This window comes from Cyprinodon tularosa, unplaced genomic scaffold (assembly GCF_016077235.1).
Source record: "Cyprinodon tularosa strain WSP-4 unplaced genomic scaffold, ASM1607723v1 ctg198, whole genome shotgun sequence".
Classification (NCBI taxonomy): Eukaryota; Metazoa; Chordata; class Actinopteri; order Cyprinodontiformes; family Cyprinodontidae; genus Cyprinodon; species Cyprinodon tularosa.
In genome coordinates, this window is record NW_024038724.1 from 1,031,359 (window position 1) to 1,101,563 (window position 70,205).

Sequence of the window (70,205 nt, forward strand, 5' to 3'; positions counted from 1 at the left end):
CAGTTACCTGAGTCAAAATTTCATACTAGAAGTATGCAAATCTGAGATGGTATGAGAGTTAAAAAAAAAACCTTGAATCCTTAAATCCTTTCCTAATCCCTGTTTACAACTCCAGAGTAGTTAAGTGTTGTTGCACTCAGTTTCTTATCTATATTAGATTATTGAAATATATACACAGACAGATTCCTGGATATTAATCTACTTAATGCGAACACCATAAGAGTTTTAATGCCACTGTCAGCCACAGAGCTGCACTCACTCACTGCAGAGCCCAGACAAGATAAGGCTGAAGGCTGTAAACAGAATGTCCAAAGTATTTTCTCACACGTCCGGCTGCAATTCTTGGAAAGCTTTCCCCATCATGTATTTCTGTGATGCAGCCAAAGATAATAACAGGATGGTGAGAGAAATCTCAATGACAGCGAATCAGATAATGTAGCTCTGGGATTTTTGATTTATAGAAGATCCACCCTGTGTAGGAGACTAGGGGGCAAAGCCATATTAGTTGAAGAATGCGCGTATGTTTAAACATTTTCTAAGCTCTCAGATGAATGGCATCCTATGTTTTCTTGCACATTACCAGAGAAATCATGTCAGCTGTTTTTACAGCTGCTCCTCTGAAACTCTTGGTTTAGAGCAATTTATGCTTTCAAAAAGCGAAATCCAAGGAATTAGGCCCAGTATAGACTTGTGCCTAAACAATCAAAATGAGTGAGAATATGAGTGGATAATGTTACAGGGGAGTGACATAGACCATGCAGTAATTTCTAATTATTTTAGAGAAAATTAAGTTTTAATGGAAAAAAAAAGAAACTGATTATAGCAGTGTGAGATTTTTTTTTTCTCTTCAGACTTCCAGACATATTGTAATATTGTCCTGAGGTTCGGTGATAAATCTACATCAGTCATAATCAAATCCCAGTAACTATGCCAGGATCAGATCATAGTCCTTTCTCACAGTTTATTTTTCTTACACCATTCATATTTATTGGTCACTATTCAGATTTTTGTTTAAAAGAAAGACATAGATTAAACTTTTACTTCTTTTGTCCATATAACAAATTTGTATAGCCAGCTTTTAGTTTAGCCAATCTAAGAGGAAAATAAGAAATATATATATTTTACATCTGATTTGGTAAACACACTGAAAAACAAGCCAACAGGAGAGCTGCAGAACATTAAGCTCTGTCATGAATAGCTCACATGATTGGAATAGCAGTCATGTTACTGGCCGCTTTATTAGGCACACGTGTTTAAGTGTTTTCTTAGACAATAACATGACAGCAACTCCATTCATTTGGGAATCTTGCCATGGCAAAGGCACATTGCTGAAGTTTAAACTGAGGGAGTTTAGTTGACATAGGAAATGTTGGTACCAGATGGCCTGGCTGAGTTTTACAGAAACTGCTGATCTACTGGGACTTTCAGAGAATGATCTAACAATGAGAAGATAGTATGGATTACAATGCCTTGAAGTTGTCAGAAGCTAGCTAGTAGACTGGTTCAAGATAACAGAGAGGCACACAACCATGGGTGTGCAGGATACCAACCCTGAATACACAACATATCAAACCTTGAAGATCACACTTAGATGCCTTTCTTGTAAACTAAGAACAGGAAAATGCTATCTGAAGATCCAAACCTTGACAATAGCAGGTTTGCATAATGGTACCAGACGACTCAGAACAGACAACATGGGATAATTAAAAAGCATTTAATTCAGAACTGTAAAAGGAAACACAGGTTAGTGACCACAGAAATCCAACAGAGAATGACATGAATATGTGAGTCACTAACCTGGTTTAACAGTTCAGCACTCTTCCTGTGAACAAGGTAGAATCCAGCTGGTGGGCTGTCAGCAAGATGTGGCGGGTGCCGCCCGGAGTGTCCCAGATCCTGCAGCCCCAGAGAACTGAGAACAAGCAGAAGTCCGAAGCCAGGTCAGGCAAAGAGATCAGAACAGGAAGGCTCAGAGGTCCAGGGGTCTGAAGCCAGGTCAGGCAAACAGATCAGAAAAGGAAGGCTCAAAGGTCCAGAAGTTCGAAGACAGTTTAGGCAGCCAATTTAGACGGGAACAGGCAGGCCCAGTGGTTGAGAGGCAGAACAGGTCAAGATCAGGTAATCAGAAACACTCAGGTACACTTAAAACCCTCTCATCACCTGCAAGAGAGAATGAGGATAATCTATCCCTGATAACCGGATGCAAGCACCTTAAATTGAGGCAGAAGCAGGTGGATCAGATGAGCAGTGATTAGAAACTGGGCAGAGTTGGACAGGTGAATGGAATGAATAATTAAGCCAGCGCCAAGATCTTGACATTTCAGCTGCAACATTCAGACGGTAGCATACTGAAAAAATGGTTCCATCCTTCTAAACCCACTTTGGACCCATTTTTACCAATTGACCATGCTTTAACTAACCCTATCCTTTCCTTTATGGCCACAATTTACCTATCGTTTAAAGGCTCCCTCCAGCAGAAAATGTGTTTTAAACATGACAGTTTACTATTACATTCACCAGATCTCAATGCAACTTAGCACCCTAGGCATGTGGTGGAACAAGAGAATTGCATCATGGATGTGCAGCTAACAAATCTTTTGCATGTGTTCGATGCTATTATGTCAACTTGGACCAAAATCTGAGGATTTCTTTTAGTAAAACTTGTTGAATCGATGTCAGGAAGAATAAAGTCAGCACTAAAGGCAAAATATTAAATCTATAAAAAACATAAAACTGTTTTGAGATGGGCTTTAAAATATCTTTAAGACTTTAAAAAACATATTTTTCTATGTTGGTAATAGTGTGTATCATATACAGCTGGAGTAGTGAAACTGGAGCTCTCTATTTTAAAGCTGAGCTCATTTCTTCCAATAATAAAATGCACCTTTTGCAAAGCCATTCCATGTCCAACTAGGTTTGGTACAAATACAGATCAGACCACTGTGATTACTGCTGAAGTTATAAGCAGTTTCAACCTCCTGCTCTGCTTTAAAATCCCACTGGGTATTGAATTGACTCTCTAAGAATTTCTTTTTTTTACCATTTAACAACTAAAGTGAAAAGTTTCTTTAATGGGTTGAGCTAATTAAACAATGCCGTGGGGAGCAATCTAATTTAATTCTTCTTTTACAACTCAAGCTGAGGCCTTTTCTTTACTAAAGAGTAAAATTTGGTTGGATTCTTTGAATTCCCAGACATATCCACACTATACCTGTTGTTATTCAAAAATGTTTCACCATGCACCTACTCCTTTATGATTTATGTCTCTGAACTTAGAACGAATCGCTCCATAGTTTCTGAATTCCACTGGTGGTAAAGTAGCCAAGTGGGTTTCAGCAATGTGGTCCCCATTAAATTCATAGTCACTCTATCAAATGATAAATCAATCAAAACTATACTGAATTCCTGCATGGATACAACCCCTGTGACATCAACCCCTACAAACACCGGTGTGCAGCTTAATCCAGCTGTGGCGACCGGCTCATCATGAAGGCTTGGAGGTAAACAGCCCAGTCACCTATTTTTTTCTTTTTGTAATAAATACATTCAACAACTTTGGAACCTTATTTTCCTGGCATAGTCATTTTGCATTTGGGCTCTGAATGCGTTTTTATAAACGTAACTTAAATTTGTCTGTAGGCTTTAAATATAGCAGGTCTGTCTTTGCAGCGTTTCTTTCCAAGAGAAGCATTATGCAAAATTATTGTAGACATGATAGAATAAAAGCTGTTCATTAAGTGATATCAACTTGATTATAGCGCCATCACCTGTATAGAAAATACTTTACGCCTACATAAAATCATTTTGTCCCTGTTTTTTTTGTATTTCCAATATTAAGTCTAAAATGATCCATTCAGCATCTTTTATGATGTTTGGCACCACTGGCAAAAATGTGTCAAATTTGAGTCTTTTATTTACAAGGTGAAACAAATTCGTAAAGTTTTTCTTCAAAAATGATAGCTGCCACACTCACAACCACTTCTAACACTTCGTTGTTGTTTTTTTAACAGAAGTTTCTTTCTTTGGGTGGATCTAGTTTCAAGAGAGTTTAAGTTAATAATCCACAAACAAATGTTTCACCAGGACATAAATATGACCATTTTATTTTATGTATTGACTATAAGAATAAAATCAGAATAAGACTTATTTCCAAGTAGGTTTGCAATTATGAGGAATTTGACTTGCTATTGATAGTGTAGACAAATTATATATTTGAAGAAACTGTTCTTGTGGTGTGATGTTTTGGTCCTGATGGACCACAGCCTGGAATAGTTTGGTTCGAGGGATCAGCCACAATCTTCCCTGCATGCCTCAGAGTCCTGGAGGCGCTCAGATCCTGGAGAGATTAAAGATTGCAGCCAATCACCTTCTCTGCAGAACGGCTAACACGCTGCATTCTGCCATTGTCCTTGGTGGTGGCACCAGCGCACCAGAAGGTGATGGAGGATGTGAGGATGGACAAATTTGATGTAGGGATAGAACTGTATCATCATTGTCCTTGACAGGTTGATTTTTTTTTCAGATACCACAGGAAGTACATCCTTTGCTGGGCTTTCTTGGGGAGGGAGTTGATGTTCAGCTCCCACTTTAGGTCCTGTGAGATGATAAGGCTGGTAGAGGACCATAGGCGGATCTACTGGGGTGGCATAGGGTGGCAACTGCCACCCTAAATGACAGCCTTGCCACCCCAGCTGCCACCCCAGTTGGCGGTAGGGGTGGCGAGGCTTATAAATTATGGATCATTTGAGAATTGCGACCGCTAATTTCCAATGTCGGACTGCAGTGAATGCAGCACGAGATGACGCGAGAGCGACTGAGACTGATTGTTTTGAAAACCAAATGAGGCAAAGCGAGGGAGCCAGGGGTGATGTGGAGAGGAGACACGGGATGAAATAGGTAAAAACTGATTAACTATCTATCGAGAAATGAAATCATAATGAAAGTACAATGTTGCTAGCATAGCTGCAAGGCTGATTTTGAGATGATAAAAATCAGGTTGCAGAACGTTATTTCTCTAACTATGATGTTAGTTAGGCCTGACGTTTCAGGCTCATAAAGACATATTTGCGGTCAACTATGACAGAAAAGAGACTATATAGTTTGGTTGCACTCAAATCAAAACGCACAAAGGCATTGGATCTAAATAAAGTTGTGAAGCGTTTTGCTGAGCAACATGGAAATCACTGCATTCAGCTGTTATAGTCATGTTAACTTTATGTTATGCTCTCTGGTGAACCTTTACAGAGCTGTTACATTTTGTTTTGGCACCTGAGAAAATCTGATATTTCCTTAAATAAAACCAAAAGTGTTAAAAGTTAAAAATGTGATACTGGTGTGAATCCTGCTTAATATGAAGCAGAGTTGTTGTTTCTTTTTTTGTATATATAATATGAAACTATCCAGAAATGACCTGTATGAACCTACTCACAAGCAAAATGTATTTTTATGTTGCTTCTTTTCAGATTTGTGGAGATTTTGATGTAACATACAGAACCCGCCTTTTTGTTGATTTGTTGATACAGCAGTATGGAGGACCAACTCTACCATATTTAAAAATAAATACATAAATAAATAAATGCTTAATAAATAAATAAGCATACAATTAATTGCCACCAAAAATACAAACAACAAATAAATGTAAGTAGAAATGAAATTATACAGCTAGTCATAAAGGTATATAACTCTTTTAATTGGCTTCTTTATTTCTTTGCCTTTTTAAAATTTACCTTATTTATTTTTTTTGTCATTTATTATCTTCAACTTCATTTTTTCATTACTTATATTTTTAAGTATTTATTTATGTGCATGTTATCATATTTTTGTCTGTTTTATTCTTCCTTTGTATTTTTTTACCCTAGTTATTTCTTCGCCGCTATTTATTTCTGCCTGCCCTTTTAAAATTTCTGCCTGCCATTATAATATAATTTCTAATTACATTTATTTGTTGGTTGTACTTTTGGTGGCAATTAATTGTATGTTTATTTATTTATTGAGCATTTATTTATTTCTGTATTTATTTTTAAATATGGCAGAGTTGGTCCTCCATATACAGCTCTATCTACAGCATATTTACATGCATGAAATGTCCCTTTCATGTTGCCGTAACTGCTGTATGTCAAGTTACTGAGGAACAAATGGGGTAAATGTGTGTTCAGAGTAAACAATTCATAGATGTCCAGTACCTTGTCAGGTGCCTTGACCCATTTATTTCTACTGTGTAGTTCTGCTCACTTTAGTACAGCTCAGTCCATAGATCTCTGATCAGTAACTTTTTCTTTCTATAGTTTCTTCTTGTGCAAATGCTGCAAAGCTGCTTCTCTGACAGTCAATCTGTCACATCTGCGACTCAGCACCTGTGTCTTACCTTAATACCTTTCCTGTGATAATGCCCCTCTAGAAGTAGTGTTATCATTCTTCTATCTCCTATTAAGTGAGATCTCATTGTATGATGTATTTCTAATATGAACTGTTTCACATGAAACACTAGTACTGTACATACTATTCTCACCAAACTGTGATAACTGTGAATAAATTCAGTGTAAACAAATGCCATATGTTGCCACCCCTAAAAAATTCCTGCCCCCCTCTTGCCACCCCATAAATATTTTTCTAGATCCGCCCCTGTAGAGGACCTAAATTTAGGTCCATTTCAGAAAGCACGATGGTAAATAGATATAAAACAAAATGTCTTTAAAGCACATAGGCATAGGGTCATCATAGGGGTAACTACTCGCAGTCGTCAATGCATGCTTTCCTGCCATTTTTGTTAAGTGTTTTTTTGCTCAAACAAAAGTGATCAGTTGATTAAAATTCTGAATGTGCTCCTTTACATGGCATTAGATTCTACAGGAATATGGTAATCACCCATTCATTTAATTTGGGTGTGATAGAGACTAACCTCTGATCATCTCTGCCTTACACGGTTCTACCGTTGCAAATGTGTATATGGAGTTTGCTAACTCAACTTTGCTAACTTTGCTTCAGTAGTGTTGTTTTCAGATTACAAAAAGACATGTAAAGGACAGTGTAAGCATGTGAAAGAAGGCACTCTGGTTAGATGAGACCAAAACTGAATTTTTTGTTATTTAAGCAAACCACTATTAAGAAAGAAAACTCTACAACACCCTATATTCCTTCAACAGAGACAGGATAACTGATCTGGGTTAATAGCAAGATTGATGGATCTAAATGCAGGGCAAGAGTCAGCAAAAAACCTAGGCAGGAGAATTACCTTCCTGCAAAAAAAAAACAAAAAAAAAAAACACTTAGCATCTGGCCAAAATGGTTTCTTTTATAATTGCTTTTAAGATTTTTAATTTTGTTATGACATTTTGCACAAATACATTCCTAAAAGAACACTGAGATCTGAGAACCAAATGCCTTTAGTTGTTCTGAGGACTCAGCTGGTGATGACGAGCTCTTTATTGTACAGCTCCTAATTCTAAATACATCTTTCACTATCTGAAGTCTGCCAGAACCTATAGTGAGTTTGCATAACTACTAAAACTTAACTTTTTACATTTCCTTTTAATTGTTAGAGCCCTTAGCTTTAGGCCAGCATTTCTATGACAATATTTTATTTTGCTCTTATTGTTTTATGCATCAAAAATGATAACAGCCTGTTTTATTGAGACTGACTATTTTATTATCTTATTTTACATGTACAGAACATAAATCAATATATTTCATGTAATAATAAACCGAACAATCAATCTCAGGACTTGGTTTCAGAACAGCAATCTCCAGTTAAATGTAAATAAAACTAAAGAAATGTGCCTCAGTAGCCAACAGACACTGGGGCTTTCAAATCTCCTGGTTAAAAGACTTCAATTAAACAGACAGAACGTAGAGCAAGTTAACTCATTCAAATACTCAGGCATCGTTTTAAGCAAATGCTACATTCAATACGTACATTTAATGCACGTATTGACTGTGTTTACAAGAAAGCACAGCAAAGGCTGTTCCTGCTGCACCAGCTGAGGGGTTTTAAAGTCAGTGACCACATCTTATTGAAGGTTTACCAGTGTCAATTTTACATTTTTTACATTTAACTGCCAAAAACAAAGCTAAGCTTTTTAGAGTTGTTAAACAGGGCAGTAAGATTACAGGCCAACAACAAGTCAATTTGTCTCAGCATTACAGTAAATGCATCGGGTCAGTTGTAAGTTAACAGATGACAACAGCCATCCACTCTCCCATCACTTTCAGCTCCTTCCATCATGACAGAGATACAGACAGAATTCCTTTGTGCCCTCTGCCATCAAGGAGCTGAACAAGTTGTCACCCATATGTCACTTGGTCTGTTCTGCCTCCTTTCCCTTGAAGAAGTGAATCTCCTGCTGCTGTGTCTGTAATGAACTATTTATAATTGTATTTTAGTTTATTTTATTACATTGTTTTATATGAGCAAGCCAAAGGCAAATTTCTGCCATCATTCTGTATAATGGACAATAAAATATTTCTATTCTATTCCATAGCGCCTCATACATTGATTACTGATTCATTGACTTATTTAATTAATACGCATTTTAAGTGTCACAATGGTCCAGTCAAACTCTAGAATAAATACAAGAAAAATGTTTAATAAGATCAAATAAAGCTAATTCAGACAATTTGATTGAGTTTTACCTACTTTCTAAACAAGTAGGGGTACATATGAGAGCTTCCACATGTGCAAAGAAAGTAAATATGTTTTATTTTGTTTTAGAAAAGAAAAATAAATACAAATGGCTTTTATACAGCTTTTTTATAACAACAATGCTCCTTCTTATTCTTAGACTTAGACAGATTTATTTTGTCATTTTGTATACACAAGTGTAAACAAAATGTTTTTTTTCATTTAATTAATTTATTTTAATTTAATTAAATTAATTTTATTATTTTTTTTATTAATTTATTCTGCAGTTGGATTTACATTTCCTGATCTGTGAGATAAAAACCTTGCAAAATGAATAGTTATGTAAAGACCAAACGTGTAAAGGTGAGCGGACGCTCAGCAGGATGTGTTGTCCCCCCATCATAGAAGCGGAGCTCTGCCGCCACCTTGCGGTCACAGGCCATCACTGACTGTTTCCTGAAACTAAAGATGGCGACGGGAGTCCTTCAGAGAGTCCGTGGAGGATTTACCCCGGCTAAAAGCAGGGCTCTGTCAGCCGGAAACCTTTCGCTTTGGGCCAGGTGAGCAGTCAGTCACCTGAATGCCATGTTGTCACGTTTAACTCGACTTATTGCGGCTGTTGTGTATTAAATTTAGGGTGTTTTTTATTTTCTCCGTGCTACCATTAGCCTAGCAATGCTAACCCGTTGACTGTTAGAAAGCCGGGTTTGGCCTTCAGTTACTCCGAAGCTGCGTCTCCTGCATTTAATCAAAGACCAGTGTTATTAAAATGTGCGTCTTTTGGTTGGCAGAAGTGAAAAAACAGCACTCTCTGTCAGATTTTGTCTTAGCTTCTATGTAATGCTCAAGGTCAGCTTGTTACTTCTTCTTTAGCTTCATTAAAAAAATACCTCCATACTGTTTATTTCTCTCAGAAAGTAAGTTTGGTTATTTTACTTGCATATACTGATGCCAACATCAATATATCATGCATCCCTAGTATGGACACAACTTCACTTCCATCAATCCATCCATGCATAGCTTCCCTTTAAGCTGCATCAGTGATTATCCTCCTTCACAAGCAGCAAAATTACATTAAGAAATTTGTCCCATATATTATTGACAGCCAAGGTCTATGTATTGAACCTTATATTTCAAAAATAATTTACAAACTGATTTTTATCATTTGTGCTTTAATTCTTGCAGGTTTCTTATGTTTAAATTTTAAGTCTGTGTCCTGTGAGTCTGGCTGTCTCTGAGTTGCTGGTGCAGCTATTTATCAGTGTTGTTGAACTACAAAAGACAAAAAGATATGTTGAATTTTATTATAACATTGCACCTTATTTATTGTAAGTTTGTGTATACATTTTATTGCATATTGCAGTAAATCTGTTTCACCTTTAAATCTGCAGCTCTCCCTAATGGTGTCTCTGCTCTGCTTAAAAACAGATTTATGAACCTGTCTACCAATCTAATGATGACTGAGAAAATCATTTTCAGGATCTCTAGAAGCTCTGCAGTCTGATTCTCTGTCCAATAATAAAACAACAGATATGTGTTCATTTTAATCTGTAACTCTGAGTAATGGTCCTCTGAGAAGCCCAGCTTTTTTAAATGTAAATAAATGTACACCATTTTTAGCTGAAAAAGCTCTGTATGTGTAACAAACTGGTTTTTCTGTGGCATCTTAAATTTTTTTTTTTAACGAACAAGTCTCCTAAGTTTAACTTGAACATGTATCGAAGTAGCTGCTGGTTAAAATTTACTGAGTGCTGTGTGTCTCTCCTCCTCCACGTAGCTACTCTGTACGCAGTGAATGGCGACTCCAAATAATATTATGTCCCAAAGCGACATATCCCATGGTATTTCAAGAGGTGGGACTCGAGAGCAGCGGAAGAGAAAAAACACGGACTGAATACGCTCTGAAAAGTTGGCTGCACCCAACCCCAGTTACTGTTGGCTAAAGTATATCAGTGAAAAGGGGGAAAAAAACGGAAATTATTGGTGGGGATTGTCCCCTCCATGCCAAAGTTGGTGGGGACATGTCCACACCAGTCCTTCACAAAGTTACGCCACTGTACCAGTGTCACTATACGTTTTAAGCTGTATCAGTTCCCTACAGCCTTCTCACTTCCCTTGGGCGCTTTCAGGCCACCAAGTAGAAGTTATCCATCATTATCCCTCCTGTGTGTTCTTTGTTTAGAGGGTTTTCAACATCCAGCAGAAACAAGGAGGACAGCTGGTTCAAGTCTCTGTTCGTCAGGAAGGTTGATCCCAGAAAAGATGCACACTCCACCCTACTGACCAAAAATGAGGAAAGCAACCTCTACAAAATTCAGTGTAAGTCACCATGAGAATGTTGGCTATTTAAATATTCGATTCTTCTAAAGATGATAACAACAACAATAATAAAACCTGTCTTTTTCAGTCCATAATGTGAAGCCAGAGTGCCTGGATGCTTACAATAAATTGTGGTAAGTGTGACTGTGACCTATAAAGTGATGAAGGAAACCAAATAGAATTTACCTGTCTATATTAAATCATTAGAATTAAACAAACTGCCTTGAAAAGCTATTTACCGCCTCTATCTTTAAGGCTATTAACCTGCCCTGCTTAGAAAATATCCAAAGCTCAGATTGGTTTTCATTTCTACCTCAGATTCTCATCAAGGTGAAGTCGACCATTAAACACATGCCATTGCTTTGATTTTACAGTGTTTGGGATTCTTCCTTCTTTAAGGAAAACTGCTGTCTAAAAATATTTTGTATCTTCCAAGTATTTGTATCTAGCTTGACTTTATTTATTCTCACCAGCTTCCTTGTACTTAAACAAGGAAGCTGTGTAAAGCTATTTATGCGTTCACTAAATGGCATATTGGTAGAGCACATTAGTGATGGTTGTCTTGTTTTTTCATTGTGGATCTGTGGACGGCTGTGCTTTTAGGTTTACATTCACTCTCTTAATTCAGCAATGGATTTAACAGTTCTCTATAAAATGTTTAAAGCTTGGGGTGTTTTATTTGTATTAGTATGTATATTTTATTTGAAGAATCTGAGTGAAGGGGGGGATTACAAATGCACACAATTCTTTTAAGATATTTATTTGGGGGGAAAAAAGAAAACTTTTGAACCTTTTACTTCAAAGTCATAATTTGTCACTATTGTATTTTTCTGTTGCCTTAAATCTTAATTACTATAATAGATAAATAAATGGCAAAATGTGGGAATGCGGGACATTTGTACACCTTTGTGCCTGCTGCTATCATGTTCTTGTTATTAATTAAAATTAACCCCTTATTCTTTAATTTGGACTTTGACTCCCCCCTCTGGTGGTTAGGAAAAAATTCACAGAAAAGCTGCTCCTTATTAAAAGCTTCATGGTTAAAAGCGTGGAAAAAAAGTTGCAGCTTATTGTGCGGAAAATACAATATGTCCTTTTTAATATAAAAATTTAAAAGAAAAAAATATATTTGTAAGGAAAATATCAGAGATTAGATTTCAAAGATTAGATTAGATTATATTTCAAAGCCATAATGCCCAGCTGAGATAGATTTTTGAAAGCAATGTTGTTTATCCCGTCTACCATGGTTTCATGTGATTGTTGGTGTGGTTTGTCGTTGGTCACAGCGAGGATGTTTTGCCCTCCATCCATGCTGATAAGTACTACCCCTGTGAGCTGGTGGGAACCTGGAATACTTGGTATGGAGAACAAGACCAGGCTGGTAGGATTACTAATATCAACATACAAATCAGCAGTTTAGCAGGTCTGTGCAGCAGTGCATGGTTTTGAAGTCAGCAGGCATGGTATACTGAATCTTCATCACTCATCTGAGGCAACGGTCCTAAACCATCATATTTTCACTTTTCAGATTTCGTTTTTTTGTTTTTGTTTTTTTTTTGTGTGTTTGATGTTAGTGAAAAATCTAACCTTCTGTCTGCTGTAAAATAACATTAAAGTTGAATATTTCTGCAGTTCATCTGTGGCGTTACAGAGGTGGATACCCCGCTCTGACTGAGGTCATGAACAAGCTCAGGCAGAATAAGGTGATCACTGTCTCCTGTGTCGCTCTTCCTTTACCACCCACTCCGTTAAGTCTTCAGTAAAGCTCATCGATCTGTGTCTGTTGGATGTCAGGAGTTCACGGCATACAGGAAGGAGCGCGGGAAGATGCTGCTGTCGCGCAGGAATCAGCTCCTGCTGGAGTTCAGCTTCTGGAATGAGCCTGTTCCCCGAGAAGGCCCCAACATCTACGAGCTCAGGTCTTACCAGCTCAGGGTGAGGAACGCCCCCAACACTCTGCACTTAGAGTAATCAATGCACAAGCTGTTCATGAAGATTAAACAATTTCCATTTATCACCTACTTACATGCAAATCTCAATTTTAAATGTCTACGCTTCAACTTATTAAGTATATCAAGGTTTGTTTTCAAAAATAAATAAAGCTTGTGTGAAAAGTAAAGAGCTTTTTATCCACCAAAGCCATGTATCCTATTGGAGGCTTTATATCATGTATATTTAAGGCTTTTAATTACTAAAATGAGCCATTCCTCTTTTTTGTTTTTACAAGCAAGAACCTGTTACATTTTGTAAGAATTATTAGGTCACATGGGGTTAAAAAATATTTATATAAATAATATAAATTTGAAATACAAACATACACTACATACACTTTTAATGTCCTTCAGCAAATGCTGAGCATTTTTATTTAGTTTTTTTTTTTTTACACTATTAATATTCTTGATTACTGCGATATTTGACCTTTATTCCTTTCAGAATTGATTGTATTTTAACAAATAAACTAACAAATATCCAGATTCTTAAACATAGTTCACTTGTTTTTGGTGACGGCCTCTATTTTGTGCTTCTTCCTCCTTCAAAACTTTTTCAGTCCACACTGATGTTACACTTGCTTCACGAGGAGAGGGGCTGTGCTTTTAGTAGTTTATAGTTCATGGCACGCAAATTGTATTTTTAAGATCCCAACTGGCTTCCTTTCATTAGATGGAGATAGTTTGAGTCGGATACAATCCGGTAATAGAACGGCAAAAGCTTTTACCATGGCTTTACATTTCTGTTCAAAGATTACTGATGCTTTAAAGTCAGGTCTGTGGAAAATGAGCGATTTTTAAATTGGCTTTACTGAATCTGTTTAGGAGAAGGGTTAAATATTCAGAAAAAATTATAGCAGAAGCTGCAGAGCAATGACTAAATGTAAATATTTAAGCCTGTAAGTTTGAGTTTAAACTCTCTGTGATTTGTGAAATTACAATAAATTCCTGCCAGAAAGGCAAATTGTGAAGGGACATATTGTATGTAAACTTCTGACTTGCTGTAGATGGAATGTTTCAAAGCCTTATACCAAATTTGCAGATATTCAGACTCTGACATCTTTTATACCTGTCTTTTCTAATGAAATCGGATCACACATTCTCCCTTTCTAATAATTCCTCCAAACTACTTGCACTCATATTGAACGCCGTTTCATTCAACCAAAACGGAAAAGAGAAGAACATACCTGATATGTATATTTTTCCCTCTAAGTATTTGAATATTTCATCTTTTCCAAACTATTGAGTGTTTGATTGTGCCTGTTTATTTAAACAAACGTAGATCTGAGCCAGACTAAGCCATTTTCTGCAGATTGAGTCGTTCTTTCTAATCTGAAAAGGTCGGCTCTACGTCTAAGAGGAGCAACCCCCCCGCAACATTTGATAAATGCAAGCCATTATCCATTGTCTTAAAGTTTATCTGACATTTGTGTCTAAACCTCAGATGATTGAAGAAGCCTTCATGTCTTGTTGTTCTTGCATCTAAATGCATTTCATCTGGAAATAAGAACATGATTTATTGCAATAAGGAATGTTGTGTTTTTCCTTTTCTCCTCCTGCAGCCAGGAACCATGATCGAATGGGGTAATTACTGGTAAGGCAGCCTGAATTCATTTGACTCATTGAACTGTAGTTACAGAGCAGTTGCAGCTTATGAACCTTCCCTCACCTCACTGTCATTATGAGCTATCCCCCAGAGAGGCTTTGGATTTGAAGCTGTGTTGTGCCGTCACTGAGATTAAATCATAAATGAAGCCCTGTCTGCTTGTACGATGCAAAAGTTGGATCTTAGTTTTAACCAGCCTGTTTGATCACATATGACAGCATAACTGAGCTGGCTCGGTTCTTCTAATGTCAACACATCTAATGCAGCTTTTATGTAGGCTTATGTTTTATTCTGTCTGGAGGGTGACGTATATATATGACGTCCCTGTAATGAAGGTTAATTAGGCTTTTTTAGTTGCTTTCTAGCATGCCTTAATGCTCCATCATTTGAAAAACCTCCTGTAGTCTTATAAGTAATATCAGGGAAGCTACTTAAAGCCAGTTTAGTGCCATTTGTGTCGATGACAGCTTAAAGTCCTGCTTAAAGCTACAAAAACATTTAGAAATGAGACTTCGGAGTTTAACAAATGTGATCTGAAGACGCATGTTTGTATAGGGGTGAACATAATGAGGCTAAAACATTCCTTCCACAACAGCTCACCTCCGTCCTGGCCTGCGTTAAGGTTTGAGAACATGTGCAGCAGTTCATGGGTTGATCAGGTTAATGCCAGGTTTTAGACAGAGTCCAGAATGAATTCAGAGAGGAGGGAAGTTTATGATCTTAGTTGGTGTGTTTTGGCCCTGGTTTTAACTCTGGTTGCTGTTTGTCTGCAGGGCTAGAGCGATTCGATACCGCCAGCGTAACAGAGAAGCTGTGGGAGGGTTTTTCTCCCAGATTGGGGACCTCTACATGGTCCATCACCTTTGGGGTAAGACAATAAACTATAATATTTCACCCATTACTGAGTACGCTGGTTAGATGACAAACAAGCTTATTTCTCAGTTAATTCTCTTTTTTTTTTTTACACTGAAAAACTGCATTAGATCTCTTTACTTATTGAAAAGTTTCATCTAAACTACACAAGTGTAGCCTAAGTAGGATTTTTGACAAAACAAGTATTTTGATAATATCATATTGACTCTCAAAAAAGAATTAACCATCAACAAACTTTGTGTCATTAAGAAACCGCAATGAAAAAAAAAACAATGTGACATGATGTATAAATGTTATATACACAAACGCCACTGAGACATAATTAAGAACTGTAAAATAAAATTAATAACACATTATTAAAAATGTGCACTAGTTTATCTATCTGTGATGAAACTGGTAGCAAATTAGCATCACTTATCAGCTCCATTGCTGGTTTTGGCAGCAAATAAGTTTCTAATCATGGTGTCTGTCTTCAAATTAATATCACAGCAAAGTCTAATCGGTAAGATCATGTTTGGTTTTTAAACTGGAGTCAAAGAGGGATTAAGACAAATGCAGCAGATGGTTAAGGTGCATTTCCTCCTAAAGATCTGATCTAAACGGCTTGTTCCAGATGTGTCACAGCTGCATCTGTCTTGATCCATGTTGTTGTATTTATAGCGACCTCTAGTGCCACTTAAGAGGGGAAAAAAAAAATTCTGATCCAGCTTTTTTGCTTTACTTAATAATCATGTACTACAGACTGCCTCTCCAGAACCGGCATAGAAAACACAACCAGCCAAGTTATTTCTGTTGGTTTTGATCATTATGGCTTAAATCAAGACTATATCCCTGATGTCGTTTCTCCAAAAATTCTAGAAAAAGGATTTTTAATATTAAGATGTTGGTCTAATAAAGAGGGCACCCATATTCTATACAGAATATTTGATTTGGGATTGTGCTGCATCATTTACTGCTTCCATGGGGCATTGCATGAAGGTAATCCATCTTTAGCACCACTAAGGTTTTACAATAGCCCAGGTTGCTTTCTGACAATTTTACTTCATACGAGGCGGTGTGCTGGACAGTCCAGCTTGGTGATTTCAGTAGGGCCATTTCTCGATTCCCAAGCACGCGAATATTAAGATGTCGGTTCTTGAGAAGACCACAGGAAAGTATGGATTCGGTGAGAACGAGAGCATGCAGCATAAATATGGGTCAATAGAAAGAGAAGCGTACTCGTGACGTCACCACACCCTCTGCTCATCTGGAGCTGCATTTCACCTCCTGTTATTAAGAGTCTCTAGATAACAATAAATTTTTACATTTTTCATATAGTGAATGATAATTAACACCGTCAGATAAACACAAATCAAGTCAAAATTTTGCCAGCAGTGCTTCACACACGGCTATGGTGAGAGAGGGCTGCTGCAGGCGGGCTAACGTTAGCCCTGGCTACGGTTAGACTCAGGCCCGTTTATTGCCACTGTCCTCTCACCATCTGAACTTTTTTTTAAATAATGTACTAAATCACTTAATAGGCCATATAGTGTCGCATTTAAGTATAATGTTCTCACCTCAAATGATCTAAAAATTTACTTAAATAGAACAATAGCAACAGAAAATTTAACTTAATACTCAGAGCACTGTGAGCACTCCACTGGAAGCTGCTGCTGCCGCATTGCATGCTGGGACAGCTGTCAATCACGAGAACAGACAAGACTGCTCCGATGCAAACTCTGTAAAGAGGGAGGGGCGAAAACAACATCCGGGGACTTTGACAAACTCTTGTAAGTTTGTACACACCGTGTATAAAAAACAAAATTACGTTCAGTACACTCAAGACATTTCCATTTCTTTAAGTGCAGCAGTGATAAAATATAAACATAGCGATATGATGTAATTTGTCCATTCTCGTTCTTGTGAATTGGAACAGTGCTAGTGCTGAGGCTGATGATGTTTCACAAACACATGAGAACGCACAAGTACACATATTGAGAAACGGCCTAGGTCTCAGTTCTTTTTGGAACAATAGCCGGTAACAAGTCATACTGGAAAATAAAATCACAATATCTATAAAGCAGTCAGCAGAGATTAGAGATGTCTTGTTCATATATAAATCATTAGGTATCGGAATATATTTATATATCAGTCCTGATCTAGAATCTGATATAAGCTGCTGGTAGAAACACTTCCATTCTTTTAGCTTCAGTTTAAAATAGATCTACCACATTGGTTAATGATGAACGGGTCAGCTGTTCTCATAAACATTGTTGACAACCGTCCTCTGTTTGATTGATATTACCTGATTAATCCTTTTTTTATATGCTAGTTGGGGGGGCTTGATTTCCAAATGAAGGACTTTGGACCACTAAGCATCCAGATGCTGTTGTCAGATTCTGGTTCACTCGACAAGCCTCCAAGATTTGAATTATCCCTATTGCTTGCTCAACTGTTTCTTTTGAACCACGCTTTCCACTAAACGTCAGTATGTTTAAATACAGCACTCTAAGAAATACCAGATTTTTTAGCAAAGATCCCTTCCCTCTTACCTTTGTTGCAGTTGGTATCTGTCAGTGGAGATCCATCAGTCTTAAAGCATTTTTTCTGAGAAACTCAATCTTGGGTTTTCACAGAATTAACAATAAATCTCTTCAGTGCTGTGCGTAATGAATCATTAGAGCATAGGTTAAATGTTTGAATGGAAACAAAAACATTTTGTACTGTTTTGATTTGCAGCTTACAAAGACCTTCAGTCCCGGGAAGACACGAGGAACGCCGTCTGGCAACAGGATGGCTGGCATGAAGTGGTTTATTACACTGGTGAGCCAAATAAATCCCTCTGTTCTTAAATTTTAAAGCAGTGACATTATAACATCGAACCCTTTCACTTATCTCTTTCTGCAGTTCCTCTTATTCAGCACATGGATTCTAGGATCATGATCCCAACAAAAGCTTCTCCGCTGCAGTAAAGGAAGCCGTTTGTTCATTATCACCCATTCTGTGAATCTCTATTATTGGTCCAAACTTCTGTCAGTGGTACCAAACAACAGCCAGGTTTTTGTTTTGATATTTATTTCATAAAACTTCAGGAATTCATTCCTAAACTTCCAAATTAAATCATAATGGATTTAGAAAGTATCAAGGTCACACAGCTGACCTATTTTAGGGAATGAAAGGAACCAAATTGAAACCTCCTGTTAGTCATGTGCGACATCTCGTGCCACATTAAAAACAGTTTAGAGAAAAACTTGTTTATGGTTTTGGAAGCAACAAAAATTACTTGGAAAAAGTGTAAGAGTGGAAAAAATAAAGATGATACTAGTGTTTAAATTCACTGCACAGTGCAGCTGCCATTTATTTATTTAAATGTTGATACATGGTGTTTAAATGTGTTGATAAAAGTGACTCTGATGTAAGCTATGTCATCGCTGATTGAAACATGGAATTTCTATCATTTAAAAAACATACTTCACTGACCTATCCAGATATCAGAATTTTATATTTGCTGTCTGTTACAAACACTCCAGGTTTTGTTGTTCTGTGCTTTTTTTTTTCTTATATTGTTGGCTTTTCCTGGTGCCGTTTTCGTAACTTTTCTTTTCCTGCGGACACGGCATGCCGGGTTTTAAAATCCGTTTTTAATCAAACATCTAAAGGTGATTTAAAAAAAAAACAAGTGTGGGAACATGCCCTCCATCGGTGATTGAGGGGGATCTGGATGGAGCAATGCTGCTTTCTACTGTATTAATGGCTGATTTAAAGGATCCATGTTTATCACTTTCATTTTAAGCAGAAATATTAGGAGGGGGGAGAAAATAAATAGTTATTCCGACATCCTTTACAGCACTTCCTTGTCTTTATTTTTAACAATCTTTAAAAGATCGAAGTTGCGACTTAGTACTGAACACATTTTTAATAAGGCTCTCATTGCACATGCCAGAATAAAACAGCTACAAGTTTTCAGGTTCCATGTGAAACGTGCAAAAACACTAGTACAATTTTTATGTCCACCCACATGGTGTTTGGTTACTTTTTTAGTACAAAAGATTAGTCTTAAGTTTAAATATGTGTTTTTAGTATAAAAATCTATTGAGTGTCATAACCGCTTCACTGACACACCTTTGGGTGCAAATATAAAAAGGTTAAGTGAGGAACAGAAATCTTCTAGAACATTTAAATCTTCTCCAGCGCTTTCAGCAGCTCATCGAAGCTCGTCACGTACCAGGAACTCCTCTCCTTGACTTGAGCTCTGACGACGTTCCCCCCAAATCCAATAAAAGCGCTCTGTGGGGGGGAAGATTGCAAAAATGTCAAGATGTGTTCTAATGTACTAAAGTCTGGGTTGTCACTCCAGCTAAAGATGCACCGACATGTCAGCTGGGTTTTTTAAAGCTCCCCAACTCAGAATTCCAACCTTTTCTATTTTTTATGATCAAAAAGTTATCTTTATGAGGTTGGAGGAAGCACAGCTGTTAAATCTCTTTGAGCTTTCAACCTTTAATATGGAAGATGCCTGATGTGAAAGAAACAGGTCAGTTCTATAAAGGTTCCTTTGAAAAATCAAAATTTATCAGCTATTTTAAATAATAAAACTTGTTTGCTGTTTGATTAAATTGAGAAAGAAGCATTCTTATTTTTTTGGTTATAGAATAAAACAAGCAATAAGTCCCCTTTTTTAATGTATTCTATATAGAAAACAAAGCAGTTTGTGACCAAATTATAGAATACTGTGCATAATTTTGTTTCTTTAAGGGGACATATTTCTCAGTTTATTTAACCCTAGGTGGTTTACTAAGAGCCATAATGGAGCTCCACAGCCTCAGGTTGCAGAATCAGGTTTATTGCCATTGTTAGTGAAGCAGTTCACAAACTAGGAATTTTTTGTGGTACAACCGTGCAACATGAAACATATAATATGGAATAGGTAAATAAAATTATAAAAATATCTAAAACACTGTGGGTATAAGGCATGCAATAAAATAGACTAATATATACACTTAAGATAAAAATATGGATATAAAATATAAAAAGTACCTCTACCTGTGCCAACTGCCATAATTGCATTAAACAAAATGCTAAAGAAATCAACTTTTTGCATGAATGAACCAGGGGACAGGATAATCTTCTTACATAGTGAATGTTGTTCCCATCATATAGAGAGATTATCAACCAGTGAAACTTAAAATCAGCAGGTGAAACATTTCCAGAAATTGGGAACCAGCCACTCAACTCTGAGCAGCGCATCACTAACATGCCAATGCAAATTATTATTTTTTTAATCAAAAGACTTACAGCAGGGGGGCAGGCCTCCAGATCGGTGGCTCCATCTCCAACCATCACCACTGTTTTGAACCCGTACTCCTCCTTCAGCATGCTGATCACTCTACCTTTCCCCCCACTCTCAGCTGTGGGCTGAGTTTCATCAAAACCGGCGTATTCACCTGCAGATCGAGTTAGAAATTAGAAGGGGAGAAAAAAATCAACATTCTGAAACAAGTTGAGCGTCAAACAGGCTCTTACCATTAAAGTAGAACTTAAGCCTGTTGGCGTAGACGTGATGCAGAGGGATGTTTAGCTGAGAGGCCACATGTTCGACGATACAACGAAAACCACCAGAAATTAGGAACACCTTTATGTTGCGCTCATGCAGACGGTCTACAAGCTCCCTGCGTGAATGAAGAGCAACAAAAGCACCTGTGAGCTTCAGGCAGTATGAAAAATAAACAAAAGAAAGAATTTTTTCACTAAAATATTTTCATCCCCTTTATTTAACCTTTTAAGTTCACATGTTGAATCTTTATTTCACAATAAATCACAGCCTGTAAAGTATTGATAAGAGGGAAAGCTGGCAGCCAGACACGGCTCACAAACTAATGACAGTTTCCACACCTGGAGCATTCAGAGGGTTAGGGCTATCAACCCCAGAGAGAAAAGACATCAAGAATGCCCAGAAGAGACATGCATCTGGCTGTTGTCAGGTTAGTCCCATTTAGCCTCAGGTCAGACCATAAAACCCTGATATATATAGTATAAACACAAAAGGCTTTAACTCCACATTCTCAGTTAGCATGGTGAACATGAAAGGTTATGACATTTATATTAGAAAAGAACAACAAAAGGATGGCTAGTCCTTTTTAATACACTTTATCTTGCAACGCTGCATCTTAATAAGGGGTGGGTGATGTAAACCTAAAATTTTCTACCACTGTATTTTTTTTGGGTACAATAAAGATCATGATAGAAAACTATTCTAGGGCTGAAACAAGGATCATGATTAAATGATTATTAAGATAATCAACTCATTTAGTCATTAACAATCCTTAACTGGAGTGTAGAGACTCTAAAATATGCTGGTAACTATAAGAACAACCCAGACAGAGCAGTAATCATACCTAAATTTATTTATTTTATATATATATGTATATATTGCATTCAAGATTTTTTTTAAAAAGAAGTCAAAATGTTCCATCTAGAATACCTTAGGCGGATTAGTTTTGGCCTCACCTGATTTAAATTCTGCATAAACTCTTTTAAAGGAACCTCTTCCTATCTAATTATTAATCGAAAATATATCAATTAGCTGCAGCCCTAAACTATTCCTTCTGATCTCCCATCTTTTTTAGGCACTCACAAATACTGCACTTGAAAAACAAACCCACTAAAGTTAGGCTTATTCAGGACACCAGTTTCATGAAGAGGTGTGAATTTGATCAATAAACTGCACAAAGTAAATGCATTCAGTCATATTGTGAACTGAATTGCTCTAATGGAACAAACAATGGACAAAAGGGTATAAATCTGCAAATGTGGTTCTCTATTTTGAGTTTCCAAACAACAATAATCTTAGTGTTTTATGAATCTATCTTGAAAGCGGATTTATCCATATAACAATAAACAATGCAATAAATGTCCATCCATAATTTGAATGAACCACTGGTCTAGAACAGGGTTCTTCAACGTTTTCCAGGCCAAGGGCCCCCAAACTGATGGCAGGAGCGAGGACCGTATAATTATATATATTGTATGAAATTGTGTTATATGAAACTGGTCCTATAGTCACTCTATTACAAATGGAGTAATGTAATTAAAGTAATTTCTTTCTGGGATTATTAAAGTATTTCTGTTTCTGATTCCTCGTTGATGGCATGGGTGTTGTGAATGAAACGGTGCCCAGCTTGAAAGAGCTCCTGTGTGTCGCTGAATGTGTGCATTGATGACTGAAAGACATCTTCTGCCTCCATTTATCTGTTTACTACAGCGTGTTGATTTCATGGTAATGTGTATTTAAAGACATTTCACTTAGTGGAAAAAAATTGCAGAGGGGAATATATAAAAAAAAGTCTAATCAACCAAACTTTTGTGAGCCCCATGCAGTACCTTCATTGACCCCCTAGGGGTCGTGGACCCCCTGTTGAAGACCTCCGGTCTAGAACAATGTCCTCAGGACAGAGGAGACAAAAGTAGAGATGTGTGGAGGAAACCACATCCACTGTCTAAGCCAAAAGTTTTTTTCTTTAGAAAATGTCAAAAAATGGAGGAAGAAGGACGCTGTGGTTTTTGTTCTGTAGGCACAAAATCAGGACACCTTGGAGTCAATGACTGAACATGAACTCCTCTACATACGTAGGGACCTTAGAGTGATGATAAGGCAATTCGTCAGACAACTAAAGCTTTCTAAAGCTATGCCCCAGTCAGGATCCAGATATTTACCTGATTTAAATGCTTTGGTGGGACCTTAAGAGAGCTGAGCTGAAACTAGTTAGTATATCAAGTAGCTGGTGTTTGAGGTACCTCAGTTACAGTTAAGGTTTATAACTAGTGGGTATTTAGATCTGCATAAAAGAAAATATTTCATGATCTTATTATACATTTATTACCTCATAATTTTAACGTTTAGTATCCCAATTACTGATGTTGTCCAAGAAAGAAGCCAAATAAGGGCTAATATTACATGGATCAGGTTTATGAAAACCATACTTAAAAAAAAAATCTATATTGAACTAAGAAAAAGAAAACAACAAGACAAAAGTGACATAATATCCAGACAAGATGAAGACATATAACATCTTATGTGGTCTTTACACTTGGAGGCAATGTTTCTGCATGCAGTGCACAACAAAACCTGTAGAGGATTGATTTACTTTATCCGACTCTCTCCGCACACTTACTTTATGCCTGGCGTCAGCTGAGGTGGGTGATCAGTTATTAGTTTGTTTACTTGTTCTCTGGAACATCGGATGATGGAAAGTCGTTCAGTAAGGGCCTTCTTAAACGTCATCGAGCCTCCCATGGCTTTACAAGTCCTGAAATGTGAAGGGATATTTGACTCCATACTGATCACGGGATACCATATGGAAAAACAATAAATGAATACAGGAATGTGTTTGTGTTAAAGGCAGTACGTGAAGAGATAATAGTACCATGCAAAAGTATTGGGATCAATTGTGAAGTTGAAGGAAAAGGATACGTGGTTTAAAAAAAAAAACTCCTTTACTCTAATGCCTATAAATAAACTCCTGCTCAAGTTATGGATACCTGATTAGGCAGATGGTAAAAAGGATGCAAATAGCTGAAAGCGGGCCATGAAAGGTCCCATCTACAGTTCTCCATATCCCTTGAGGAGGACAGGTTGAACATGTAAAAAGAAAAGGAAAAACAAACTTACGCCTCTGGCCTAGATGTAAAAATGTGTGGTAAAAATATATCAGTCTATCACTCAAACAATCCTACAGAAAACCATGGTGATGCCATTGGGTTACCTTACTTTGGCTGGGAGGATAAAAACCAGAAAGAAAAATCATATAATAATTTCCTTCCATTTCACAAAAATGCACTATTTTGTGACCTAAGTGAAGTTGATGCCCCAACCTTCTTCAAATCAGACAAAATTGGTGCTACGTTTGTGCTGGTTTGTGCAGCAAAAATTTTCGTTTGTGCCGCTCTCATTTTAAAGATATAAAGAAATGTCTCTAGAGGTCATCAAAACTCAACCCCCCCCCACCCCACCTTCTTCAAATCAGACGAAATGGGTGTCAATTAACTCGACTCCATTTGTGCTGGTTTGTGCAGCAAAAATTGTCGTTTGTACTGCTTTGGGCTTGAAGATTAAAGGTCAACCAACCCCAAACCCCCACCCCCCACCACCACTTTTATGAAATGAGAAAAAAATGGTGACAATCACCTGGATGGCCATGTCCACCCTTAGCAAATCATTGCCCCCCGCCCCCTGTGGTCACCCCTACCATTTTTCCCTCTAACGCAGAAAGTGGCAGCATTAATACTCTGAAGGGGAATGTTCAGACTTATTCAACATTTAAATTTTTCATATATTAACAATTACTTTACTACAGAAACACTGTGGTCAATTCACATGCACATCAATGTACTAACATTAAAGATGACAAATACAGAATTCAAGTCTCTCTGCAAGTCATGTAGGAGTCTTCAATGAAATCAGAGATAAATAGCTACTTTAATAATAACTTCAACATTTATTAAATGTGGATAGTAGTACATGTAAATATCAATTTTTTGCAGAATGACTTGATAAAAGTAGGTCATGACAATATAAAAGATGTCCGCCCCAGAACTCAAACCTGACACAATTTTGTCCACTATACCTTTAATCTAGACAGTATGGATGTTTAAATATATGTGTTTATATGTTAGCAAAGGCTGTAGGAAAGTATAGTAAGTCTTTATTTAGAAAACATGGATGTTGTGGCTGTTCCTGTTGGAACAGTGTAGATTGACCCTGAGGTTCTGGCGTCTTCCACCCACCCCTAAATGCACATTGGTTATTAACTGGCCACCCCTTTGAGGATTTTCTGGGTACACCTCTGATTTGTGCTCCTATCATTCTAAAGATATAAAGAAAAAATGTCCAGGGGTCATCAGAGGTCAACCACTATCTTTAAAATGATAGCGGCACAAATGGAAATTTTTGCTGCACAAATGTTTGACACCAATTTTGTCTGATTTGAAGAAGGCGGGGAGGGCAACTTCACTCAGGTTATTTACTGTTGGGTTATCACATGATGACCCAGCATTTATTAATTACCCCTACTGTAGAACGGCAGAGTGTGGTGCAAAAGTTATAGAGACAGAAGATAAAAGTGCATGATAAGTGGTTCACCTACATTTCTCTGACTGCATCCCCCACACCACAGAACTTGGCGAGTTCATCGATGCCTTCCTCTTTGATGACTGTGCTGTCCACATCAAAGCACACAGCATCTGCTCTCCTGAACAGCTCCTTTGTCTCCTGTATGGTTGTCATCATGCTGAGGAGGGGGGGCAAATTCAACATGAGATCAGCAATGGTGCTATTAAGTCTGACAATTCAGACCAAGGATGTCAGGTGACATGAAGAGCTAACACAGGCAGGACTGTTGTGTTGTTGGTTTAAGGGGACATCTCTTACGCCTGATTTCACCTTGCATGCAGAGGATGTATTTTATCCATTGGAGCAAAAAAAAAAAAAAACGCAGATATTCACTGAAATACCTACGTGCAAACCGTATGTGCTGGTTTGAAATTTAATAACAAGTCTACAAAGTCTCTAATAATAATATAAGGCAGTGTGTTGATGGATGGTCATCCTTGGTCACTGTTGCATCACCCCAATGCGGCAGGCAGTAGACTGTTGACACTGTAACCCGCATCCAAGCAGAAAGGGATAAAAACACATGGAAGCTCTTCTTATGTAACATACCCACAGCTTAGTCTAAAGCGAGTGGAATGTCACGCGATTTGTAGAACCGACGGTTGACTTTACTTACCCCCTTATAGTGCAACTGTCAGCAGTAATAAACTGTTTACCCTGCAGCACAACACTATACTCGTCAAGAATCTGGAATATTGCGTTGTTTCTTCATACATACCGAATAAGAAGAGAGTTGATAAGGCACAGGCGGGCTGGTCGTTTTAACATGAGCCGACTAGAGCGCTTTCAATGGGCTCGCCGATGAAGAAGAAACGAGGCAAACGGGCGACCAATCAGAGCGGAGCCCCGAAGGTTCCCGCCTACTCACGCGCTGGCTCGCTGCCATGGCGACCTCAACGGTTAGACACTAGACTTCAGCAAAGATGGGGAAAAATAGTAAGTTATGAAAACATTTTAGCTAAGTAATCAAAGAAAGTAAGCAGAAGAAACTCAAATAAGGTTAAAATAAACAAATTCGTATTCAAATTTGCTGTTTTTTTTTTTTTTTTTTTAAGAACATCAGCAGTTTTGTTAGTAAAGTTTGAATTTCATTGAACTTTTGTAAACATCATTGTGTGCTTTATAGGTATTTAAAATTACAATAAACATTTTCATTTAAAACATTAACTGTACTTTTTTTTATTCTAAGCACGTTTGGAAAGCCAACTATAGAGGAGGACTTGTGGAAATTTCCACTGAAACCAGCTCAAATAGTGAGCAGGAAGGATATGTAAATCTCCATAATCAGGCGTAACAACACCATAAAGAATGTAGAGAAGATAGATAGAAAGAAAATAAAGCAATAACAAAACAAGCTAAATACTGAAAAAACAGGGCCGTAACCAGGTTTTTTGAAATACCGAGGTCAAATATTGCGATAAATCCTACTTGACAAAAAAAACATCCTGACTTTTTAAAATATATTTTGGAAACTTCAATAAAGAGAGTTAAATCACAAGCCCATCAAGGAGTGGAATATGAACATCTTTATTATAACCATTCCAAAACTCACAAAATAGAGAATGTGAGTGAGTGAGTGAGTGAGTGAGTGAGTGAGTGAGTGAGTGAGTGAGTGAGTGAGTGAGTGAGTGAGTGAGTGAGTGAGTGAGTGAGTGAGTGAATGAATGTGAGTGAGTGAGTGAGTGAGTGAGAGAATGAATGTGAGTGAGTGAGTGAGTGAGTGAGAGAATGAATGTGAGTGAGTGAGTGAGTGAGTGAGAGAATGAATGTGAGTGAGTGAGTGAGTGAGTGAGTGAGAGAATGAATGTGAGTGAGTGAGTGAGTGAGTGAGTGAATGAGTAAGAGAATGAATGTGAGTGAGTGAGTGAGTGAGTGAGTGAGTGAGTGAGTGAGTGAGAGAATGAATGTGAGTGAGTGAGTGAGTGAGTGAGTGAGTGAGAGAATGAATGTGAGTGAGTGAGTGAGTGAGTGAGTGAGTGAGTGAGTGAGTGAGTGAGTGAGTGAGTGAGTGAGTGAGTGAGTGAGTGAGTGAATGAGTAAGAGAATGAATGTGAGTGAGTGAGTGAGATAATGAATGTGAGTGAGTGAGAGAGAGAGAGAGAGAGAGAGAGAGAATGAATGTGAGTGTGTGAGTGAATGAATGACTGAGTGAGTGAATGAGTGAGTGAGAGAGTGAAGTTAGTAGTGCATAGCTTATGACCGGGACAAAGTAAGCACAGGTCAATGAAGAGACTGATAAGAAGCCTTTTTTTATCTTCTGGGTCATTTGTTTCAATGTTCAGGATGTCTGGGAAATTCCTTGTCTGGAGAAGAGAAGGTGAGAGTCCTCCGTTGTGTCAGAAGGTAGGAGTCCTGATAACCATTGCTTTTAGAAAGACTGGGATCAAATCATCCTCTAAAAGCGGCTTCTTTAATATATTTTCCTGCATTTCTTTATATCAGCTGTTTGTTTGCTCATCTGTGTGTCTCATATCACCTCATATCACCCAAACAATTCCCAGAAGCTGCAAAACGCTGCTTGTCAATACAGCTTTTTTCTGATTCATAAACTCCATTTTAATTTATAACCACAGGCCATCTTGGCAAAAGTAATAACTAAACGGATCAAAGATCATACCAATGATGATTTTTAGAGTCATGCCACATTACTGTAACTATTAGATACAAACTATTTGCTTATTAAGCTCTTTAAAGGTTTGCATTTACAGCCATACAACCCATAGGAAAGAAAATCTAAAAAGAATCAATCGCAAAGATACAGCAGATATAGATTGTTTTCTAATAATTGTTTGTTTACTTAGGCATGCTTATTTATAAAAAAAAAATGAAAGTTTAATAGCACAATAACTCAGAGTTAAATTTACTGCCATGTTGTTTCTTAAACAGAAAAATGTACAACAATTATCTCATGAAAATATTGCAAAATAAAAAAAACACTTTTCAGTTTGTAATATTACTTTTACAAAGTTGTAAAACATTTAGAGAATGGACTCAAAAGCTCCACTGTTCACAAAACAAGTTATAGTATCCTAAATATGATCTTTTGTTGTAGAATTCAGTAGATATAATAAATATAATAATAATAATAATAACGGTTGACAAAAGGTATAGGTTAGTATTGTAACATTTCTAAAGAACTAAAAGAGAAGAAAAAACATATCTGCATAGGTGTTGATGAACGATGGTGGAATTCAGTTTCTTCTCAAATGGAGCCATCGACAATATACATGATCAGGATGAGAGTTAGTTTTGAAACATACAACTTTATTTATGCCAACAAACTAAATATTGCATTGTTTCCATAAAATAAAATGATAACAAAAGCTCAGCTAAAATAATATGTAATATCTGTATTTTAGGGACATTTTGAGAAAACAGACTTTTTGTATTATAGCCTTCTTTGTTATATTGCTCTTTGTATGATAATTTCACAAATGCATTGTTGAAGACATTATTGGTTAAAAAGCCTGAAGTGCTCTGCTTCAGTGATGATGATAAGAGGAAAATGTTTAAGTTAAATAGATGTCCATTTTATCTGTCATTTACATTTATGTATATATTTGTGTCTTATAAAGCCTTGAGGGTTGGACATACTGATGTATGCAAGACAAACTGATAATAAAATACTTTTTTAAATCATATTCATTGTGTATTAATTCTTGCATGTTTCTCCTGGCAGTGTGCTCTTCTATGGGTGAAATGAATGCTACACTCTGCACAGGTCATCAGTCCATTGCAGGTCAACATAGAGACATACTTACAGGCACACACACTCACACCTAGGGACAATTTAGAGATGCCAACTAACCTAAAAGTCATGTTTTGGACTGTGAGAGGAAGGCAGAGTACCAAGAGAGAACCCATGCATGCACAGGGAGAACATGTGAAAAACATCACTATGCAGCCCCGGCTGAAAAACTGCTGTTGTTATGTAGAATGTATGGAAAGACAAATACACATTTTTTTTACTAATTATCTGATTCAAATCAGATTAAGTGTATCCTGTCAGTGTGGGTTCTTGCTTTTTTTTCCCATACTTACCAAATCCTAGAAATAATGAGACATTTTTTGGGAGAGTTTATTCATTACTTTCCTCAAATTTGGCTAGTATTTACTTTGTATTTTGCAGTATTATTTTGTGTTAAACTTTTTGGCTTCGGTAAAAATTCAGAAAAAGGTTTCACAAACCTCTTTCAATTTACTGGACGGAGTTCAGAATTGAAATTGTTGTTTTTTCACACTTGGTGGTAAATCTATATATGTTTCTCATGGTGGACATTTCAGTTTGATTTACTTTAGTTAAAGGCATAGAAACCTTCAACATTAATACAAATCTGATGCTGTTTTGGCATTAAGCAAGTAGAATGGGTTTATGAATCTATCTAAAGCATGAAATATTTAAACTTATTTAATCTTTTACAAGGAGAATAAAATAGCAATTCACAAAAATGTAAAGGTCACATTTTAAAGGCGTAAAACTTTTTTTTTTGTTTAAACTTAGAAAAAAAGTCTTGCAGTACAGGTTGTAGTTTTATATTTAAGAAACTCATATTATAACTACCTTAAAATATATTCAGATGGTTCTAAGAATTTAAAAAGATGTCTGGTAATATGAATCTATATACCAGAGTTTAAAATATATATTTCTAAAAGAATATTAGATCAACTCTCTGTTTTCACAGCCGAAATGGTGGCAATTATACTAAGCTTACAATGGGTAGAGGAGGTTAGACCAGATAGGGTGGTGGTCTGTACAGATTCCAAAGCAGTTTTAAAAAGTATTCAGGGAGACAGAAATGATAGAAAACATTTAGTATTAGAAATCCAGCACAGTCTATTCAGATTATATAGGGGTGAAATTGATATTTGGTTATGTTGGGTTCCAGCACTTGAAGCTGTAAAAGGCAATGAAAAGGAAGATAAATTGGCAAAAGGGGCATTAGAGGGAACAATAACCATTAAAATTCCTTTAGGGAAAGGGGAAGGTAAATCACTTATTAAGAGTAAAGAAATGGAAAAATAGCAAAAGAGGTGGAACGAAGAAAAGAAAGGAAGAGGATTACATAAGGTACGAAAATCAGTATTAAATAAAATCATTAATGAGAGAAACAGAAGGGAAGAAGTAATAATCATCATATTAAGAGTGGGTCATACCTATTTAAATGACAATTTATATTTAACAGGGAGGGAAATAATGACAAATGTGAAGGATGTGGAAAAAAGAAAATGTAGAACATGTATTGATGAACTGTAAAACTTATGAACATGAAAGGGAGAAATTGAGAAGATTGGTTGGAAGGACAGGCAAGGAATGGAGTCTTAAAGGAATATTGGGAAATGAAGGAAATATAAAGGATATTCACAGATTAAGGAAAGCATCATTTATTAATCTACAGAATACAAAATTTAAAAATAGCATATGACGTAAAGTAATTTTGCTACACACTCATGTACAGTAGGTGGCGGTATGCAGCTAAAGGTTGCGTGCGATCCTCCATAATAGAAAAGAAGAAGCAGGTTGTAGTTTAGTGGGGGCGCTAATGAGTTGCGTTGCTGATTTGAACCGCTAGGAAGAAGCGCTCTGAGGGGAAGAAGAAGAAAGATGCTCTTTGGCCACGCTGGCTTAGGTAGGTTTCAGTTGATGTTAGAGGGGATATTATGTAGGAATTCTTTGATAAAGATGCAATTTAAAAGGTGCGAGAGTGAATTTGGCCCACTTAGGTCATCAGGTGTAAATGTTCTTCGTTTTAAATCTAAAGTTGTTTGGTTAACATCTGGTTTGAATGCGGAAGCGACGCTTCACGGCTAAATGTATGTTTAACATTGGATAATAAGTTGTCTTCTGTAAATGTATGTAAGTTAATTATAATGTTGGTGGTGTGTTTGCTATAGGAGGAGCGTGAAAGCGGCGGCCTGACTGCAGTCATCACCATGAGATGCTAGAAGGTGAGGATGAGAAGCGCACATGGTCATGGATTAGCAAAAAAATGGCTCAAATAATCTTGGGAAATGTGGTTATTGTCAAATTGTTATGCTAGCAGTCAGAAACATTTCTTAGCTTGATATGTAGGTGTCGACAGGGCTGATTGAAAGCCCACAGGCCCAGGTTAGCTCATCACATGAGCTAACTGGTTTCCTGGAGGAAGTCCTGAGCCCTCGCTTTCCCTCCAATTTAAACTAAACATTTTTTTTTTTTTTTTTTTTACAAAATGCAGGTTTAAGATAGACCTTTTGATTGATCTTAATAAAAGAAATCGATTATTTCTAATTCCTCTTTGTCTAAACAAAACCACGCAATAAATAGAACAAAATGTGTAGCAATTTAAATATAACAATATAATCAGCATTTTAACTGCAGGCTTAATATCCACGTTAAAAACAGAAATTAAGCAGCAGCAAAGCTTATAATTTAAGTTTTTATCTGGAGAAGATAGTTGGAGACAGACAGCAGAGAGATTATGCTCTGTTTGTTTGCACCACGAAGATAAATTAAGACACTGTCACACTAAGCTGCATTAAGTTTTGATTTAACTCAACCAAACAGCTGGTGTCTGCTTTTATTTGTCTTATCACTGCACATTACAACTTTAGAACCTATAGACTCATTCATAACGCTGCCCTCATGTGGCAGCAGGAGGAAACATGCATGAAAAGTGACACTAAAGACTTTTTTTTGTAAAGTACTTAACTAATTCTTTAAGATTTTCCCTCAGTTTGTATTTACAGCACTTTAAGAAGCTATGTGAGGTAATACATAACTAGTTTATTTACATACTACTCATTCATAACCAGAACCTTCCATGATAAACTGGTACAAAGCATGTCCAAGCTTCTAACATCCTGTTTAGGCCGAACAATAGGGCCTCACTATGCATCTGGGGGGGAGGAGTGGCGGCCTAGTGGTTGGGGCCCACAGACTGCCACTCTGCCTCTCTTAGCAAGACCCCTAACCCCACACTGCTGCCTGTGCGCTGCACAATGGCAGCCCACTGCTCCTCGAGGGGATTGAGAGGTTAATATCTCCAATGTGAGATCAATAAAGTTCAATTATTATTTACTTTTGTATGCTGTGTATTTTTCATATGCTTCCAAACATCCACACTAAGCATGTTTTGAGAGTGAAAACTAAAACCTACCAACCTCCTGGTCTTTGTTTTAATGTTAAGCATGTTTTTGGATGCATGGCCGAATTCTGTGTTACTTTGCACGTAGTAAATACAGTCAGACACCATGCTAAATTACTGTTTTTCACAAACTGACTTGACTAGATCAGAGTGCTCCTTATGTGCCTTGTTCTTATGTCAGAGTGACAACAATTTGTTTGAAACCTTTGAATGAAATCTACACAGTTCCTTTAAAACTAATCGGTTTTTATATTGAAGAAAAATGAGATTTTTTTTTTCCATTTATGGTCTTTTTGCTTTTCAGTCCTGCAGCAGAGGATTATGGAGCTCTGCTACACTCAGTTGTTAATGTAACTGGCTTGACCTTCACTCTGGACGGTATGTTTTACTCCCACCCTTAATAGTTATAAACATTAGATGATTAATGGGATCACTGGAAAGGTGACCCTGGGCATGGCTGAATTCTGCTCCAGCTGGGCTCTGTGCTGGATACAGTCAGACACCATGCAACAGCCTCGTCTCATCCCTGCCAACATAACCTGGATAGGCACTTCCCTCAGCTATTATCCAGCTACACAGGAAAGAGTACAATGATAAACTTAACATTCATAGCATGTCTTTAAAAACATTTTTTCCTGCAGGGCGCCAACATTCCAAACAGGAGAGGAGTCTGCTCTTTCTGTGGTAACTACACTCAAGTCTTTTTTTTTTTTTTTTTTTTAAAGATTTTCATTCCTTTGTTATTTATTTGAGTCAAAGTTGCAGTCCATAGGTGTTCCATGAAACATCTTGTTTCATGTAACACCATGACTATATGCCTCCCACCTGGACAGAGCCAGACCACAAATGAGGCTGTAAACGGACACTGCAGGGAGAGGCTGTGCCAGAAACAAGCACTTAGTGACCTGTAAAGATTTATGTGAATGCTTCTCACTACTTTTATAATAAACATGTCACTGTGCTGAAAATAACCTGTGTGTACTGTCTTTTTGTGTGTGTTTTAAATTGGGCTAGGCAATTAATTGCAATGTAACAAAATCCAATTTTCAAACTAAAGAGGAACTCAACTTTGGTTATGTTACTTTTAACAAGACTAAGACGAATTTGGATGTTGCTAAATTTGGGCTAGCATGTAGATTCATGCAAGCAATAGAACCACCATACAGGTTACGGTAAAGTCCTGCAACAATGGAATCTGGAAAAGCAAGCATTCAAGGTCATGAAAAAAATGAAACCCTGGAGGGAAACCTTTACATGTTTGTGGTCAGTACAAAGGAAAATTGACAAAATTGTTTTGTTTTTTTGTCTTTTCAGCATTAGTTATAAATTGAGTTCTCTGGAAGAGATGCAAGAAACAAAACCATGAAAAGTCTTTAAAGATTAGATGTGGGTTTAATATTAAAGTTTAATAAATATGTTTATACAAATTAAAATATTCTTTCATTAGAGCAGCTCACATTTTCCCTTTGTTTTTGCCTATGCAGTTTGAGTTCAGTCAAAACTAAAGATTGACATTTTGGGAACATACGAACTGATCCTAAATGAAACATTTCTATATTTTGACAAAAGATGAAGACTTCAGTGGAGGCTATATTCCTCTATATTAAGAACTCGTTTTACAGAATATTTTTTATGTAAAACAGAAAACCAAAAGCTTCCCTGACTAAAAGCTTTAGGAGGTACGTCCCCCACACTTCTCCCCTCATCCTCCAAGGACACTTAAGGGCTGTTCTGATTTTACCAGTTCAGTTTCTTGAGTAGAAGTAATTCCCAGTTGTTCAGACGTATCACCAGCTGTGTTGGCCCGACTCTTCCGCCTCGGTGGCTATAGAAAGCAGGATGGTCTTTGGAGAGTTCTCGAAAAGCGCGGCTCTGTTCTGAGTTTGGCCCTTCTTGACCCAGTGGCCGTAGATCTTGAAGGCGCAGGCGTCGATGAGTTTGCGGATGGGCTTGACTGCATACGGGTCGCTTTTAATCACCTCCTTGGTAACAGGCTTGGCCCGGCGGTAGTGGCAATAGATTCGCATGGTGGCGAGGACAGTCATGCAGATGACCTGATGGAGGTAACAGTTTATGAGCTAAAATTGATAACATTTTATGTTGAAATTAAACTTTCTTAAGGTTTGGTACCTCTGCATTATATAGATAGATGTACTTTATTTATCCCAAGCTGGGAAATTGCAGAAATATACAGGCTATAACTGTCCAATGATACAGATATTAAAGAATATTCCTGAAAATTATTCACGCGTGGCACAGTGGTGGGAGTAAGATTACTTGATTTATGAAAGTTCACTAACAAACAGCAACCAGTCATTTAATTCCCAGTCATTTAATTCTTTGGGTGATTTGAGCTAAATAGGGAGATATTTTAATGTTTCTGTACCAGTGGTATTGCAGCTGGCTGCTTTGATGCAATCTCAACTAAAACATTTTTTTTTTGTTCTTAAGATCAGCAAAGAACCAAAACAGATCGCAGACATAAAAAAAAGAGATTTAAGAAGCATCCTTGACGCTCTGCTCAGTCTTTAGACCTACAGAAAATCTGCACTTAAACTTCACGAGTTTTAAAAGACCTTCAGCTCAAAAATGTTACACATTTGTCCCAGTGCTGTTGGAGACACGCAATATACTAATTTAATTTATTTACAGGCTGTGAAACATTCAACTGTATTTTTGGATGACATTTGATAATGAGAAGAAGGATCTCTTACCTTGAATCGCCTGTATGGACTGAACTGCCGCACTTCATTAACTACATACTGAGAGAAAAACGAGTGGTTCAGAGCATCAGATGCAGTGAAACGCTGCTTTGGGTCCACCACCAACATCCGGGAGATCTTAAACAGTATAATATTAGCTTTAGGTTATTAAAACTTTTGCTGAAATTTTAAAAAGACAAACCTTAATGTTGGGTTTTTAAAAAAAAAGCCTACCAGATCTTTAACTGTATCAGAGCAATCCTCCCATTCTGGGGATGAGAAGTCATAAGTCCCTGCTAAGATCATCCGCAGCATCAGCATCTGTTTTCTGTGCCAGAAAGGTGGCGAGCCGGCCAGCAGAGTGTACATGATAACACCGGCGCTCCATCTGGAAACACAAGCATCAACGACAGAGACGTCTGTGACCTTTCTGAGCAGAAACTATAAGCAAGCTCTCTGATCGAAGCTTTGATTAGTCCAACACAGAACAGATGGAGTCAGCGTGGAAAGTTGAAATCCCCCTTTTACTGTCCATGTGAGATGGGCACCAATTAGTCTCTGGATACTTACATGTCAACAGCCGTGCCGTATCCTTTGTGTTCTGGATCCATGGAGCACTCGATGATCTCAGGAGCAAGGTAACCCGGTGTCCCACACACTTCTGCATTAAACACATGTTCAAATAGGCAGAAACCAACTTGTAAAAGCTGAGTGCACATTTTTCTGTTTTTAGACATACTGCAATAGTTACAATATACATGTTAGTGAATAGGGATGTTTAATCAAATAAATTCTGTTGTCTAAATATCACAGTATTAATCCAGAAAATGTCCCTTTCTAAAATAAACTGAATACAATGAGAGGATTTAATTTTTGTCAATTTTGTGGGGAAAAAAGTCAGCTGTAAAATGCCTTTTTAACTGTATAACCTATGATGGAGGCCCATCCTTTAGCTTCTCACAAAAGTGTGCAGGAATGTGTGACCATTCCTGCAGATCAAACTGCTGCAACTGAGTCAGGTTGGTAGGTTTAGCTGCAGACCACACCACTTTTTAGCTTTGCAAACACTTTATTCTAATTAGTGATGAGACTTGGACCTGACTTTCCTCCATTAAGCCCCTTTCAGACTGTATGATTGGGTCAATGTCGACATGAAAGACCTGTTTCTAACAAAGCTTTAACTGCATGGATGAAGTTTCACAACACCAATGCTTCCATTATCGTATTCTCAGTTGGTGGGGTTGTCAGGCTATCAAGCTTCCCCTCATTCTAATTTTGTCCCAAAGTGCATTTGGGGACTTTAATCTGTTTTTATTTATTTATTCTTGTTGCCTTTGGAGTAATGGCTGCTTCCTCTATTAGTGCTAGTAACTAGTACTTTCAAAGGTCTTTTGTTTTTGCTCAAAGTTAGTGTTTGGGACAGAACTGTCTTCTTCCTAAACGGTATAATCACAGAATATTCCCGTGATGTTTACGGTGTTCTTTAATTGTTTGGTCAGATGAAAATGGCGCCTTTAGGCTTTGAAAAACTTTATCCGAGGATTGATTAGGATCTCCTCAGTTTTCTTATAACAATTGACTGTTTTCCTCTGCTGAACTCAGATGTCTAGACCCTGCCTGTGAGTTGATTGTTTGAAAGTGACATTGATGTCTCTCTGTATGGAAAGGAACGGTTTTGTCTGATTTAATGTAAAACAGGGAGAAATAATTATTTTATTTTTTTATGTTTAAGTGAAAATCTGTTTTTAATAATGAAGGTTACAAAAAGTTTGATCTACTTAGCAAAAAAAAAAAAAAAGCTAAACCCAGAGTTCAGTAATGTGCAGCGAAAGTATGTGTCATTAAAGGATATTTACCATTGCTTTTACAATCCATTCCTATTATTCCTTATAGATTCACGTAATAATGTTTTTTCATGGGGGACACTGAACAACAGAATAACAACAAAAAAAAGGTAAGGATGCATTGTTTGGTTTATAAAGTCAGCCACAACAGATAAGAACTGTGATCCTCTTTTTAATACGGCTGGAGGTTAAAGCTGACTGTAACTTCTCATTAATCATTAACGTAAATTATAAAGGAGAAAAATTAAAAAGGTCAAAGGGACAAATCATTTACAGTCTCTTCTGTCACTGCATATCATAATAAGAAAAAAAATGATCTAAATAAGTAAAAAATTCTTAAGATTATAGTATTTTTCCCTTAATTTAGAAAGTAAATAACATTATTCCTCAAAGGAATAATAACTGTAGCTCTTGAAATTAAACAGTTCTTTTTTTCTTATTATTTTAAACTTATATCATCTTATATAGTCTGCATTTTTTCTTACTTACTTGCTCAAATTAAGAGAAAATACACTATTTTAAGAAAAAATTACTTCCCTATATTTCAATTTTGCATCATATGTGTTCATTACAGGGAAAAACCAGTTCTAGAGGACACTGGGCCTTGCCGGCCTGTCTAGAACCACCTATGATTTCAGCATATATGATTAGGGCATAATTACATTTCTAAGCTTGATGTGTTTGGAAACTTTAAAATGCAGATGCTTTATGTCCAACCAAGTCAGATCAACCTTTACCTCCCTTTATCAACAGAAATGCTAAATTAATAAAAAAAAAATAAGAGTTTTAATATTTACGTATGTGGAAGCTCAGTGGTTGCATTATTTCTTTTTTTTTCACCTTTTCTTTAAATTTTCTGATTTATAATTTTACTAACAAAGCAAAACTTCTCCTGTCTTTTGTGTTTAAAAATACATCTACTAAAAGTTGAATTAAGGCTTATCTATTGACTTTTGTCTAGCATATTTTACGGTTACCAGAGGATGGCTGCATCAAGCTTAATTAGACGCCGGTCCTAACCCTTGGAGTCCACCAAGTTCACTTCATCGGCAGTTTCTGCTGCTGATGATCTTAAGGTTTCTGGGAAGTCTAGTTAGAAAGGTCAGCATACCACGGCCCTCTGGCTGCAGCCAATAGATCAGAGTGTCCTGTGCTGTTCATAGCAGGAAGCACGCTTTGCAACTAGATCCAGATTCATGCCCCCCCAAAGCACCAACTGTTGCTCTAATGAAACAGCAGGTTGTGTAAGAAGGAAAGATAGCAGTTTTCCTTGTGGAGGGCACTAAACGTATCAACTGATCTTACAGGAAGTGATGCTGGAGCTGATCTCTATCCTTAAGTCAAAGCTTGAGGTTGTCAGTGAATTTTGTAGCAGATATAGGATTTAAGGGACTATTGGTTTGACTTGTGACTCCACTGAAAACCTCCACCCACCTTTGAGTGTCTGTCCTGGCTGGATCTGCACGGCGAAGCCAAAGTCTGTGAGTTTGATGTTCATGTTGTCATCCAACAGGATGTTCTCAGGCTTTAGGTCCCGGTGAACGATGTTCTGGTCGTGGAGGAACTGGACCACCTCCAGCAAAGCACGCATAATCTTCCTAAATGAACATTTATCTGTTTAAAAAAACATTACAGGGAGTAATGTTGGTAAAGCTGGCTTACAGACCTGGTTTCCCTTTCTGACAAAGTTACTTTCTCCGTGAGGTAGTCAAAAAGTTCCCCTCTCTTCATCCTGGGAGGAGGAAAATGAAACATAGGCTGCAGCTTATTTGAGCGGTTAGACGTGTAAATCTAACATAAACCGCAACACTTACAGATCAAAAACCAGGAAGAAGAAAGCTTTGGACTCGTAGCAGTCTTTGAGCTGTACTGGAGACAAGAAATCACTTCATCAGTGGATCAGCTGATATCTGAGCATCATCGGACATTTAGAGATTAGGAAAAGTGCTTACTGATGTTTTCCTTCCCACAGACTTTCTTAAGGATGTCAATCTCCTTCACCGTCGCCTCTCTGATCTCCTCAATCTCCTGCGGGGTAATTTTGTCAGATGGGGTAATGTCTATGATCTTTACAGCAAACTCCTGATCGGTGCGCTTGTTCACACAGCGGCGTACCACACTGCTCACCCCCCTGTCAGAGAAGAAAACGTCAACCAACATCTGAGCACAAATGTGACACTTTTGTTCACTTCAGACACAATCTCTGTGTTTTTATTTTTTTAAGTAGCTCATGATTTTATTCACCTTTTGGTGATTTACAGGAACAACAGATTTAAAATCTAAATTATTATAGTCTGAGGAAGTTGGTTTTTAAAGGTTGAGTCAGATCCCTGAGTTTAACTTAATGAAACTAAGTATGTGGACCTGACTACCAATGAACATAATTTCCTCACTTCCAACGACCTGCTGACCTGTATGGGAGAAAGACACTGACGTTACGCAATCACCCGGCATGACCATCGGTCCCCAGACCCTCCTAACACTATAACCTTTGTCCACAACGTGTGGAAGTTAATGAATGCTGCCTTCTGCACGCTGAGGCTTACATAACAGCCACCATCTTAGAGGCAGCGGGGAATGATAATCAGAGCAGCAGGTATTTTAGACCATTCCCTCCACAGAAAAAAATCAGTGGAAACATAAAGACAGACGTGCACAGTGCCCTTTAAGATGTGTTTTCACAGTTTTGAATTTCACAAACAGAAAACTTTGATGTATTTAATTTGAATATTTTGTTACAGATCGACCAAAGACCAAACCTGCCATAAATAAAAACACATACAGAAAAAAATGAAGGACTTAATAATATAAAACTGTTTGAAAAACTAGCAAATAATATGAATTTGTGTGCCATTAAACGGGACAAAATAATAAAAATTTGATATATCTACAATTAATCGATTATTTGTCTAAAAATATATATTTTAACTTTTATTTTTACTTTTCTTCTTGCTTTTATGCTGACTTATTTTTTAACCCACTTATTTTCTGTTATACATTTTTCTAAGTGTTTATTTAATGTTTGTGTATTGATTGCAAGTGAGTGCAAATAGAGGTTAAAAAACATAACAGTAAGAATAGGATGAACAGTTTTCAAAATCTTTCTTCCATCTTTGAGTTTTTTTCTGCACCCAATTATCAAACTAATTGGAATATCAAACAAAGATAACAGCAGTCGATTTGAAATGCTTTGAAATTGTCATGAAACGTATTAAGGGATATTTATCTTAACTGCTCCCTTTGGGAAAATATTATTCACCTCTGTCAAAAAATAAAAATTCAACTTAAGTAGCCAGACTTAAGCTTGATAACAACCAGTGATGTCATCAGGCTATATGGGTTATATCAATGTGGGATATTGGTCTGATTTTGACCAAAAAATTCCAATATTAGCAAACAGATAAAATCAGTCAGCTTCTGTTAAAGTTTAACCCATTGCTTAATATAACATGAGTCAGTTGTTCTCTGACCTTATGTTGTTGAATTTTGTTCTCTGTTTTGGTAATATTACTTATTAAGCCTTTACTTATGAAAGCTTGTATGATTTGAGGTAATATTGTATCAGGTCAATATCAGTATTGGTCAGTTCTCAAAACTGCAATATTGATATCGTATCAGAAATGAAAAAGTTCCCTAATAATAACCGCAGGAGTGAAATCCTAAAAACAGTTAGATAGAGCCTGTCCAACAGAATTACGGGGAGTCATGGCCTGTGTGGTTAGCCTTTGTCCTGTGAGCCTATCCCAGAAAGCTCCAATGGACAATGGCAGCTCGCTCCCCCCTAAGGAGATGAGTTAGATGCAGAAAAAAAAAAAATGTTGAAATGCACAAAGTTAAAATAATCAAGCAAGATAAGAAAAAGTAAATAGATGATAGCCTGGAACTGCATAACTGAAGGTTAACTGAAGCACATCAGCCTCTAAGGAAAGGAGATCTACTTTATACACTGCAAAAAATGAAATCTAAATATGCCTTTTTTTTTTCTTTAGATAGTTGCATTTTTTCTTGGCTTAAAGAAGTAAGTAAGACACTTTGACAATAAAACAATTTACATTTAAAATAAGAAAAAACAATTGCATTGTCTTATTTCAAGTGCATATTATCTATTATCTTATTTTAAGAGTAAAAAAAACTCATTCCATTGGAAAATTATCTTATTTACCTGAAATGAATTGATGATTTTTTTTTTTTACATATTTCTAGATCGTTTTTCTAGCGTTTTATTTTTCAATTGCTGTAAATTATCCACTTTTCCTCTTCACATGCCTCATAGTGTTTTATGTGATTTTGTTTTTATCTTTTTTTTTATTTTTATGCATTCTGAGCAAAATGTTCATAAAAATATAATTGGTTGAAAATGACAATAATGATGATTGATTCTCTATTACCTGCAGATATAGCTACTTCTTAATTAAGACTGTTTTCTTTTAAAGTGTCCCGTTTTACCAACATAAAATAGATTAGAGTTTGTTTAAATTGACATAATGGGACTAAAACTGATTTACAGGCTAAAAACTAACAGCTGAAATGGGTCTCAATTCATAGATCATTATAAAAAATATTTGTCATCACCCAAAAGGAATGGAAATACCCTCAGTAATTCTGAATGTTGCACTCCAAACACATACCGGCCCAGGATCTCCTTGGGTTCGTACTTGTCGTAGAACTCCTGTGCTCCCACCCAGTCTGGGATCTCCTCCTCTTTGGTCATGATGAAGCAGCGCTGGTTCACGTCCGAAAGGTAAGTAAAAGTTTTCCTCTTATACGTCAAAGAGAGCTGCAAGAACTAAACATGCACAAAACAACACTGAGGTTTTTAATGTATGTGCATTAATGCTCAATACCTTCTGATGCCACTAAATTCCATAGTTTTACTGCAGTGGAATGACATCACACAGACTAATTTCCTCAAACTATATTAGTACAATTATTGGCATAATCAAATACCGGAGCTAAGCTTGATATTTGTTTTTGATCTATGTGTTGAATAACTTTTAGTCACTTTTTGCATCTTATTTCTGAGATAGACTAATGACCTTTTCAATAACAACAACAATAGCATTTTGCCAATGTTTGCTAAATATCCAGTCCACCAAGAGACACTAGAGAATCAGGCACTGGGTGGACTGGGTTAGTGACTTCACATTTCCTTTAAATCATGCAGAGGCAGATTTTATCAGCCGTTCCTCTGAATAGAAAACACTAGAGAACATTTCATTCAGAAACAGCTTAAGAAATAAATTTTATTTCCTGTTAACACAGAGCTATACACTCACAGGCCACTTTATTATGTACTAGTAACGGGTTGGACTCCCTTTTGCCTTCAGAACTGCCTCAATTCTTCGTGGCATAGATTCAACAAGGTGCTGGAAGCATTCCTCAGGGAGTTTGGTCCATATTGACATGATGGCATCACACAGTTGCAGCAGATTTGTCGGCTGCACAGCCATGATGCGAATCTCCCGTTCTACCACATCCCAAAGATGCTCTATTGGATTGAGATCTAGACTGTGGAGGCCATTTGAGTACAGTGAACTCATTGTCATGTTCAAGAAACCAGTCTGAGATGATTCCAGCTTTATGACATGGCGCATTATCCTGCTGAAAGTAGCCATCAGAAGTTGGGTACATTGTGGTCATAAAGGGATGGACATGGTCAGCAACAATACTCAGGTAGGCTGTGGCGTTGCAATGATGCTCAATTGGTACCAAGGGGCCCAAAGAGTGCCAAGAAAATATTCCCCACACCATGACACCACCACCACCAGCCTGAACCGTTGATACAAGGCAGGATGGATCCATGCTTTCATGTTGTAGACGCCAAATTCTGACCCTACCATCCGAATATTGCAGCAGAAATTGAGACTCATCAGACCAGGCAACGTTTTTCCAATCTTCTATTGTCCAATTTCAATGAGCTTGTGCAAACTGTAGCCTCAGTTTCCTGTTCTTAGCTGAAAGGAGTGGCACCCGGTGTGGTCTTCTGCTGCTGTAGCCCATCTGCCTCAAAGTTCGACGTACTGTGCGTTCAGAGATGCTCTTCTGCCCACCTTGGTTGTAACGGGTGGTTACTTGAGTCATTGTTGCCCTTCTATCAGCTCGAACCAGTCTGGCCATTCTCCTCTGTCCTCTGGCATCAACAAGGCATTTCCACCCACAGAACTGCCGCTCACTGGATGTTTTTTCTTTTTCGGACCATTCTCTGTAAACCCTAGAGATGGTTGTGCATGAAAATCCTTGTAGATCAGCAGTTTCTGAAATACTCAGACCAGCCATTCTGGCACCAACAATCATGCCACGTTCAAAGTCACTCAAATCACCTTTCTTCCCCATACTGATGCTCGGTTTCAACTGCAGGAGATTGTCTTGACCATGTCTACATGCCTAAATGCACTGAGTTGCCGCCATGTGATTGGCTGCTTAGAAATTAAGTGTTAACGAGCAGTTGGACAGGTGTACCTAATAAAGTGGCCGGTGAGTGCATGTATAGAGTTTGCTAAATCAGGACAGGATTGACACTGAAAGTTGTTTTGTTTTTTTACACTCCAGCATGAAACAAAAAGCAGTTGGTAAAAGGGTCATAATCCATACTGTTAAGTAAGGTTGAGGCTCTGTGGTACTGTGGGCCCAGTTCTCTTCCAAGGCCCTGGGAATTTGGATATTTTAAATACAGATCTTTGTTGTAAATACTGGTCTTCATTGGAAAATTTAAAATAAATCATGAATTGCTCTGGAAATCTTTGGCTAAATGAACACAAAGGATTCAGTGGAGATTCAACATACTTATCCTGAAGCAAGATCATTCCCAGGGTAAAATCCTTTAAGAATGTGGTGGTGTTAGCTGAAGAGAATTTAGGAGTAAGCGCAGGACTTTGGTCCAGTGATTGTGAGTGGTAAAAGATCCTGCTTTGCGTGAGTCTACCTTATTAAACGTGTAGAAAACTATCCTAGTGGGAAAAGATGCTTGTACAATGTTCTTTTTTACCTCCTACCTATAAATCAAATACGTTTGCATCCTCATTTTTTAGTGTGGGATCATGTTGGTATTGTTTAAAACTTAAGATTCAAATTGTTTTTACACACAGGGTGGAGAAATTGCAAAACAGAGTGTTAGACCTGATTTACTCAACGGTTGATTTGATTGGATTTCTAGTCTGATTATTCATGCGATTTTAAGCAGTGTCCATTGCAGTTAAAATCACAACCTAGATTTATATTATAACCCCACTAATATATATATATATTTAATTTTCCTGTATAATCTGTTCATAGCTTTCATATTTATTTTATAGCCTTTTACAATTACTACGTTTATATAAACCATTTAGTTTCTTTACACGTTTATATATTTATATCCTGTATAGCACTTCTGGATAGATGCAAACTACATTTTGTTGGTTTGTACCTGTGACAGTGTGTGACAATAAAGTTGAATTCTAATTCTAGATTTACCTCAAAGCAGTGTTTGAATGAAAGGATCCCTTATGAATCTTCATCATGCTCCAATAAAATCAGACAGAAGAAAACCCCCTGCTCACTCACCGTCTTTCAGCGCCTGCTCCCACAGAGGGACTCCATGGTTAAAAGTGTCCTGTCTGTTCCCAAGAAGTAAAAATCAACCACTTAGAAATCCACTCAGACTCTAGTGCAGCAGGAGCGCTGTAGAGTCACTAGTGCCATGTTGTAAAGGGTGAGCTTTAATGTCAAATGCCAAAAATAAATGGGTGCTTCCGCAGCAACTTCACGTGCAAAAAAAAAAAAAACATCCAGATTACCAAACATACATCCAGCAGCTCCTTCTCTCACAGCTAAGGCTTTAAGACACACTTCCCATGTGTCGCTTGCGTTTAGCACCGAGACCAGAGTGACACAACAGGTGCTGGAGCCCTGAGGTGTCTCTGCTTCAATGTTCCTAAAATCTAATTGAAGAATGTAGCAGATAAGAATAGAAACAGTTCAGTGTGGTGTGGCTGAGGAGGCAGTGAAATCAAACACACCAACGTCATCATCCATGTGCTTTATTTGCTTTATCTGATGAAACCATACGATGAGAACCAGCAGCTTAATTCTACATATTCTGTGTTATTTGAGCTTTTAGAATAAAAGCGCTGCTAATGAAAAGCATCATCTAAATTACACTCAACTCAAAATAATGACACCAAAATATATAAACAGTATTTATAAGACTATGATTACAAACTCTGCAGCTGTGTTCTCACAACAAAATGAGGTTGCTTCAAATCATTTGTTTAAATAAAGCATGTTTATTGGTGGTTTGATCCCTTGAAGATTACACCCCACTAGTATCTGGTGAGCTGACACATGATCTCAACTCTGCAGGACTTTTTTTCTTCATCTCAAGAAAGACCTAAAGAGGACAGAAAGACATTTCAATGAGATTGTTTAAAAAAATTTAAAAAGAAGTTTTATAGAAAACCTGACAACACATTAAAAAAAGCACACTTGACACTACTCCCCCTAGTGGTCACACTGAGTACTGCTCTACTATCCTTCATTCTAATGCTAAGTCATCCACATTCTATTTTACCTTCTGCTCCTCATTTTCTAGTCCCCTTCACAGAAAAAAAAATAAAGGGAAAGAAAGATATAAAATATGTGAGTTTTTAATACAACTGAAACAGCTCACCATCTCTGAAGTACCTCAGATTCACTGATCAGTTAAACATTTCTGTACAATAGAGACTTGCTATATTTAGGTTACTAGGATTAAACTCTGCAGCAGGTTTCTCACAACATCTAGACAGAAGGATAATTCAATTTAAATTCGGTCATTATATTCAGAAAGTAAAACTAACACTTTATGGATGCATAACACTGACTAATACATTTTACTTCTTGTTTTCTGTTTACTTGAGTTTATTTGGTAATTTCAATTTAGAAAAGTAGACTACAGAGGACAAAAAAAATGCATTTTAATCCATAAGTATTGTGGCTTTCATCATAATACGGAAGTTCCTGATTTGTTCTTGCAGGTCTTTCCCACAGGAGATGACCATCCAGAGTGATGTATTCAAGAGACAAGTTAAATCTTTATCAATCCAACAAGTGGGAAATTTCTGTTGTTTTAATGAAAAGTTAAGTTAAAGGAAGATATGTTGTAGAAAGGAGTGTAGGAGTACAAGAGAAAGCCCCAGTGGAGGTTTTTAAAGCACATGAGTTTCTAAAGTTTGGATATTGACAAGTTAAAGGCTAGACAGAGCTTCAAGGGACAGACGTATCCAGGACATGGTCTACAAACGTCAGGGTTCTTTGTTTTAAGCCACCTCTAAACCCCACGCAATGTCAAAAGCGCCTTTTGCAGACTAAGGAGATCAAGGACAAGAGTCTCTAGAGACAGAAAAAGGGAGAGGCCCAGAATCCAAGCTGCTTGAGTTCTAATGTGACATTTGAATAGCCAGCTGTGATTTATGGAGCCTTATCTACATGTGTTGGTCCACCTTGTTTCATTAAGTCCAAAAAATATGTCTATTAGTTTTGTTTGGTTTTTTGCTTTGTGGTTATTTATTTCCCTGCAGTACTTCTTTTGACCTCACTCTGCCAGAATTAACAATACTGTCATAGATGACCATTATGCCAATGTTCTTTAATGGGCTGATAAATAAAGGTTGATTGACCAAAACCTCAGAGTATGTAGAGGAACAGTGGAAAACAGCAATAGAGATTTTTTTTTTTTTTTGCCAGAGGAAAAGACATATTACAGAAAAAAAATCCTATTTTATTGATTTCTTAGAAAGTAGAAGAAACCTTAATAGTTTAAGTCTACACGTTAGGCTTTGAAGATTTATAATTAATGCCTAAAACACATATCTCCTGTGGCTTTAACCTCATGAAGGCACTTAAAAATGTTCAAATCCTTGAATATAGTTTTAACTAGTTTTACATCAATGCACTCAGAATCAATGTAAACCAATAGAGCGGATAAAAAGAAATTCTGAAATAAAAAGCTATTTAAAAAATAAACAAAAACTCTGACAAAACCAGAAGTAGATAGTCGAGAAAATGTTTTTCTATTTACATTTGTATATGTAAACTTACCATTAGCAAACCTGCACTGTTTGAGCACTTCGCCAAATCCCTCACAGAGCTTCAGGTCACTCTGGTTCTGAGCACATTCCAGGAACTGCTTCAGTTCATAGGAGCACATCTGCGTCTGGTCTGCCTGCTGCTGTCCCTGCTGCTGGTACGGCTCCTTATGGACACAAAACACACAATGATGGTTGACAGATCCTTCATTAGCAGAAAACAACTTCAGGCATCTTGAGTTAAGACGCTGGTCTAAGTGTGTAATAAAAGCTCTGATGGTGATCAAGCAATTCATCTAATTCTGATATAAACTAACTGGTGGTCTTTTCTGACGAAAACTTGGTTTCCTTATTTGAACTGGCTCAAGCGTTTCTCAGGCCGGTAATCTTTAAATGGGTCATTCTTATTTACAGTCCCAAATCCTTATTGTCCTGGTCCAAACAAGAGCTTTACCTGTCATGTTCATTCTATCACAACTCTTTACTGGATCTTTAATTACAGTCCTGCCAGCTGTCTGGTAAACAAAATAATCTTCTCCAACCCTAGTTTCACAGAAGGCTGCTCATCAGTTTACCTGATATGTGACGTCAGGCCTGGCAGCCTCAGAGCTGCCTCCGCTGAAGGCACCAGTCATGGCGTGACCGAGGGTGTGTCCCACTGCAGAGCCCACTGCCACGCCTGCGGCTGTCGTTGCCATCTGTGCGAACATGCCAGGCTGTCTGGGCGCTGCGGCTGGCGCACCAACAGCAGATGGAGCGGCCTGCATGGGGACCGGAGCATGAGTTGGAGGTGCCGCCCTGGCCATTGGTGGAGGTGAAGGTGGTGCCCGGCTGTGGAAAGTAAAGTTCAATTTAAAAGGTCAGGGAAAACGGCGTCAACAAAAGGCCAAACTATGCAGTAAATAACTCATTTTATATCAACACCTTAATCCTTAATATAGGAACAGAAAAGTTAAGCAGCTGTGTATATTTATGAAATAAAAGAAAAATATAATTCTAGAGCATTAAATTAACAATTTTATACATCAGGTGTTTTAATAGTTTCCCTTTAAATAGGAATAATTTTAAAGTGCAAGCTGTGTTGAAATCTAGGCTGATGTTTCCTTAAGGCACTGGCTGGAGGTTTCCTCAGGTCACATTATACAGCAGAGCTGGGATCCCCACGGTCACTGCTTATTACATTGTTATACACTTCGAAAATTTTAATCCTCATCAACAGCTGTTAAAGAATCATATCTAACTGCATACATCAAAACAGAAAGCTGTTTGAAACATCAACAGTATGTTAGGTCTGGTCCTTATGTAGCCACTGTTTTGGGCCAAATATTTGCACAGCCTAAAATTTATGCATTACATTACATATGCTATTTTGTAATTTATTAGAATAATTTATTTTTTTTTTTATTTAACAATCAGCTCACCTTTTCTACTTTATTTTTTTCAGCTACAAGAATGATTTTCCTTATTTTCAGTACAGAGGGTTGTTGTTTATCTTAAAGAAAATTGACCCATAACCTGGAAATATTTGCTGGAAATTCAACAAAATAAATATTTGAGACACATCGATGTAATATGTCTATTAAAAACAACAGACATAGCTAGACCAGAAGTTATCCTGATACACTTAATAGTTGACCTTTTTAAGTCTTAATAAGATATATCTTTGACATTATATAACATAATGACCTTCATTCATTTAAGTCGATTACAAGAAAAAGACAACAGCTTAAAGCGGCTATAAAACATCCGATTTAAATGACTAAATAAAGTTTAAATCACTGACAGCAGTTAATCTCACTAACGTTCCAGGTTCAGACTTTGGTAGATGACGCCGTAACAGTTACCTGAATGTTAGCATATCGGCTAACCCGCACCTCGCATTCTTACAGTTTCCCCACGGTTTCAACAATTTAGGCAAATAACATTAAATGTATTTAATTACCTGGCAGGAGGGCTCATCCTGCTGGGTCGGCTTCTGCTTCCTCTTGGCATTTTCAAGAGTTAAGTTTGTTTCGCTGCTCGTGTGAGAAAAGATGGACGCAACTCTGAGCTGCTATGACACACGCTCGCAGTTTTATCTCGACCTTTAGTTAATCCGGAACTTTCCATGTGTTACATCAGCTATCCTCCGACTGACTTCCGCTGCCGCAAAAACTATTGTGTAACTGATGATAATATATAATAAAAATATTTTTTTTGTTGTTGTACCATTTCTCATTAGAATTGGATAATAATTTAAATTCACAGATGCCCGTTTGTTTGTTCTTTTTTTACATTTTCAATCCAGAAAGGGAACAATGTGCCTAAAACATGAATATAATTTCGGCAATCTAAAAATGGTGGTAGGAAGAAATTTATCGACACAACCTGTTGCAACTAACCAAAAAACATGTTGGGGACAGTAAACATGGGAAACAGGTTCCTCTGGCTAATTAAGTAAGATTCAGACCGAAGTGCAAAATGAAATGAAGGAACATAAGCTTGCGATGATTCTCAGTTATCCAGGTCATAGTCATTCAAAAAAAAAGTGTTTTAAAAAAAACAATCCACTGGACTTTGTTTCCAAGTTTGAAGACATTTCGCTTTCCATCCAGGAAGCTTTTTCAATTCAAAATGTCAGAATTAGTGCTGAGTACCAAGCTTTATAGAGTAACCCAAAATAAAGCCTTGTTTTGGCTTAGAAAACAAGTCCGCCCCTTAGGAATGGGGAGTCCTTGAGGTCATTGTTGGCCTGCAGTACTGGTCTATGCCTCTGAAAGGGAGGTCGTTAGGGTCGTTGTTGGCCTGGCTGACCAGGCGAGATGTTTTGTTCTTCTGCATGGGGAGGGGGGTTGAGATGATAGTGGGAAGGAATCAACTATATCGCTGCTTTGTAGGTTTTTTTAAGGCTGAAATTTGAGTCCACTCCCTCTATTTAAGGTTTTTTCTTTCTTAACATAGATGGCGTCCTTCACACCCCTCTCAAACCACCGTACTTCTTTGTCCAAAACATTCTGGTCCTCAAAAGAATGACCTTTGTTCATCGGGTGTCAATGTACAGCAAGTCTTGTCCGGAGGATGCCGCTCTTCTGTGTTGGGCCATGCGTCTGGAAAGGTTTTTTTGGTTTCTCCAATATAAAGATCAGAACATTCCTTACTGCACTGAACTGCATACACCACTGCGCTCATATTTGGTATGGGAGTTTTGCCTTTAGGATGCATGATTTGTTTAAAGGTCTTGTTTGGTTTGAATTCTACTGGGATTTTGTGTTTGGAGAAAATCCTCTTGAGTTTTACAGAGACTCCAGCAACATATATGGATAATTAAATGTTTTTGCATTAAATTATCTCACCATTATGTTCTGCTGCGTGTCTTTTGGATTTCCTTGCTGATTTGACAAACGCCCAGTAAGGTTTGGTGAGCACCTTTGATGTGTTTCTGTTCTTCTTGCTTCCCTTCTGTTTTGTAGGGACATGCTCGGCTTTCTGTCATCAGAATCTGACAACACCGAGCTTCCCGGATGGGATGGGAAACGTCTTTAAACTTGGAAAAAAAGTCCAGTGGACTATATTTTTTAACACTGTTTTTGGAAAGGAATCTAAGCTGCACATCACTATGAAAACATCATCCACACAGTGAAACATGGTGGTGGCAGCATTGTGTTGTTTGGATGCTGTTCTTTGGATGCCTGTTTTTTTTTTTTTTTTTTTTTTACATTTTCTATCCAGTAATGGAACAATGTTCCTAAAACATGAGTATAATTTCGACAATCTAAAAATGGTGGTAGGAAAAAATATATCGACACAACCTGTTGTTTGTTTGTTGTGTTGTTTGGATGCCTGTTTGTTGGTTCTTTTTTACATATTCAATCCAGAAAAGGAACTATGTGCCTAAAATATGAGTATAATTTCGACAATCTAAAAATGGTGGTAGGACAGGGAACCTGAGGTTGCTGATGCTGAGGATCCATGGAGCTTCATACAGGACTTAAAGATTTTCTTCCCTAGTAAATTAAATAATCTAGTGCTTATTGCTTAAATTTGGTGATCTTTGTCCAATTTTAAAATTAACCTGATGATCTAAAACATTTAGAAAAATATCAGGTATTTGCATAACACAAAAAAAGTTTTTCTGCACTGTCTGCATTTCACATACGTAGAAGGAAAGCAGATACCTTGGGATATTTCTTTAAAATAACAACCTTAATTGTTAAACTGATAACAGTGTAGTACTTTTGGATTAAAGTTTGTTATTACTACTATTCATTTGTTTTCCCCTGATACACACACACACACACAACTGTTTTTATGACATATGGGGACATTTAACTGACTTGCATTTATTTTATAGGGCATAACCCAGACCTTATCCTATTAGCAACTTTTACCTAACCCTAACTTAAACAGAACCGTGCAAGACAGACCACTACAGAAGATCCCTCCTGCCTACAGCTATCAAAAGCTACAACTTGATCACAAAAAAAAAAACACAACAAACTAACCCTATGAGTTACTGAAACATAAAATTTCCCTTTATTAATAATGTATTTTTGAATTAAATTATTTTTCCAGTTAACCTGGGTCCTGGATATGCATGGGGTCCCATTATCCTCAGCACTGTTCTAGCAGTGTTTGCAAACATAGATAATCTCTTATGAATTTTCAGATTCCTTTTCAGGTTTAATTACCATGGGAATATCTTAGTTATCCCACAGTTAAGGAAGAAGATAGGAGCCATGTGTTCCAGCAGGGGATTGCAAATTCAGAAAAGTGAAACAAAAAATTTTGACATTTTCCTTAAATGCCCGCCATTTATTTACTGCGTTATCTGTAATGAAAATGCAAGTAGAATATACATAGTTCTAATTGGAAGATTTTACATTAGACAGAAAAAAGCCTGGAAAATAAATTGAAATTGATAAGGAAAATTGATAAAAATGGAAATAATGATATTGGTTTTAACTGTATACATACATACATGCATACATACACGCGTACGTATATATCAATAAATAAAACAAGCCTTAGGGAGCACCTGAACTAAACTGTTATTGAGCAATACTCAATCAAGCGTTTTCTGTAAGGTTCAAGAAATGTTCAGACTTCACTTGTTGACATCTATGTTGGTTCACTGTTTCTGAGTAAGGCACTTGCAGTTTGTTTTTATAATTATTTTTAACCAAAAAAAATCAAAACCAATATTTTAAATTGACTAGGTTATAATTTAGTAAGTGTTTATTATTTTTTCAACTTTGTGTCATTAGAATTAATTGTGAGAATTTATCATTTTCTGTGGGAGGGTATGTAAACTTTAAAGCGTAACTTTAAATAATCCTGTAAGTTTTTTGATTTCTGCGCTGTAGTAACAAAGTGGGTGAATAACTGTAGCAAAATAAAAGCAGCTCCTTAAGTGATAGATAAACGGAACACATTGTTGGACCAAACACAAAAACAAATGGTTTAATTTGAGGCAAAAATAATCTTTAATTAAGGCTAGCCAAAAAATAATAATTCAATACAATCAATATCTCTGCCAGGCCTTACCATAGAATTAAAAAAAATTACAGAAATATCTGCTCATACACCAGAACCTTACCAATTATAAGCTTTAGAGTACTTCCAAAATGTTCTCTGAAGTATGTACATAATGGTTATAAGTATGCTTATATCCATAACAAAAAATTATATTAAAAGCAATAACAATCTTAATAAAAAGAAAAAACAAAGAAGTAGAGCCTCTAAAGAGAGACAGGCTACTCTTTTTTCCCTTTCTTCTTTCGATGCTTATGTTGATAGTTTCCCCCTCTTCCTCCTCTGCTTCCCTGTGCTCTTCGTCCTTCCCACACTGGCATAGGAGGCTCTATCTCTCCGGGCCGTCCTCCTCTGTCTGGAACGCTGCCCATCAGCATCTAGTCAGAGCAACCACGTAGGTAAAAAAAACAAACAACTTTCTCTATACATATTCAAGTGAACAGTTGTACCTTGTAGACGGCGGTGCTCTTCCCAGCTTTTATTGGTTTGATGAAGGACTGATCTTCTCTGGCAGCTAGCAGGAGCGATGGAGACACTTGGGAGGACCCAGTGAGGGACAAAATAGACGGAACTGAGGCTAGGGCAGCACTGCGTTCCTGCAAAATAAAACCTTGTTAAATCAGGAGTGTCGGTGCTGATACAGCTCTGGTGAGGTCATTGATTAAAGCTGCTATATATGATGGAACGTCCAGCTGTTGACAGTGATTCAGCTGGTAAGTATAAGGGACTCGTTTCAGCACATGGCCTCAACAATAACCATCAGCTGTTTATTTCATTTACTTTTAATGGCAAGTAAAAATATTGATAATTTACAGTTAAACCCCAATAAAATATGGATAAGTACACACATTTCAGGTCAGAAAGGGAAGTTTAGACACTTACACAGTAATGCAATTCAGTTTAGTTTCTAATAATAAGCTAATAAAGAGACATCAAAATTTATGAGAAATAAAAGCATTTTTGTTAAAACTGGCTTGATTATGTACATTAAATGTCCTTATCTTCTTTCATGCATCTTATTGATGAAAATGGCTTAATAAATTGTCTTTTGGCTGTAGGTCAGGGCCTGTTTGTTCGTCATTCAACCACAGGGATGTGGTCAGGTACCAAATTTCTATAATACGTTGGCTGGGAAAACCATAATGTTCTCTAAAATGTCAGAGTAAACGTCTGCTCTCACCTTAGACAAGATGAAACACGGGGAACCAATCCTGCTTGACCTCCACCTGCTAAAACCTGTGACTCTCTGCTCTTTCTTCAAACTCTTAGACCCTGGTTTAAACAGTGAATTTAATTTCATCTAAAAAGGGAACTTTGGACCCCTCTAATTCTGATCCTGTCGCTAGCAGCTGATTAAGACGAGGATTCTGACATCTGCAGCTTGTGTGCAGGATGCATCTGTGTGTGCGTGTTGAAGCATCAGCTCACGCCTTATGAATGCTCTTCAGATTTTTAATTTTTTAGGATTTTTCTCTCAAGGCAATAGTTATCCAACATGTTTTCTTTACATTAAACTTTTCATTTTTAGGCTTGGATACAGCACTCAGAATTTACTCATTATTGTGGAAGTCATAAATGTCTGAAGAGGTTTCTGTTCAAATCCTTTTTTGTTTTTATGTTCTGAGAACCTGAATTTTAACTTAGCTTTTAACAATTGTCATCATATTTAACAGAAAGTAATGCTTGAAACATATCAATCTGCATATAATAAGTTGGCAAACACATGTGGTTTGACTTTTTTATTCAATTACTGAATTAAATAAAACATTTTGTCTTGTTTTAATGCATGTACTGTTGGTTTCTGAGATTGACCACACAGTGGCGCTGCAATCAACACTCAACATATACTGTAGGCACTATAACGAAGAGTGACCCAAATTGTTGCCTAGTATTAACATTGTAAATTAGATTAATAAAATAGAAAAAAAGAGTATTTATACACTTTTTAATGTCTTTTATGGAACTCTTTTAGGTGTGTTAAATATGATCATTATTTTGGTTTGTGTTGTTTTGAGTAATGCTGTTCTTTTGGATATGCCTTTTAAATAATGTTTTTATGTATATGCTGTTGCTGGAAGTAAATAAAAATCTCTATTTTAGGAAACATGATGGACAATCTAGTTGATGAATTGATGCAATACATTTGTTGCCCTCCTTTTAAAATGCATCGCTGAAGACCCTTAAAAGTGTCTGATCTAGAAGGATTAACAGATCATTTTTATAGTAAATAAATAAATAATAATAATATAGGACCAAATGTTTGTTATATTCAAGTATAGAAAATCATCCATCCATCATTTTTCTTCCGCATATCCGGGCCAGGTCGCAGAGGCAGCAGTCTAAGCAAAGACGCACACTTCCTCCAGCTCCTCTTGGGGGACCCCGAGGCGACTGCAGGCCGGCTCAGAGACATAGTCCCTCCAGCGTGTCCTGGGCCTTCAACGAGGCCTCCTCCCAATGGGACATGCCTGGAACCAGGAGGCATCATTAACAGATGCCCGAACCACCTCAGCTGGCTCCTTTCAATGTGGAGGAGCAACGACTCTACTCCGAGCTCCTCCCAGGTAACTGAGCTCCGCACCCGATCTCGAAGGGTGCGCCCAGCCACGCTACAAAGAAAACTCATTTCGGCCGCTTGCATTAGTGATCTTGTCCTTTCGGTCATTATAATGGAATGGAACGTTACAGGAAATCAAAATTGGAAAATTACTTTGGCATATTTAATCATCATTATTATATTTTGGGCCAGGAAAAAACAGTTGTGCATTTCTGAAAATTAGAAGAAATCAAAAAAAAATAAAGCTCCTAATTATCTCTGGTTTGTACACAGACCACTCTAACATACCATAATTACTTTTTGCAGAATATAAGTTTGAATTCTTGTATAAATGTTTCTGAATAGATTAGCTCACATCCCATTACAATGTGTTAAAAAAAGAATCAGAACAAGAGTAGGTTGAAAAGGTGACTATTTCTCCATTTTGAAAATAAACTGCAATTGGACAGGCAGCTTTTTCAAACCTTGAACACCATACTACCATTTAAGAGCTCTGCAAACATTCAGCTCATTCTTAAACGCTGGAAATAATGATGGTGGGACAATCAGAGCCGTCTTCATCACGCATAAAGACACATATTTATTTACTGTGGTTTTTATATGCATTTCATTGTGCGATTGCTATCGGGTTAAAATAACTTCCTGTTTAAAGGCCATTATAGATCTTATGGGGGTGCTTTTAATAAACAGGGTTGGGCAGGTGGATGGAAGGTGGGTTGGAAGTAACGGGTTAGTGAGATGAGAGAAAATGTCTGTGGCAGCTTTAACCCGGCAGGGGATGGAGGATGGAAATTAGCCTCCTAACTAAAATCCTTGATTTTAGTTTCTGTAATAAGTGTATGTTTTCTCTGTAAATACATTGTCCCTTTTCATTTAAACAAACACAAATACAGAATAAATTAAATAAAACATAGAAAGAGCATTCTGTAGACTGATATTTAATGTAATGTTGTGATTTAAGGCGTTATTTTTTTTGACTAAGAGATATATTTTATGCCAGAATCTAAACCTAATAAAAATGAGCAGGGAATTAATTCTATTACCAAATAAATGCTGTGCTTTGAATTTTTTTTCTTAGCTGTGAGTTAATCTACAAGGAGAAATCTCCTTCAACCAGAAAGGCTGTTAACAGAGCAAATGCATTGAATAAAAGATTTAACATAACTACCTTTGTTTTTTCACCCCACGCAAAGGACTCGAGCGTAACCTGAAATCGTTTAATCATCATCTGCTGCCGACAACGGTAATCCACAGACAGAGTCTGATTGATCTTTAGAAGTGCAGCCTGAAAAGAACCAAAGCAAAACAACATTTTTATGAAACTAAAACAGGATAATTTAAATAATAGGAAAATATCTATGTGAACTCACCCACTGCTCTGAGCTTAAGCTGGTGCTCAGAAGGGGGTTTGTCATCTCTCCACCCGGTAGACGAGAATACCTTGAATTCACCTGATTTAAAAAATAAAAAGCTCTGACCTTTCATTACTCTTTTTTTTTTAGTCTTTATAAATGTTTTTAATATCCAACTAACAGGCTTGCCTCATTCTCCACATCTTCAAATTGAGAAGAAGCATCCAAACCAAGTGCATGCAGCAGTAAAATCCACTCTGCCTGCATCTCCGCTTTCTTTTTGTCCATCTCTGCAGCATCATCCTCTCTGTATTCTTCACCCAAATCGTAGCAGTGATGCTCAACTCGCTGCTCTTTTACCGATTCTCCGTCTGACAAGTTCTCTTCAGCATGCAGCTCCTTCTGCTTGATTAGATGAGCCGCTAGCAACTCTGACACAAGGAAGTCTGCAGATTTATGCATTAAAAGGTATGACTCCAAAATCATTGGTAAATATATAACATCATCCATAAAACAGAGTGATTCCTCACCAGTGATCTTGTTCAGGGTAGACGGTTCCAGCACATCCATATCAGCGAGGGGCGAAAACATGTTTGACAGCAGAATTCTTAACTCTTTCACCAACAAAACACCACCTGCTCCCTTAAAGTCTGAAAAAAATGAAACCAGGGAGCTTTTGAAGATGTTGCCTCTGCTAAAACATTTAAATGATAAAGATAGTAATGTATGATAAAGACAGAATCTATGAAATATAGCTTAAACAAAAATATATTATATTATAGGAGTGAAACCCAAGTACCTAGAGCATTAGATGCTAGATTTAGTTTGTTGCACCGGGAAAACATCTTATGAATCTATCATTATGTGCAGAGGTACTTACCCTCTGCTACCTTTGCAGTATATGTTTAGTTCCAGTTGTATTCAGGCATCTTGAAACAATATCTTGCAGAAACCAGCTTTTCACTTTTATCAAAGCTGCGAATTCTGCGAGATGTGATTAGGATTTGAAATTGTTTACTAATGATGTCTGACAAACTTCTGACAGAATCACAAAACAGCTGGATTTATGCACTGATTATATTATAGAAATGCTGGGGGCACTGGATTTTATTCTATGGGGGACTGAATAGAAATGAACTTCCTACTTTTTAAAAGCATGTGTTTGGAAATATTAGGAAAACCATGCATGTTTCTTTCTTCTTTAATTTTACTACTATACAGCAGGGGTTCCCAACCTTTTTTGACTTGTGTATCCCTCAGGGAATTTTGTCGTACCATGAGTACCCCCATAAGTATTGATGACTTTCCAAAAGTGGCAAATTAAAAGTATTTTACTTCATCTTTTTAACTTGAGTATTCAATTATTTGGCATTTTATTATTCCCAACACCTGGAAGTTAGTAAGGAAACAAAAACATTTAACTGGAGCTCCTCTGAGTAACTCCCTTATAATCACATTTAAACTTGATGGATTGGGAAGAAAATACAGAACACAAATTGTAGTCAGTCAGAATGACTTCATTATTATTTTTTTCCTTTGTTTTCATCAATCATGACATCTGAGCTTGCTTTGATCAGGAGTTTAAAAACAGCTGATCCCAGATTGTTCTCTACATCCAGTCTCTTCCTCTGCTTGGTTTAGATGTGTGTCACAGCTGAAGGTAAACTCAAACATATGAGAAAAACTGACTTTTTGATTGAAAAAAAAGTTTGTTTGTTTTTTTGTTTTTTTTTAGTTGGTTCCTCACAAAACAGAACAGATCCCAGCCCTATTTTATTTTTTTACCTGAAAAATAAAATATTTTCTGAACCCCTTGCAATGCACTCGCGGACCACTGGGGGTACGCGTACCCCGGTCTTTCGCAAGATCCCAAAGAAAATACATTCAACTTTTTGTTAAAATAAAATGTTCATTTGGATTTTAAACATCCGCCAAAGTCCTCTCATCCGTAGGGTTACATAAGTAATTCTTAATTTACTATAAGCTGAACAGTAGATGGGCACCCAGACAGGGCCGTAAGCAGGATTTTTGAAATACCAAGGTCAAATATTGCGATAAAACTTACTTGACAAAAAGAACATCCTGATATGGTGACTTTTTAAAATATACTTTGGAAACGTGAATAAAGAGAGTGAAATCACAAGCCCATATGAACATGTTAATTATAACCATTCCAAAACTCACACAATTAGAGAGAGTGAGTGAGTGAGTGAGTGAGTGAGTGAGTGAGTGAGTGAGTGAGTGAGTGACGAATTAATGTGAGTGAGAGAGAATGAATGTGAATGTGAGTGATTGAGAGTATGTGAGAATGTGAGTGAGTGAGTGAGTGAGTGAGTGAGTGAGTGAAAGAGAATGCGAATGTGTGAATGAGTGAATGAATGTGAGTGAGGAAATTAATGTGAATGAGTGAATTAATGTGAGTGAGTGAGTGAGTGAATGTGAGTGAATGGGTTAGTGAATGTGAGTGATTGAGAGTATGTGAGAATGTGAGTGAATGAGTGAGTGAAAGAGAATGCGAATGTGTGAATGAATGTGAGTGAGTGAATATTTGTGAGTGAGTGAATGAGCGAGTGAGAATGTGAGTGAGAGAGAATGAATTAGTGAGTCAATGAATGAGTGAGAGAGAGAATGAATGTGTGAGTGAGTGAATGTGAGTAAGAGAGTGAGTGAGTGAAAGAGAATGTGAGTGAGAGAATGAATGTGAGTGAGTGCTATTATTATTATCATCATCATAATCATACTATATTATTGTTATGGTTGTGTTTTTATTAATATTGAATTATTATTACATCTGCATGGCCCACTAAATGCATCAAATGAATTGCAATAATATATCAGATTATGGGCTTTATTTGTTTTTTTAACATATGAGAATGCATGCTGATCGTTACACCAATCAAAGTCAGAACTATTTTCATCATATAGTAATAATAATTAAAAAAAATAATAACAACTAAAAAAAAAAAAAAAAGAACCTGGGAAAATACCGAGGACATGACCTCGGAGTTCTCACCTGTCAGCTCAGGACACAGAGCCCCGAGCTCCGCGGACAGCCAGTTCAGCAGCGGACAGGGGAGCTCATCACACCTGCACTGAATGAGGCAGGAGCCGCCCACAGGGTACCTGAGCAGGAAGTGGAGACAACAGGTAAACTCACCTGGTCTGAAAGTCAAGTTTATGATGCAATCTAGAGTCCACAGTGAGAAAAGCGGAGGGATACAAGCTGCATTGATCTATACGATACAGGATTTTTAAACTTTTTACACATTAACATCGATGAATTATTATTTCTCACCCAAGATCAACAATGGCTGAACTTGTCTTCTTGTTTCTCTCCATTCCAACAGCGGAAGGAAGACAATAATTCACATTAGTTTTTGTTGGCGTGTTCAATGTGCAAGTAGTGAACTGGTTCTATCGCTCAGATATGAGCGGTGTTTACATGGACTGCTTCCTCACAGGATGTCTAACTGAATACCCCGCTGATATATCGCCCTCTGCTGGTCGGAGTGTGCAATTGCCCAACTCGGGAAACCGCTTTCAACTGGAAAAAACACCGAAATAAAGATGATTTGCCCTTATGTTCTCCCGGTTATTCTACCAGGGTATACAAAACCAAATTTCCAGACAGTAAGTGAGTGAGTGAACATTTCCAGTCAATAAAGTGCAGCAGAATGAAAAGAACAACATTAAAGTGAAATTAGATTTTATGAAATATACCAAATAAAACACCATAAAAAGATAGTGTACACATTGACTTATTCATAATTAAAAAAAATGAAATTGTTGTCTTGAAATGATGAAATTGTATATTGTTCCAACAGATTCACATAACTTTCCTTACCCTTGATTTATTAAGCAACTATATATTCAGTAACCTCACCATCATTATAATGTTATATACGTTTTTACTTATGTAGCCTACTTGTTTTTTTCTTATTTTTTCTTTTATTTATTTAAATTATATGACAATAATAGACTGCGATATTTAAGCTTTTAATTTTTCTCTTAAAATATTTTGGAATTTAATTTTTTACTATGTATTCATTATTTAGTGTTTCTGCATTGATAATATATTTCAATTGTTTCTCCAAAATCTATTTTTTTTTTTATGTTTGTTTTATATTTCTAGTATCTTTAGATTGTTTTTTTTTTTTTTTTTTTTACCTACTTTGCTAAATAGGTCCACTGATGTAGACAGAAAAGTCATTCGATGTCATGCAGCTTGTTTAAACAACAACAGCCATGTCTCATGGCTGTTGTTGGGCTCGCTGTCTGAATGACGGCGCGCACTGATACGAAAAGAGAGAAAATAGGACCAATTGATAACGACGTGTGACTTTTTCCACTACAATGTTTTTGGGATGCGAAAATATCACTCTTTTGAACACATAATGTTTTGGGAAGAGAAAAGTTTTATTTCGCTGTACCTAAAAACCTGCAGGACTACTTTCGGCTTGACCAAAACTGGACGATAACTCTGCTCACAGGACGCTGCCAGGGGTAAGTCAGTGTGATTGCATGCCGCTGGTGATGGGGATGCCATACAGATTCATGTCAAAAATACCGAACTATCCCTTTAATGACTTCACCTCACCAGGCAGACCACCATGATGGTGGAAGTGGACTGAAGCTTCAGTTTGATTCAATTCAGTTAGTTTTGTATTTTATCTAATCGATACAAGGTGGAAGTCAGATATAGGTTCTGTATGTAAAATATATCAGATGAAACAATATTTTATCTTTATTTGTGAATTAGCTGTTCTGGTGGAAGCCACTAAATTTCATCAGAGATATTGTGTTGTGCCAGATTTGGTTGGATAGTAAAAAGTACAGAATTAGAAATATGTGCTTAAAAAGGTGAAATGAGGATAATACAGTAAGAAATGTACACACAAAAAAAACAAGAAAAATCAGTGTAAGTAAGGTGGATAAAGGGTGGACAAAGGTGATGATGAGACTGAGGATAGGTCATAATTATCTAAATGACATTGTAGAGAGGGGATACAACTGAAAGAAAAGGATGTTGGGAACAGTAAGATAGGTGGAACTAAACGGAAGTCAAGAAGGAATATTGCGAAGTGAAGGGAAAAAGGAGACCTAATTGGGAGAACATTGTTCAAATGTCTACATAAAACTAAATAGTAGAATTTCAGATGGAGGTTTTGGAAATTACTCAGGTACAGTAGGTGGCGGCATGTACCTGTAAGCTGTAAGCAGTCTGTCTAAAAACTGAGAAAAAGTTGAGGGTTGGACTGTGATGTGAGTTTCTGACAGAGATCGACCAATGCAGGTTATTTAAGGCTAGTGCCATTATGATTATGTAAAAACTGGTCTAACCACTGACATATGGTGGCTACTTTTTGGTGCTTATCTTTTTTCTTTCTCCATTGACATTATAACGATGCAATGATAACAAATTTGACAAATTTCTCAACTAAAATTTTATTAACAAATCAAATAAAATATTAACAATGGATGGTAAATACAGGGGTGGAAATGCATGCGTTTGACGTGATCACAAGGCATGGTTGCTGAATGCAATAAAGAATCAGCAAATGCATGCTGGGCAGACCTGTTAGGACTTTTTTTGAGAAATAAAAGAATAGCCCTATTGACGACCATTGGGTTTTATCCCGTCTGAGGATTTGAGGAATGTATTGTCTCTGCGAAGTACCTTGAGATGACATGTGTTGGGAATTAGTGCTATTTCAATAAAGTGAATTGAAACAATTCAGCAATAACAAATCCTTAGAACAAGATAAAATATTGCATTATTAATTAAAGTGCTTAGTTACTATCCTGTGCCTTTTGGGGTAATTTAGACTGTCAGGGTTTGCGTAGGATTATGAATTTAAGGAACAGCTGAATAAAACCTTCTTTATGACCTGGTTACGTTATACAGGAAGGATGAGATCATATATTCGGACTGAGGTAAATTATGATCCAAAGTCCAACAGCTTTTTCTGAATTGGTAAACTATGACATCGGTTCACTCAAAGTCTGTTTAATAGTTTCTGCTTATCTTGTTCTTTAATTTTCTTAATGATCCAGCTCCTTCACCACTACGTCATGTGCTGCTGATAATGCTGTGAATGCTCAGTGTCACCATGTAATACTTTCCTCAAGGTGCCATTATCACCTCTCTCTGAGGGTTTTATGGTCATCAGATGTGCTGCTTCAAGGCCTCCTTTTCTATCTCCTTCTGCATTTTCTCACCACAGATTATCTGGAACATGTGTAGAAGTGGCATTATCAGAAGCACCTGCAGTCTGATCTAAAAGCTGGTGTCATCTGTGCTGCAGCGATTCGTGTGCTTCACATTTATTGTGTCTAATCAGACAATTCCTTCCTCACATCTGACTGTATGCACACATGTATGAACCCCAGCGCTTTATTAGCTCCGCTTGCATGTATTGTTGAGCTCTGCAGGACTTCTCAGCAGGTGCTCTGTTAAACAACCCATCACACCGGTGGCACATCAACAGGAACAATGGAGACAATAGCAGCGAGGCATGCTGGGCTGTGACGTACAGTCCCTCCATGTTTGCTGATACCATATGTACAGAAGCCATGGCTTCTCTGACTACAAAGCTCTGCCATGCGTCAGGATGCTTTGTCTCTTATTCCCATGACACCGGACTCTGCTTCAAGAAAGCTCATGGATGATGACCCTTGACCTTCGAAGAGCGTCTAGACAAAGAATGGCACAGATTCCCTCTCTGAGGAAACCAGAGACCTTCCATAGCAGACTCATTATATTTGAACATTTGTTTATTTGTATAAATTAACATTTAAAATTTGAAAGGTAAAGATAACTAAAACATCACTGTCATCAAAAGCCTACAAGAAAAAAAGGTTTGAAAACACCAATGAACTTGCAATTGTAGATTTATTTTTTGTGGAAAACTTTAGGGCTGTAACAAACAATCAAATTATTTGTGATTAATTGATCATAAAAATAACCGGCAACTAAATGCTAATTATTATTGTAATAGATTAATTGTTAACTGGATTATAGAGACTCTAAATCATGTCTGTAGCTTACAGAGCTCAGCAACACAGAGCAGTAATTATACCAAAATAAATAAAAAATAAATAAATAAAAACTACTTTTTATTTTATGATAAAGAATAAAAAAAATAAAAAATCTTTGCTGTCAATATGCAGATTTCCTCATGCGGAAAAGTTTTAGTTTTACCTGGTTTAAATTCTGTAAACAGTCTTCTTTTAGGAACTTTTTTTTATATCCAATTATTAATTAAAAAAACTGATAGATTAAGCAATTGGCTAAGTAATTGTTAGTTAAAGCCCTAAAAAACTTGATCAATTAGTCATTTTAGAAGGATTTCAAGCATGAATGGCCCATTACAGGCCATTTAACCCTCCTTCAAGAGTTTGACTAGGTCATTTCACAAACTTCATTTTGCTTTCAGTACATTTCCTGAGCTAATATTAATAAATGTGGATGCAAGTGAGATAATGAAGGCTTGCTTCCAACAAAACTCCTCATATTAATTAAGCTTATTCATTTAGAATACATATATCTATATATATATGTGTGTGTTTGTGAGCAAGCATATATATACATATACAAATATATGCATATATATATATATATATATATATATATGGTAAATGGTAAATGGCATGTACTTATATAGCGCCTTTATTCAAGTTAGGAGACCTGACCAAAGCGCTTTACACTACATTCATTCACCCATTCACACACACACTCACACACTGATGGTGGCAAGCTACATTGTAGCCACAGCTGCCCTGGGGCTCACTGACAGAAGCGAGGCTGCCGTACACTGGCGCCACCGGGCCCTCTGACCACCATCAGTAGACAATGCAGGTGAAGTGTCTTGCCCAAGGACACAACGACAATGAAAGTCGGAGTCGGGGCTTGAACCGTCAACCCTTCGATTTCAGGGCAAACTCCTACATCCAACGCCACTGTCGCCCTGTATATATATATATATATATATATATATATACATATATATACATACATATACACATTTTAAATTAGAATTGAAACATTTGTTAATAAGAAAATTGGAAAAGTAGTAAAGAAATAAAGTCAATACATGAAAATGCTAATACACAGAAGTTAAGTTAATGTGAACAATAACCTAATGTGTCTTTTATTTAATATTAGGTATATGCGATATAAACATGTTTGCTTTACAAGTGGTGAGGAAAATGTGGTAAAATTAGACTTAGGCCCTAAATGTCATTAATTTAAAGTTGAGTCACCATCCATGTTGGAGTTGAAGCTTTACTGAAACTCAGAGAAACGTGTTTCTCTGCATGTTTGGGTCATATGCAGGAGTTGTCATGTTTCCACGATGACGCAGCGCGCGCGCTGGTGCCATGGATCAGGTGTCTGTTTACGCTCAGGTAAAGGGAAGCCCCGCCCCCTCTTGGAGACCAAACAACCATCGCTGCTGACACACGCAGAGGGCAGTCAGACAACTTTCACCGGAGTGTCCCCCACTGAGATCCAGACTGTCAGAGAGCTCTCAGTGATGAATGGCACCTCTTCTGCGCGTTTAATTCATGCATCTTAACAGGGAAAAGAGCAGAAACTAAAATAATAAAACTGTTAATATAGAGCGATGGATCGGCTACATGAATGGAGGTTAAAACCCAAGAAAATGGAGCTGGAGGAGGACTTCTATTTTGCCTACAGAGCTGAGGAAATAACAGATTACCAGGAGCCCTCTGAACTCCTGCATGCTCTGAAACAAAAGGAGGAAGAGGTTATTTTGGCAGCGCAGCTGGGAAACGCGTTGCTCCTGGAAAACCGTCAGCTGAAGGAACAGAGCGAGAAGCTTCATGAACAGTTCGCAGACCAGCTGGAGGTAGGAAAAGAGAACATTTCCATAATTTTAACGCGTTTTCAACAGGATTCGGATAACGGAATGGCTGTAGATATTGAACATGAAGAAATAGATGTGCTGCGTAAAAAGAAAAAAAAAAAAGAAAGTTTGCGCTTTGGGTGGGCGGCTGACTGGGTTGGAGTTTCACAGGAAAGTGCCTTCCCTTCTTGTAGCAACAGAGAATTTGTATAACATGAACATTCAGATTTATTAAATGAAGAAACGATAGATTTATAAGTTGACTGATCAGATATGAAATGATTATTTTAACCCATCTGCACTATTAAAGAAAATAAATTCGCACTTGTTGGTTCAGAATGGCTCCTCAAGTCAGTTTCATCTCACATTAAAGAAAAAATAAATCCTAACATTATAACAGGTTTCTACTCAGTTGCTCTCACTATTTACATATTTTTCCTCTGCTTTGGTTTCGATGACTCCACAAGCACTCCTGTCCTGCTCAAATGTGGACACAGAAATGCTTTATATGCCACAGGCTGCAAAGTGGAACAACACTAGTGCAACAGTTACCTGGTGGTGATCATGAAGAGGGTGCAAAGAATCTCACACCTGAGAGGTGATAAGAGACTGAAAATATCAGTGCTTCCACTAGGGAGTCATATAGCTTGAATTTAAAACAATTTTGGACACAAAAAGCAGGACTGGTTGTAGATAACTTTAATAATTATGAAGGATTAAAGCCAGTTTGATCTAAAGTCTTGCAGATTTATTCAGATCATCTATCAGGGCCTACAGAGGATGGAGATTTAGCTGAAAGAGTCATTGGACTGTTCCTTATTTTACGGGAGACACACAGAATACAAGGGGACATATATCTAGGTTGATTGGTTTCAGCATTAAATACATAACAAAATCAATTGGTAATTTGTGAAAAGAAATGTTACAAAGAATAAAATCTGTTAAAAAAGCTACTAGTAATATCATCTGGTTTGTTATTTGAAAAATATGCAATAAAAAAAAACACAAATTTTAGTTTTGTAAGGACCAAAATAGAAACTGGAAAACAATACCTTATAATGTAGATGAAACCTTTTTCTGAATATTTCTCTTTTAAATAATACCATAAACCAGTATTTTACGCACTCTTAAAATAAAATGCTGCTCTAAATTAAAATAATTGATCAAATTTGTAACAAGTACGTGAATCTTGTTGAATTAAGGTTAAAACCGTACTTTATTCAATTACTTGTTACCAATTGAAGCAATTAATTTAGATTGGAGCAGCATGTTCTCTCAAGTGCAGGAGGTAATCTATATTTGTTTCTGCATATTTAGTTGATTTTTTAAAGGGGTCAGCTGACAGAAAGCAACTTTAAAACCACAACTCGTGGTTCATGCAACATAATTTTAACCTAAATGTAGGGGCTTTGTATCTGGTGCATCATTCATCAGATTATAACATCAAATCTGCAGCTTCCTCTTTCTGCTCATTTTACTGCTTAGCTGCTCATTCACTGTCAAAACGCTGAATGTATCGAAATTTTCGACTCTAAAGTTTGTCTAAGTCTAAGTTTCATTCATCATCGTTGTGGTTTATTTAATTTATTTTTATGTTTCTATTAGAATACCATTTGGAACACTGATAATGATTTAGTATACATATACATTAGGAGAATAATGATAAACTATTTTTTCTTTTCATTATGACAGCCTTGTGCCGGCCCAAACATGGACATTTGCCCATCCCCTGTATCCCCAGTGGCCAGAACAGCCCTGGGAATGTCTCTATGGTCTAGATATGTGTCAGTCTGGTCACATGCTCTACCTGCAAGGTCTAAATGGTTTCAAATTTTAAACTGGTGTTAGAACTGAGTTGAATCTGCTGCACAACTATTAAGATTCCTCTGTAGTCTTGAAAAGAGTGGGATTTGGATTTAAAAGCTTTCTGAAGTATGGCAAAAGACAATGTTATAGGGAAAAGACTTAGACAACTTTTATTGTCAGTGTATGCAAAATAGAAATATTTCATTCTGCACACCTTTAAGGCGGTGAATCAGCAGCAGCTTAGCAGTAAAATGAACATTTCCATTTCATAAAGTGCAGTAAATATTGTAAATGAGGGGTGTCCAATTCTCTTTTTATATAGGGACACCTCAGTGTTATTAAGTCTTTTAAAGTGCTAATTGCAGCTAAATAAAAATGACATTTTTGACATTTTCTATTTGTTTCACAGTTTGGGACACTTAAGTGGAACAGCTGTACTTTATGCGATGTTCTGTTTTGTTCTTGCCCTTTAGGGCCTGATAAATTGCAGAGGTGGGCCACATCCGGCCCACTGGCCTTAAATTTGACACATATGTTGTAAATTATAATTAAAGTTTCAGTCCTTATTTGTTTGTGATGCAATATTACTAAAATATCTATTATTTCTGGTCAGCTTTGTCAAAAACTAAACATTTGATTGTGGCATTCATTAGCGTGAGAACTAATGCATCTTTAAATATTAATAAAATAAAAAATAAAAAAACTGATGAACTAAAGGATTGACTTGATGATTTCTGGTCATCTGTTAATCTTCTGACTCATTCCTGTTTGGATCCGCAGGAGCTGGAGCAGGGACGCCATGACCTGCGAGTGAAGCTGGAGGACGTCCAGTCCCAGTGGGAGAGCCAGGTGGGAGACCTGGAGCGGGACGTGAGGGAGTTGAGCTCCCAGGTGGAGCGGCTGACGCAGGCGCTCAGCGAGGCCGAGAGGGACAAGAGCCGACTGCAGCTGGAGCACAGCGAGCAGACGCAGCGCCTCAGGGAGGAGCTCAGAACTGTGAGTCTGACACTGAGGTTTAGTTTTAAAAAGAATAATAGTGACAGGAAACTCCGCTTGGATGAAACTAACACCTGCTATGGATCCAAGGCATAACTAGAGGGGAATTGGATCCACTTATGTGAAACTAAGCTGCTTCTGTATCAGTCTGAGTCAGAACTGTTTTAGCTTTAAGCTGAGACTCTCAGGTGGTTTATATGCCGGAGTAAGGTCTTAAAACATGTTCTTTTTCTTTTTTCTATTGTACAAATAATTATTACAACCTCTCTGGTTAGAGGTTTATCCTCTTTTACTGATTAAGTCCAAATTGCAGCTGTTTGATTAGTGATTTTAATTAGAAAATTGAGAACTTAAATGAAGTCCTTTTTCATCCATCCTCCTAATGCATCATCATTTTAAAAACACATCCTCAGCATGATGCTGCCACCCCCAAGCTTTGCAGCTGTCATAGAGTTCTTATGTTTGAAAAAACCTCTCCTAAACTCTTCTAAACATTTTCTCCTCATTATGCCCAAATGCCTTAATAATTTCTAAGGTTTCGTTCATAACTCTCAACATTTTATCAAGCGTAAAAAAACCTCTAGTTGGAAACCCCCAAAAAGTAAACCAGAAAACTGTTATTTTACTTTTCCCCATTCTTTTTTTTATTGTAGCCGGATCAAGATCCAATGAACATATGGCTATTTTAAGGTAAAAATATAGCTACCGTATACATATAAACCTGCTATATTCAATTTTGTTTAACATTTGTAAATTATAAAACTAGAAGCCACTGATTGGGCATTGATATCAATGTACAAGTAAATGTGTAATAATATGAAGCCTAAACTTTGTGACCAGAACTCTTCATGCAGAAGAGAAATCTGGTCAGTAGCTGGGACTTGTCCTGGTAGAGGATCTATGTGTTGCAGGATGGAAATGATATATAAACAAGAAGGAGAGTGAAAGGTAATGAAATAACTTGATTTAAGATACAGAGAGGAGACTTATACAGGATCTCCTACTGCTACTGGTTTCACTTTACAGAGTGAATGTAGGGGGGGAAATCTTTATTATTGTTTTCTATAATTTTTTTACTTTTTGTGTTGTTAGACTCTAGGCCAGTTAATGGTGATATATTGAAGTTAACTTTTAACTTAAAAAAATGGAATGACATCATAGATGAGATCAGTGACAGCGTCCAGCTGACTCAGGGTTTAGGTCAAACTTTTATCGTCCTGATCTCACAGAAACGCCCCACCCAGGGAGCAAAAATAAGTCTGACATATTTTACAGCTTCTTATCTGTGAACACGGAGGAACCGATAGGATCCCTCAGCTGGACAACCTTGAGTATTTTTCCAGTCTCAGAAAAGCATGCCGTGTCCTTCTAAACATTTGTGAACTTGTTGCTTTCCGCCCGACTGATCGCCTAGCGGACCTGTTTCCTTGTTGTTGTGAAACTAGGAGCAAAAGTTAAAAATGAATCCAAGCAGCAGCTAAAATCCTCCCATAAGTCAAGGTCCAAATAATCAAGGAACTCCTCCACTACTGGGAATACATGCCCCCATGAAGTTCAGGAAAAAGTCAATTTAGATAAAAGTACAGCTCTTTGCTGCTTCAGGAGAGAGAGAATAGAAGTGAAGCAAGTTTTTAATTTGGCTGCCAAGATCCATTCCTGGTTAGTTATAGACTGTTTAGCTGGTAAAATGTTGGAAAATAAAGCGATCAAGGTTACGAAACAGCTTTGTGAAGGAGCTCTGTGTCGGATGTTTGGTGATTAGACGTGGTGAAGAGTATTGCTACTGCCTGCTGGGGTGAGTTTTTGGTGGATTTTTTTGTAGTGTCATAGGTCTGGAATTAGATTTTTAGTAA

The 70,205-nt window shown here is 37.2% G+C and overlaps 6 protein-coding genes, 1 long non-coding RNA gene and 1 other non-coding gene across 10 annotated transcripts in view; 4 read left to right on the forward strand and 4 right to left on the reverse strand.

The window, feature by feature from the left end:
* The first annotated feature begins 9,030 nt into the window (after positions 1-9,030).
* nipsnap2 (nipsnap homolog 2) lies at positions 9,031-19,223 on the forward strand. The gene is made up of 10 exons (XM_038283994.1): positions 9,031-9,177; positions 10,800-10,936; positions 11,025-11,070; positions 12,223-12,317; positions 12,569-12,639; positions 12,731-12,871; positions 14,487-14,518; positions 15,304-15,398; positions 18,122-18,205; positions 18,290-19,223. Exons 1-10 carry the CDS (start codon positions 9,086-9,088, stop codon positions 18,352-18,354), a joined length of 858 nt encoding a protein of 285 aa, XP_038139922.1. The 5' UTR covers positions 9,031-9,085; the 3' UTR covers positions 18,355-19,223.
* psph (phosphoserine phosphatase) lies at positions 18,710-26,418 on the reverse strand. Of its 2 annotated transcripts, none has more exons than XM_038283995.1 (6): positions 26,269-26,418; positions 25,525-25,668; positions 23,554-23,688; positions 20,906-21,051; positions 20,678-20,826; positions 18,710-19,669 (listed from the first exon to the last, which is right to left on the reverse strand). In XM_038283995.1, the coding sequence occupies exons 1-6, from the start codon at positions 26,316-26,318 to the stop codon at positions 19,559-19,561; spliced, it is 735 nt and encodes a 244-aa protein (XP_038139923.1). In that variant the 5' UTR covers positions 26,319-26,418; the 3' UTR covers positions 18,710-19,558. The 2 variants fall into 2 exon arrangements, with proteins under 2 accessions (XP_038139923.1, XP_038139924.1); XM_038283996.1 differs by having other exon boundaries at positions 26,167-26,291.
* Positions 26,419-31,086: 4,668 nt separating this feature from the next.
* On the forward strand, positions 31,087-33,645 carry LOC119782815. The gene is made up of 4 exons (XR_005280708.1): positions 31,087-31,177; positions 31,443-31,496; positions 32,979-33,052; positions 33,316-33,645. It is a non-coding gene; the product is annotated as an uncharacterized LOC119782815 (long non-coding RNA).
* On the forward strand, positions 32,730-32,868 carry LOC119782852. The gene has a single exon (XR_005280718.1). It is a non-coding gene; the product is annotated as a small nucleolar RNA SNORA15 (small nucleolar RNA).
* A 326-nt stretch (positions 33,646-33,971) lies between the features above and the next one.
* Positions 33,972-45,060, reverse strand: LOC119782813 (phosphorylase b kinase gamma catalytic chain, skeletal muscle/heart isoform-like). Its single transcript, XM_038283976.1, has 10 exons — positions 44,763-45,060; positions 41,849-42,006; positions 39,173-39,351; positions 39,035-39,089; positions 38,887-38,952; positions 38,655-38,818; positions 35,947-36,037; positions 35,611-35,764; positions 35,389-35,514; positions 33,972-34,728 (listed from the first exon to the last, which is right to left on the reverse strand). The coding sequence occupies exons 2-10, from the start codon at positions 41,929-41,931 to the stop codon at positions 34,462-34,464; spliced, it is 1,185 nt and encodes a 394-aa protein (XP_038139904.1). The 5' UTR covers positions 41,932-42,006; positions 44,763-45,060; the 3' UTR covers positions 33,972-34,461.
* Positions 45,061-45,222: 162 nt separating this feature from the next.
* On the reverse strand, positions 45,223-49,367 carry chchd2 (coiled-coil-helix-coiled-coil-helix domain containing 2). Of its 2 annotated transcripts, XM_038283978.1 has the most exons (5): positions 49,206-49,367; positions 47,839-48,094; positions 47,277-47,430; positions 45,769-45,793; positions 45,223-45,588 (listed from the first exon to the last, which is right to left on the reverse strand). In XM_038283978.1, exons 1-4 carry the CDS (start codon positions 49,253-49,255, stop codon positions 45,786-45,788), a joined length of 468 nt encoding a protein of 155 aa, XP_038139906.1. In that variant the 5' UTR covers positions 49,256-49,367; the 3' UTR covers positions 45,223-45,588; positions 45,769-45,785. The 2 variants fall into 2 exon arrangements, with proteins under 2 accessions (XP_038139906.1, XP_038139905.1); XM_038283977.1 differs by lacking the exon at positions 45,769-45,793 and having other exon boundaries at positions 49,206-49,364.
* Positions 49,368-52,706: 3,339 nt separating this feature from the next.
* im:7138535 (uncharacterized protein LOC797998 homolog) lies at positions 52,707-60,155 on the reverse strand. Its single transcript, XM_038283964.1, has 8 exons — positions 59,979-60,155; positions 59,697-59,806; positions 57,214-57,333; positions 56,873-57,129; positions 56,702-56,782; positions 56,500-56,616; positions 53,224-53,370; positions 52,707-53,151 (listed from the first exon to the last, which is right to left on the reverse strand). Exons 1-8 carry the CDS (start codon positions 60,020-60,022, stop codon positions 52,996-52,998), a joined length of 1,032 nt encoding a protein of 343 aa, XP_038139892.1. The 5' UTR covers positions 60,023-60,155; the 3' UTR covers positions 52,707-52,995.
* Positions 60,156-65,307: 5,152 nt separating this feature from the next.
* si:ch211-235m3.5 (BICD family-like cargo adapter 1) overlaps positions 65,308-70,205 on the forward strand; it is a 19,792-nt gene continuing 14,894 nt past the window's right edge. The window contains exons 1-2 of the mRNA XM_038284023.1: positions 65,308-65,553; positions 68,137-68,352. Coding sequence (XP_038139951.1) covers positions 65,308-65,553; positions 68,137-68,352 — 462 coding nt within the window. The remainder of the gene's footprint in view (positions 65,554-68,136; positions 68,353-70,205) is intronic.

Bases quoted from the DNA above. Each gene is read 5' to 3' on its own strand.
- chchd2 (XM_038283977.1), bottom strand. From the start codon at position 49,255: ATGCCAAGAGGAAGCAGAAGCCGACCCAGCAGGATGAGCCCTCCTGCC. The intron at 48,095-49,205 runs GTAATTAAATAC...TACTTTCCACAG, and splicing joins AGGATGAGCCCTCCTGCCAG to CCGGGCACCACCTTCACCTC. The intron at 47,431-47,838 runs GTAAACTGATGA...TGTGTCCATAAG, and splicing joins GGCCTGACGTCACATATCAG to GAGCCGTACCAGCAGCAGGG.
- psph (XM_038283995.1), bottom strand. From the start codon at position 26,318: ATGTTAAAACGACCAGCCCGCCTGTGCCTTATCAACTCTCTTCTTATT. The intron at 25,669-26,268 runs GTATGTATGAAG...CCCCCTCCTCAG, and splicing joins ATCAACTCTCTTCTTATTCG to CATGATGACAACCATACAGG. The intron at 23,689-25,524 runs GTAGGTGAACCA...TTCACATTTCAG, and splicing joins GGGGATGCAGTCAGAGAAAT to GACTTGTAAAGCCATGGGAG.
- im:7138535 (XM_038283964.1), bottom strand. From the start codon at position 60,022: ATGGAGAGAAACAAGAAGACAAGTTCAGCCATTGTTGATCTTGG. The intron at 57,334-59,696 runs GTGAGAACTCCG...CATTTTTTTCAG, and splicing joins TCTGTGTCCTGAGCTGACAG to ACTTTAAGGGAGCAGGTGGT. The intron at 56,617-56,701 runs GTGAGTTCACAT...GGTTCTTTTCAG, and splicing joins GCTTAAGCTCAGAGCAGTGG to GCTGCACTTCTAAAGATCAA.
- LOC119782813 (XM_038283976.1), bottom strand. From the start codon at position 41,931: ATGACCAAAGAGGAGGAGATCCCAGACTGGGTGGGAGCACAGGAGTTC. The intron at 35,765-35,946 runs GTAAGTATCCAG...TTGTGTTTCCAG, and splicing joins TACGGCACGGCTGTTGACAT to ATGGAGCGCCGGTGTTATCA. The intron at 35,515-35,610 runs GTAGGCTTTTTT...ATACTGTTTAAG, and splicing joins CTGATACAGTTAAAGATCTG to ATCTCCCGGATGTTGGTGGT.
- nipsnap2 (XM_038283994.1), top strand. From the start codon at position 9,086: ATGGCGACGGGAGTCCTTCAGAGAGTCCGTGGAGGATTTACCCCGGCT. The intron at 9,178-10,799 runs GTGAGCAGTCAG...TTCTTTGTTTAG, and splicing joins AACCTTTCGCTTTGGGCCAG to AGGGTTTTCAACATCCAGCA. The intron at 11,071-12,222 runs GTAAGTGTGACT...CGTTGGTCACAG, and splicing joins GATGCTTACAATAAATTGTG to CGAGGATGTTTTGCCCTCCA.